Genomic DNA, 68,040 nt, shown 5'->3' on the forward strand with positions numbered 1-68,040 from the left:
TGATCCTCATGAGAGACAGTTTTATCATAATGCTTGATGTTTTTTTGACTGCACTTGAAGAAACTTTCAAGTTCTTCAACTTTCCGTATTGACTGACCTTCAAGTCAAAGTAATGATTGATTGTTGTTTCTTTTTGCTTATTTGAGCTGGTCTTGCCATAATATGGGCTTGGTCTCTTACCAAACAGGGCTATCTTTTGTATATCACCCATACCTTGTCACAACACAACTGATTGGCTCAAATGCAGGAAGGAAAGAAATTCCACAAATGAACTTTTAACAAGGCACACCTGTTAATTGAAATGCATTCCAGGTGACTATCTAATGAAGATGGTTGAGAGAATGCCAAGACTGTGCAAAGCTGTCATCAAGGAAAAGGTTGGCTATTTGAAGAATCTCAAATATAAAATACATTTTGATTTGTCTAACACTTTTTTGGTTACTACATGATATTCCATAGTTTTGATGTCTTCACTATTATACAATGTAGAAAATAGTAAAAATAAAGAAAAACCCTTGAATGAGTATGTGTGTTCAAACTTTTGACTGGTACTGTACAGTATATATATATATATTGAACTTTTAGGAAACGTTCTATGAAAGTAATGAAATACCAAGAAAGTAACGTGTTTTTTTTGTCAAGATCCTTAAATATGCTGAGAATGTTCCAAAGCCAAGCACCTATTCTGCACCCTTCCCAAAACGTTGTGGGGAAGGTTATATGCAAAATAACCACAACCACACTCTCACCAAGCTCTAGGAAACTTATGTTTCTCAGAACATTATGTGCTAGTTGGGATATGCCTGCTTTCTAATAGCACTATTGTTTTCTCGACATGGGTTGCATTTCCAAAAATGACAACTTGACGGTAAACGTATGAAACGGATAGTTTTCAGGAGGTTGTGTATGATAAGTTATGCACAGAGCAATAGAGCAAGGTGATGTTGATTAGGCTAACGATTCCCTAGTGAGGGAACACAATAATGACTTCTGACCTTTATTGCATTAAGAATACAAATCATTATGCCTCAGTCTTGATGTTCAAAGGTGTTCAAAGGTCATAGAAATGGGAAAGGGGGATACCTAGTCAGTTGTACAACTGAATGCCTTCAGCTGAAATGTGTCTTCTGCATTTAACCCAACCCCTCTGAATCAGAGAGGTGGCTCAGTCTTACTCAATATGCGAGGCGATTCAGTGGTCAGCATAATGTACAGCCCCTTCTGATATTGCACACTCTAATAATGCTAATCTCCCTGGCATCTGTTGCATTAGAGATGAACTTAATCAACAGAAGTAGACTACAAGGGTTGCTGTTGCAGGTTATTTCACAGTTAGCTACTGTACATCATAATCAATACAGTACACTCTCAGAAAAAAAGGTGCTATCTAGAACCTAAAAGGGTTCTTTGGCTGTCCCCATAGGCAAACCCTTTGAATAACTATTTTTGGTTCCAGGTAGAACCTTTTGGTTCCAGGTAGAACCCTTTCGGTTTCCATGTAGGACCCTTTCCATAGATGGTTCTATATGGAATCCAAAAGGGTTCTACGTGGAGCAAAAAAGGGTTCTCCTATGTGGACAGCCCGAAGAACCCTTTTCAAACCCTTTTTTCTAAAAGCGCATGCACAACTTGCGTATGAGGCTAATAGTACAAATTCAAATAACAATGTCCAGCTTCCGGGCCCAACCACCTTTCTACATCCTGATTGTGGTGAACAGCCTGTCCTTGGCAGAGAGGAACACCACTGACTGTACCTCCACACCCTGTGTGTTTGGGTTTCCCTGCTTGACGGGGATGTCTTTCTGTCTGCTCTGCTCACGGCCCCGGCCCTCCATCATTTTGGGTTAGTCTGTGTGTGGCATGATGACGCAAAAAGAAGACTTGTGCTCCAAACGGCCAGCTAGCGTTGGGAGACAAGTGTTTCTGAAAGAGTGAGTGTGTTTGTGTGTGCGCGTGTGCGCGTGTTTTCTGAGTGAGTGTCTGTGTGTGGCTGCGAGGGAGTGTGAATGTGGGGCTGCGGGAGTATGTATGTGTGTGTGTGTGCATGTGGGTTTTGACGTAGGCCCCTGTGGTCTGCGGAAATGAGGCTGCAAGGACCATCCAGGAGATGTGCTTATAAATGAAGACCGTAGCAGATAAAAATAGCGAGAGAAAAACAAAGAGAAGGGGCTGTTACATCAATAAGGAACATAAATCCATTTGACATCATCCTCTGCAAATGTATTATTCGTTCCCGGGGGGCCTGCTCTATGTTATTCTATTATGGACTACGTTCTATAGCAGCCTATGAGCACCAAGCAACAGGTACTGTAAACAAAGCACGGAGGTCTCAAAGCATGGAGGTAGTAGTGACACGCCCTCCCATGCCAGCCGCGATCTTCAATAGAAACAGCAGTCATGATGAGCACCCTTGCATGGAGCTATCCTGCAGACCTCACTGAAGAGTGTCTTGGATACCAAACAAGTCTGGCTAGTTATAAATATAGTTCAGAGCTGTACGGTACGGACCTTTTGTAAGACCAGCTCTCTGGAGCAGCTGTGGCCAGAATAATGGTAGCCATCCATCTATATTGGACAGTATCAGAGGTTCAACCGGTGCCCTTGGGGTCACATTCTGTAGATTACGACGCTTCTTTAAGCGTCTGTGATGTCATGGAGTGGGTATTCTGATGAGGTCATTTGGGTCAGACGGAAGTGACCGTGCATATGTTGCATTCTATAGTTGTGATTTATGTGGTGTGTCATACACTAAAATGAATGACAAGACAGAAAGACTCAGTTGTAACAGCCCCCCCCCCCCACCCCACCCCCTATAACCCATGTACAGGTTGCTGTGTGGTTTGATAATAAAGAATAAAATAATTTAACATACCGGTAAGCACTTTTATAATGGAGTTTATAATGGGCTCACAGCCACACAAACGTGAAGCTGGCAGTGCACAGGAAATATAACATGACCCATGACCATCTCTTTCACCTTTCTGCCATATCGCAATACTTCTGAAACCACACACATACAAAGAACCATTTCACAGGAAAGTGGATCTCCTCTGATTTGACCCTGGCAGTGGTCAGCTGGTCAAGTGTGGGAACCAGTAACTGCATTTCTGTCAGGTATTTTCTGACCATGATAATATTATCCTCTCTTTAGAGTTGACTCACGAGCCGTGTGCTGACCCAGATGGGCCTGATAGCTTGGCCCAGTTCAGACTCCCTCTGACCTGGGTGGGAAGGGCCCTAATCAGGCCTAAATCTGCTAACACGTTAATTTCTGCTTGTGTTGGGAAAGCAAAAAAGCCAGCCTGACAATAGGATGAGGTAGGGTGAGGTACATTATCATCTGCCATCTCTGTTCAATCACCTGGGAGATTTAAAGGACCCCGTGCATGGCACATCCAGGAAGATGTCACTGACCACATCGTGAGCATACTGTTCAGCTATCGGATTGCACAATAGATCGTGAGGGAGAATGTACACCATTCTCTTTATAATCTCTCGATGCTTGCGACTATGCACACAAATTTAACAAAACAGACTACTCCCAAAAACATTTTCAAGATATTTAAAGGAAAAATCAATGCACTGTAAAGTCTGTGAAGGACAAAAGTATTTGAGGCCAGAGCCTAGACCAAAACGAGAGAGAGATCTCCGTCTGACAAACTATCAGGTAAAGTGTTTTTTCTTTATTTGTAATCTAACTATTTAGTTATAGAAACGAGATCAATTCAAGATGTAAAATGACTCCCAACTTAGAGCACATCAACTATAGTAATGTAGCTAGCTTGCTCATTTGCGAGATAGTTACAACAATTAGATCTGTTTCTAGCTAGCAGGAGTTGATAGCTTTATCACTAGTTAGCATGTAATTCCGGGACAAGGAGCGTTTTAGCTATCAATTTATTCCATAGAATAATTGAAGACTACAAAAATCTATAGGAGGGCCTCCTGGGTGGCGCAGTGGTCTAAGGCACTGCATCACAGTGCTAGCTGTGCCACCAGAGACTCTGGGTTCGAGCCCAGGCTCTGTTGCAGCCGGCCGCGACCTGGTGGTCCATGGGGCGACGCACAATTGGCCTAGCGTCGTCCGGGTTTGGCCGGTAGGGATATCCTTGTCTCATCGAGCACTAGCAACTCCTGTGGCGGGCCAGGCGCAGTGCACGCTAACCAGGTCACCAGGTGCACAGTGTTTCCTCCGACACATTGGTGCGACTGGCTTCCGGGTTGGATGTGCACTGTGTTAAGAAGTAGTGCGGCTTGGTTGGGTTATGTTTCGGAGGACGCATGGCTTTCGACCTTCGTCTCTCCCGAGCCCGTACGGGAGTTGTAGCGATGAGACAAGATAGTAACTACTCCCCATGAAATTGGGGAGAAAAGGGGGTACAATTTCAACAACAAAAAAACATCTATAGGATAAGTAGTGAAAATCTAATAGGCAGGACCCACATTTTCCCTGCCAATACATGGAACGTAGAGTGAATACGGAGGGTACGGAGTAACAAAAGACGAACGGCAGTGGACTCTAGAGATGGGGAAAGGGCCAATAAAATGGGGGGAAAGTTTGCGGGACTCCACCCGAAGGGGCAGGTTCCGTGTGGATAGCCATATTCTCTGACCAATGTGATAGCGAGGAGCTGGAGTCCGGCGGCAGTCCGCTTGTTGACAATACCTGAAGCTGGTCTTGAAAAGCGCCGCCCCAGGCTCTTCTCCAGGTACGCCGACAGCGTACATCTGGGCCAAGGGTATGTTGACTTCCTGCTCTTGTTCTGGGAAGAGCGGAGGCTGATACTCCATGGTACACTCGAAAGGGGAGCGTCCCGTGGCCGAAAAGGGAAGCGCGTTCCGGGAATACTCCACCCAGACCAGTTGTCGGCTCCAGGTAGTGGGGTTGGTTGAGACGAGGCATCTTAAGGTTATTTCCAGGTCTTGTGTTGCTCGCTCTGACTGGTCGTCGGATTGGGGATGGAATCTGGAGAACAGGCTGGCCGACGACCCAATAAGGGTGCAGAACGCCTTCCAGAACTGAGACGAGAACTGAGGACCCTGGTCGGAGACAATGTCCACTGGGAGTCTTTGGATCCTGAAGACGTGCTGCACCATGAGCTAGGCCATCTCTTTGGTAGAGGGTAGTTTGAGGAGATCAATGAAATGGGCGGCTTTGGAATACCGATCCACTACCGTCAGAATGATGGTGTTGCCATCAGACGGACGGAGCCCAGTGACAAAGTACAGGGAGATATGGGACCAGGGACGATGAGGGACAGGTAGTGGCTGAAGGCCGCGGAGTCTTATTCTGAGCACAAAAGGTGCATGCAGTGACGAAGGCAGAGGCATCAGGAACCATTGTGGGCCACCAGAAACATTGTCGGAGGAAGGTCAGGGTTTGACGGGAACCCAGATGACAGATAAGCCTGGAAGAATGAGCCCATTTCAGGACCTGGGACCGGACTAAATTAAGGACGAACAACCGGTTTGCCGGGCCCCCCCTGGGGCAGGCTGGCAATGTTTTGCCTTGCGAACCAGGGTTTCAATACCCCAGCCCACAGAAGCCGCAAGGCATGAGGTAGGGAGGATGGTCTCGGAGTCAGAGGATGTGGCAGTGGGACTGTACAGGCGAGAGAGGGCGTCATGTTTAACATTCTTGGACCCTGGGTGATAAGAAATGGTGAAGTTGAATCTGATGAATAACAGACCCACCGGGCCTGCCTGGGGTTAAGGAGCTTGGCTGTGCTGAGATATTCCAATTTCTTGTGGTCGGTCCAAACCAAAAACGGATGTTCTGCTCCCTCCAGCCAATGTCTCCACTCCTCCAGTGCCATCTTGACCGCCAGGAGTTCTAGGTTACCCACGTCGTAGTTTCTTTCTGCAGAGTTGCGACAATGGGGCATGAAGACACAGGGATGGAGCTTTTGGTCCTGGGCGGATTGGTGGGACAGGATAGCCCCCACTCCAACGTCAGAAGCATCGACCTCAACCACAAACTGACGGGACAGGTCTGGATGGACGAGGATGGGGGCTGTAGTGAACTGATGCTTCAGGTCCCCAAAGGCTCTGTCAACCACTGGGGACCATGTTCTATGTCCAATGTGATAGCGAGGAGCTGGATTCCGGCGGCAGTCCGCTTGTCGACAATACCTGAAGTTGGTCTTGAAAAGCGCCTTGAATGGTACCTTGGGAGTGCAGAGAGGGGGGCCGCCAGGGTGCTCTAGCCTCGAATGAAACGCCGGTAGAAAACCCCCCCCCCAAAAAACAAAAAATGTTGTAGCTGCACCCTGGACGTAGGTTGGGGCCAATCCACTACTGTTTTCACCTTTTCCAGGTCAATCTGGACATTTCCTTCAATGATGACATATCCCAGAAAGGAGAGGCTAGAATGGTTGGAACTCGCATTTCTCCGCTTGCACAAATAACTGGTTCTCCCGGAGGCGCTGAAGGACTTGTCGAACATGGAGGATGTGCTCTTGGGCAGAACGGTAAAAAAACAGGATGTCGTCAAGGTAGACGAACACAAAACGATTTAACATGTCCCGGAGCACATCGTTTACATCGCTGTCTTCCACATCGCTGTCTTCCAGGGCCTGGAAGACAGCAGGGGCATTGGTGAGTCCAAACGGCATGACCAGGTACTCATAATGTCCACTGCAAGGCTGTCTTCCACTCATCCCCTTTGCGTATCCTTTCAACCATCTAAATATACTTATATTCACTGAACATTTAGTATTTGAAACTCAAACACTTCCCAACAGTTTTTTTCCTATAATCCTGCAGGTTCTTTATCATTCTCCATACCTTATAGTCCAATGACTCTGACATTGTGCATGCCCACCATGGTATTCACCATGGTATTCATTTTTGAGAACTCATCTGGTTTAGAAATCAAACTCTGGTTAACTTATTGCAGATCATATTGTACAACTGTTTTGAGAGACAATTGTATTACACACACACACACACACACACACACACACACACACACACACACACACACACACACACACACACACACACACACACACACACACACACACACACACACACACACACACACACACACACACAACACACACACACACACACACACACACACACACACAAACACACACACACACACACACACACACACACACACACACATACACACACACACACACACACACACACACACACACCTGGTGTGTCAGGTGTGACTGCAAATTGGATTAAATATTGCTCAACTACCTATGAATGCTGAGTGTGTGACCAGTGTGTGACCAGTAGCCTGCTTTAATAACAACAAGGTTGGATCATGCCTCTCTCCAAAGGATGGCATTCCCTATCCTATTCCCTATCTACAGTGCATGCTGTGGATTTCTATGCAAAGCATATGATTGAATGTTTCTTTAAGCCTCCAGCTAGTTACTTGAAATGAGACATATAATCATGCCAAAACATGATTCAAAAATGTAATTCACAGACAGAGAGATAGCTAATGAAACACAAATTGACATTTACAGTAGCTGGCTAGGCTAGTCAAACTGTAACATTGGAGAGCTTACAGTAAATTGTCTAAATGGTCAATGGAGTTCCCTCTTCATATGATAAAGACAATTCGTATTACATGCTGCATATTTCAAGTGCACTCGAAAACAAATGTTTATCTTATCTCAGTCTTTGGGAACTAGCTATACATGTTCTTCTTCATCAGACAGCAGCTCGCGTTTTCACAAGAGGCTGTATTTACATCGTATAGAGAAGCAATTGGCTGCCTTCATCAAGAGGGGTATGTTCGGATTGGTTCCGAGTTTAGAATTTGGTCAAATTTGCCTGAGCAGACAGAGTTGAAATATACATTTTAAAAGAAAATGTACAAGAATTGAAGGTACCAATAATTTTTTTTTGAATCGTCATAAGAATGTTTTACTGTCATATACAAAAGAATCTGCTCCTCCCTCGACGGGGATCGATCAACTTCACCTTCGGCTTCGCCCCACAACCTATATGTCAAGATATCAGCCTGACAAAATATATTCAGCTTCTCTGTGGCTCGCACTGCGACATTTATATCCCCCAAACGTTGAGTAGCAAGATAAATGTCTGTGCTGCTGGTCCAGATACTCTGCTGTTGCCAGTGACCCCAGTCATGAGTGACTCCTGACCCCTATGTGCAAACGGACCCTAGGCTGGAGGATATGTTTTCAGCATGATAAATTACTCCCCTTCGGAAAAAGAAACAGTAGACTGGGGAGAATATGTTTTCCTCTGTAAAAGTGTGAGCTGTTTGTACAGAATGGGATATTTCAACATTGGGTCAGGGGCTGTGTTGCCCGCTGGTGTTTGCCTGGGGTCAACACTGTCTTTTCCTGCCCCCAGCTAGCTGGACATTCCCCACGTTGTTCACAGAATTGACTGCCCTGCCATTGGGCCAGTTTACCTCAGGTCACTCTCAATGGATTGAAAAGAGAAAAACAACCTCTAAAGAGGGCTTTATCCCATATGAAGTTTTTTCTCTTCACACAAATGAGGGTCGAATGCAGCTCATGTGGTGGCCAGAGTCTCACATGTGTTTCAGCGGTGAAGTCCAGTTTAACTTGGGCCTTGTTTATGACTATGACTGGTATTTCAGGTGATACAGAGTATCACAAGCAAAACACAGCCACACGACCGGGGCCCGGGGATAAGATAAAGAGGAAATGTGCAGCCAGCCAGTCTCTAATAGCATCAAAAGCTCACCAAGACATTGCCTCACCACAGAAGAAGACAAGGTTTAAATTCCTCTGGATGCATTATGGTTTATTTGAGCCAAGTATTACTAGACCCCTAGTAATCATCTCGGTGCAGTACTGTAAACAGAGCCGTCTCACAGCGCCCTAGGGACAGCTTGTTTACCTCATCTAATTTCTCAACTTTTCCCTCATCATGAACACAAAGATAATGGCAGTGATGTCATTGTTAGTGTCTATGGAACTGCCTGCTGTGGAGGAGAAAAATACATGGATAATTTACTGGTACAGTATTGCACAAGCCAAACAAATGTGAGGAGGAAGCCTCTTATATAAACTCCTGGGATCTCTTCAATATATTAGCTCTGCTGAAAACTGAAGAAGTTCACCTTGTTTACTTTTGAGTGCATGCATATTCCAGCTCCGATGGGCAGTTAATCATCGGACTAGTCTAGCTGGCTGATAATTTAAGAGTGATGTCATTTGATTTGCGATAGGTTCTGCTCAAGAAACTGGCAATTTGAGAACACTTGATAGGGAGCCAAACCTCTTTCAGAATGACCAAGCGACCGTATGCGCTAGCAGGCATTCAACTGCTTCCCAACAGAGCTGCTGCATTTAAGATGTTTTCCCTGAAATGTATATATGACATTATTGTATATTCTGTACATGCTCAATCGAGCAGAGACACTATTTCACTAATCTTTATGAGAGCACCATAAGTAGCTACCTCATGGTGCTCCTTCATTTGGGGTCACTGTTTGCTAATGGTGCTGCTAATGAGCGTCTACAGAGTATTGGGTTCTGAAAGGGCCTCTATTGCCCAGGCCTGTAAACGTCCTGGTTGGCAGTGAGTGATCCGCATTAAGCCTGTCAGGCGCCGCTAATCATTTTCTCGTGTCCAATATTTACAGGCTAGGCTATGTCTCAAACGGCACACTATTACCTATGTAGTGCACTACTCCCCCCCCCCCCCCCCCCCCCGGGACCCATAGGGCACTATAGGGAATAGGGTGCCATTTGGGACAGAAACACATTGTTCTGGTCCTGCAGTGTTAGATCAGGGAAACAGAGCATTAAAACCCCTAGCGGGGATAAGTCTGAATTACTCTTGTTAAGCCTCTGTAAGTTAACGGGCATCATTGTTACTTTGGGGTAAAGCTGGAACATGCCATGTGTAATTCAGGCAATGTCTATATGATTGAAAGAGGGGCAGATTATGGTGGAACTTTAAGACGATTTAATAGAAATATAAAAAACAAGTCTGAGAAACCGGGCTTATATTCTGTTTTTCATTAGCAAATTAGTTGAATCTTACCTTCTGAACTTAAACCTGCAACCCAACACGCTGATGTGCCAACTCTCCAGTGTGAATTCAGCTACCACTGTATAATTGCATGGCAGGAGCACATCAACTATATAGGGGTACACATAAGCGCCTTACCGAACGTATGTCACACGACTGATGAGAAGTAAAATGTTCACTTACATCTTGAAAATAATCTGTGCTACTTTAAACTCAGTCATGACTTAAAATGTGATATAATTTACTCTCATCCTTGTGCCAGGCAGTTGGAGTAGCAAGTTCATTCGTTCCAATAGCTTCATTTGGAATCTTAAATAAAACCACTTACTGATTTAAAAAAAAAAAAGTATCTCGTTCCTATTTATATCTGATCCCAGTTCAAACAGGTGAACTTGGTGTTTGCTTAAAATGTGCACACGTACAAGGGAGCGTTACATAGTAGCTACACACTGACTATACCAAACATTAAGAACATCTTATAGAGCTGCCTTCAGAACAGACTCAATTCATTCTGGGCATGGACTCTACAAGGTGTCGAAAGCATTCCACAGGGATGCTGACCCATGTTGACTCCAATGCTTCCCACAGTTGTGTCAAGTTGGCTGGATGTCCTTTGGGTGGTGGGCCATTCTTCAAACACACGGGAAACTGTTGAGCGTGAAAACCTCAGCAGCGTTGCGGTTCTTGACACAAACTAGTGTGCCTGGCACCTACTGCCATACCCAGTTTAAAGGGACTTAAATATTTTGTAATACATATAATAATACAATATTTAGCAGATGCTTTTGTCCAAAGCGACTTACAGTCATGTTTGCGTACATTCTACATTTGGGTGGCCCTGGGAAACAAACCCACAACCCTGGCAGTGCAAGCACCATGCTCTACCAACTGAGCCATTCACCCTCTGAATGGCCCTCATGCACAATCCATGTCTCAAGGCTTAAAAACCCTTCTTTAATTAACCGGTCTCCTCCCCTTCATCTACACTAATTGAAGTGGATTTAGCAAGTGGCATCAATAAGGGATCATAGCCTTCACCTGGATTCACCTGGTCAGTCTATGTCATGGAAAGCGCAGGCGTTCCTAATGTTTTGTATGGTCAGTGTATAGTAATGCAAACATACATGCAATTTACACATACAGTATATACCTAAAGTGAACTATATTGAAACATTGTGAGGAAAACAAACGACTTCTGCTTTCTTCAGGGAAAACAGGCCCAAATTCCTGCGAGTTCCACCATACCGCGTGGTTGCCGGGCGGGTCACAAAGAGATCCTGTGTTATGGCAAATGTGGAAAGAAGGTCTAGTATACATTCCAGCCGACAGAAGAAGGCCTCTCTCTTCCCTGGGTCTGGGAGGGTGTTTTCGTAAGCTACTTTAGAATGTTTGTGCAATTGCTTTTGACCACTTGATTAAAAATATATTTTGATGCTGTGGGGCTATGCCGTGTAGAGGGTCAGCTCAAACTGGTTTGAGAAGAGCAACAACCTATTGGGGAATAAACATACCCGTTTTGGGTTACAGTAGTGTCGGAGTCTGAAGTAGCTGACTTTTTTTCTCCCTCCACAGCTAGGTTGTGAAATAACCCAATCCAGTGGGAATCTAACATCGATCACCTCTGCCACAATAGTACTACAGAATATCCCCTCAAACCACACAGGTGGAAAAACTCAGAGGGACAACAACAAAAACACACGGAAGTGGAAACGAGAATGTGCGCATCTCAGTGAGTGTGACGTGGCGAAAGTAACGGTGGCCTGTTGAACAAACAGAGGGCGCACAACCAGGGGGGATGTTTTGTGTGTCTCGTTTTGACGTCTGCAGCCGTGGTGTTTGCAGTCAACTAGGTGCTACAGGATGTGCACTAGATGGGAGAGCCCACTGGAACTCTTTTTACTTCCTCATCCGCCCAGACCAGACATCATCACCTGACCCATGGCCTCTCACTCATCCAACATACCCATACCCTGTCCAACCCCACCCCTGATAGAAATACATAAATCAACTCTCTCCGGAAGTCCTCTTCCACCGTTAGATGATTCTGAGAAAACTAGTAGGCTTGCTTCATGGTGCAGTCAGGAATGGTCTCGAATCTGCTTAATGTACGAGCAATGGACCCACAGTCCTGTGGGTTGCAAGCTTCATAAAGGGGCCCAACGTAATCTTAAATCTTATTGTCACAATAAAATGTTTTATCACTCCTGTATTTCAGGGTCTCTCTCTCTGGTTGCAGTGGAAATGATTTGTGAGACCACCCTTGTGTGGTTGCTCAATAGTGGTTCCTGTACAACCACGGTACAGGGTCAAGGGTTTCAACTACACAACGATCAATGTTTTCCCTTCCTTAGTGTACTGTGTAATTACAAAAGCAAACACAGTCTGTCGTCATGGTAACGGACTCAGGCCATGTAGATAACTCGTAATAGTCTACTTCATTTTCTTTGGCAACGTTACTGGAGAACGTACTGGGGAAGAGTGCTGAACTACAGCCGTCTGTTTATGAGACCTTCGCCTCACCGTGTTTTCACCATCCTGTATACCACTGGCATCCTGTGGCATTTGTGTGGTCTCAGCCACATCATAACCACATCCAACCTTTATAGGAGGAAGTAGGAACACGGGACTCTACTCAAGAGTGCACCTTGTCCGGCAAATATTAATTTCAAATACACATCTAACCCCAACTCAACTAAAGCAGTTCACTTCCAATGTCGCAAATGGAAGGGGGAAAACACAGCTGTCAGCCATGTACATAGCTCTCACAAAGGCTTGTCCTGGGAAGTGGGTAGAGATGAAAGGTCAATGGAAGGGCTGTTGTTGCAGATCGTGACAGGACACAATGTAGGCATGCTGTGCGCCACTGACATTGGCAGATCAAATGTTTCTGATTTTTCACAGACTACAGTGGAATGCGGTCGACCTTGCTGTTCACTTTTGATCATGGTGGACATGGAAAGTGCTCTGGACAGTGAGTGGCTGGCTGCCTGGCTGTTGTTTGTGTCCTGTGATGACAGGAGGCCCAGATAGTACTCACTGAGTACTTAACTCTTGCCTCTCTGCTGTTAACGTGTCTCAAAATACCCCTGGTCCTGTGCAAACATTTGTCTGTGTATTTTAGACAAAAATAAATAAATAAATGCATCCCTGTCACGCATTAGAAGGCAATATGGGGTATGTTGTTTTCTGTCCTAATGCTCTGCAGTGTTTCATTACCGCCAATTGCACCATGATGGCTGTCAGGCCAGGCGTGCTATTGACGTGAAGCAAATATATTAGCCCGAAACCGCACCCGCCAAATGAAATATTCTGTCCAATTTTGAGAGCAGACCAACAACTTCAAAGACTGCCTGGGAGAGTGACTTCAGTTGAAAAACACCAGGGGCATATTTAACTCTTGGCCCACAGCCACAAATTGCTGGAAGTCCTTGCAAAACATCAATATTTACCGGTATACTGAAGCCTTCCTATAAAAGTGGTTTTATGTTAAAACGTGCCAGTTGCACAGAGAGATGGGGAGAGGGATCTCATCTTTATTTATTACGTTTTTTCAAATATGCCTTCTCAGAGCAGCCACCGCAGTGCACACTTTCATAGCAAATACAAAATTCCTTGGTACCATAGATCTAGTACAGAATGAACAACAGACCAGCTCCAAAGTAAAGTTTACATTCCTTCGGGGGTTCGATGAATCTGCTGGAATGTGTTCTTGAGAGGCTCTATTTTCATGGGGCCACGGGTATTACCAGTGGGGGCCACTTTATTGGGCAGAGCAGGAATGTACGATGCCAACACAGTTGTAGCTGCTGGTCTGCAGCTATTTCCTCCCGCCCGCGAAAAGGTAAATAAAGAGATATATTTCCCGTGGGCTTAAGCAAGGCCTAAAAATACTGTCAGCACAACATCAGGACATCTGGCTCATTGGAATATACGACAAATCCCCTGGTTATTACCCTATGCTCATCCATTGAAAGTGAGATATATGATTGAAGTGAATATAACTCAGTTTAGTCATGGAGTATTTTTGTTACTCACGTGTGGTACTCACCCAGAACCCTCTATTTACAAGGGGAGAATCTCAATTGAATCCTCCTTGCGTCCTCTCTTTTGCCTCCTTCTCAAAACCCATTGGAGGAGAAGGTTAGAGGGGCGGGACCACTGGCTTTCTCATCCAATGGGTTTTGTGAAGGAGAAAGGAGAGGACACGAAGGAGTATGCCATTGAGATAATCCCAAGGATACCCTTCTCCAGGCCCTGGGCCGGGATCCTTAGCTCTACCCAGCTAAGAGACTGGTGGTTGGTTAAACCAGATCCCTCTTTCTTCCCATTGGCCAGTTCTTTGTGTGGCTTGTATCTGATCAACTAACCCAACTATAAAACCCTCTGGCTATAGGAAAGTCCATGCCCATTGTGTGTTACTTCTGGTAACATCTCTTGTCTTTGAGTTAAGGGCAGCTGTGTATCAAAAACAGGTTAGCTAAGTTTACTTTATAGAGAAGTGAGTGGAAAAGCTGAGCCTCAGCCTGTGTGCTTGTTTCATGATATACCACCTGCATAAACATACATGTATGGGGATCTCCTTTGGGGAAATCTTGTTAAAATAGTCCTATCAAGTAAAATCTAAATCAACATTTATGATTTTTACACAGCTTTGTAGTCAGAGTTTTATTTGGAGCTTATTTGTTGCAGATGTGGAGTGTGGCTCTGAAAGCTATTAGCTAGTGGCTGAGAGTACGCACTCTTACAGGGCCGGTATCAGCTGATGGTGTCTGATGTTGGAACTTGGAACCAGCCAACTGAAGCCGGTTTGGGTTCTGTTTTTTTTCTCTATAAAATGTAGGTCAATGCGTTCTCAGAACCTCCTATCCAATTTATAAAGCAGGGTGGCATGCTTCCAGTAATGAGGAAACCATGGTTCCCAGACTAGACTCTAGTCTCTGGACAAAAACCATAGCAATGTACAGAGACAACAAAGACCATGGGGCGGAGGAGAGAGAAGTCAAGTTTCAAAGGCCAGGGGAGGAGGACTCAGATCGGATTTTTAGAAACCCCACTTCAAGGGCTTCAATGTTATCTGCAGTATAAATACATCAAACACGGTCTTGGGAGTCTACTTTGGTCAGAAGTGAAATATTATTATGTGCAATTATGACAGTTTTATTTACTGTTCATTTGAATTAGATAAACAACACCAAAAGCCTAATGTGGTATGTGTTGTCAGATGGACATCCAAAAGAAACGATAAATACTCTTTAGCATGGCCTACACTGTGTGCTTTTGATTAAGTCTGTAGTAAATATCTATATCGTGTTGCCATTCTCCTGGCCTCATACTGCATGAGTGAGGAATGAGTTTTATGTCCTTTTCAATTCCCTGCTGCCTCTGCCTCAATCCTGTGCTGAGCAGCATCAAATCAGGACTTTACGTAATAGGCCTCAGAAAGGCATTGACATTAGTTTCCATCCATATCCCCCAGCCAGGAGAAAATGGCACCTTCTGCAGTAGGAGACTTGTGCAGTCTTCTTGTCTTATAAAAGCAGGTCTCTGCCGCTTGAGGGCCAGCGAATGCCGTTCGGCGGGGAGTGCCAGTTGTTGACCGTGAGTCCGCTGCTGTTAAAGGTCCAAGGACAGGAGAAAAGAGGGGGAGAAAGGATAGAGGTAGGATGGGAAAAGGTCCTTCCCCATTGGTTTGGCCAGATGGGTGTGTTTACACACTACCCACAGCAGTCTGTGAGGCCTTGGGAAATGACAGTGGTCTGAGTCTCTCTCACTACCTTCCTCTGGGCTCAATAATCATCTCTCTGTTACAGTAAGAGGAACCAACGGTCTCCCAAACATGAGTGACGACCTCGCAGGTTCAGATGACTCAGCGGAGGGTTCCTGCCCCTCCAGACTGACCACGCATTTGAAACAAACGTTTCCATGCAGCTCCCAGACAGAGGGATTGTGTCTGTCTGTGTCTGAGACCGGGCTGAGACATACTGTACAGGATTGATATGTTATGAGAGATCAGTGTGTTCATATCCAAAGGTTAGTCAGCAAGTCAAACCCAGTGCAGGATAGAGCTCCTAATAAATACATAAAAATTGGCAGGCATCCTGGCCCAAGACCTTGTATTACACCGTCTGACGTAAAGGAGATGTCATACTCTTGATATTGGATTTAAATGATGCATACATTACAAGGCTTACTAGGGAAAGTCAGTGTCTGCAATATCACACTGAGATACTTGTCATAGGGATGTCCTCATGCGCTTACACTATTTCTGTGTTGGTTTGAGAACGAGATGCAGCAATTTGCTAGTGAATACTGACCTCTGCTGGATGCGTTTGGAATTGATATCTTTTTGGAAAATATGGACCAATATGTCGCCACCCAAAAAGGACGAGCCTTGATGTCAAATGAATGAAAATAATCCGCTATGGGTAATTATATCTGTGTATTAATTGGCATAGTGACATTCAGTTTAGTAGTAACAGTAGTAGTTGTAGTAGTAGTAGTAGCAGTGGTAGTAGTAGTAGTAGTCGTAATTGTAGTAGTAGCAACAGAGGAAGTGGCCTAAGGAGTACATTCAATTTGATCCAACAACATCATTGGACGGATTACACCAATTTACTCTGATGCACCACAGCCACATACTTTATTCTAAACATGCCCATCTTTAGAGAGCCTCTTTCATGTCTGATGGCATTTGACAAGGGCACTTACGGCCAGGAAAACCAAATCACTTTGCAAAACTCTTACATGGCTTCTCACTTTGCAACAGGATGCCGCTGAAAAGGCTCCTCATACTGTTGTTTGTTTTAACATTTCTGCAATATTCTCAATTGTGGATGTACCATTGTTAAACATGCCAATGATTGCTTAAACATACAGATTTTGATGAAGATTTTTTATTATACTAATTGGATTTACACAGGGTGAAAATATATCTTTTTTTAAAGGTCACCTCAGTGCATACAGACCAATATGACTATCAGGGAATCCTCAATTAACTTGGATTTCTGGTTTTGGCATAAATAAATAAAATCCCTTTATAAATTTGGGTGGTCTTGGTTTGCCAGTTTTGAGAGCGAGTGGATGGACACTATCTCATACTTTCAGTATTCTATGGTATCACCTCATGCACCACAGAAACAGAGAGGAAAGTCGGCACAGACTCATAGAACAACATAGACAGAAGAACTGTCAGACAGGGAGGTAGCCGAACGGGGGAAAAAGGTCATGTTTTTACCCATGACTCTCTCAAAAAATTCATATCAATCCCACACTGTAATTGGTGGCAAATTCATCCCCATTCGGAAAACCTCCTTTTCATAGCTATCCACGTCTAACTAGAGGCACAAAGAGAAACAAAACAATCTTAGTAAAAGCTTAGTAAAAGATAATGATGGTAATACCTTTTCATAAATGGCCCATGTAATCTAATAATTCACATACCTTCTTCACCGTCCCTATCCCATTGATGTATCTTGCTGTATCCATTAGATGAACAAAATCCATCCACTCATCCATTCAATCAACCATTCATCCAATGTCATCCACATGGTCTGGAAATAACACAGTATTCCATATTCCATGACTCTTCTCTCCAACTACTCCTAACAGAAAAGCAAGAATGAGACCTTCCTTTTTGCCCTGTTTGCGACTGTATGGGACATTGGCACATTGGAGTTACTCAGCCAGAGTAATCGCTGTAAGTCGGACTAGTGGAGCTGGCAGCACTGCGGCCTTAGGGAGAGATGTTCCTAGCGGTACCAGGGTGACCAAGGCTGTAACAGTGGCCTTACAGTACTGAAACTACCCTGAGCCAACTATATGTTTCTATGTAGCCTTGTCAATTATTTGAATCAGGTCTGGAGAAATTCACTGGTACAGTGCCTTGCGAAAGTATTCGGCCCCCTTGAACTTTGCAACCTTTTGCCACATTTCAGGCTTCAAACATAAAGATATAAAACTGTATTTTTTTGTGAAGAATCAACAACAAGTGGGACACAATCATGAAGTGGAACGACATTTATTGGATATTTCAAAATTTTAACAAATCAAAAACTGAAAAATTGGGCGTGCAAAATTATTAAGCCCCCTTAAGTTAATACTTTGTAGCGCCACCTTTTGCTGCGATTACAGCTGTAAGTCGCTTGGGGTATGTCTCTATCAGTTTTGCACATCGAGAGACTGACATTTTTTCCCATTCCTCCTTGCAAAATAGCTTGAGCTCAGTGAAGTTGGATGGAGAGCATTTGTGAACAGCAGTTTTCAGTTCTTTCCACAGATTTTCAATTGGATTCAGGTCTGGACTTTGACTTGGCCATTCTAACACCTGGATATGTTTATTTTTGAACCATTCCATTGTAGATTTTGCTTTATGTTTTGGATCATTGTCTTGTTGGAAGACAAATCTCCGTCCCAGTCTCAGGTCTTTTGCAGACTCCATCAGGTTTTCTTCCAGAATGGTCCTGTATTTGGCTCCATCCATCTTCCCATCAATTTTAACCATCTTCCCTGTCCCTGCTGAAGAAAAGCAGGCCCAAACCATGATGCTGCCACCACCATGTTTGACAGTGGGGATGGTGTGTTCAGCTGTGTTGCTTTTACGCCAAACATAACGTTTTGCATTGTTGCCAAAAAGTTCAATTTTGGTTTCATCTGACCAGAGCACCTTCTTCCACATGTTTGGTGTGTCTCCCAGGTGGCTTGTGGCAAACTTTAAACAACACTTTTTATGGATATCTTTAAGAAATGGCTTTCTTCTTGCCACTCTTCCATAAAGGCCAGATTTGTGCAATATACGACTGTCCTATGGACAGAGTCTCCCACCTCAGCTGTAGATCTCTGCGGTTCATCCAGAGTGATCATGGGCCTCTTGGCTGCATCTCTGATCAGTCTTCTCCTTGTATGAGCTGAAAGTTTAGAGGGACGGCCAGGTCTTGGTAGATTTGCAGTGGTCTGATACTCCTTCCATTTCAATATTATCGCTTGCACAGTGCTCCTTGGGATGTTTAAAGCTTGGGAAATCTTTTTGTATCCAAATCCGGCTTTAAACTTCTTCACAACAGTATCTCGGACCTGCCTGGTGTGTTCCTTGTTCTTCATGATGCTCTCTGCGCTTTTAACGGACCTCTGAGACTATCACAGTGCAGGTGCATTTATACAGAGACTTGATTACACACAGGTGGATTGTATTTATCATCATTAGTCATTTAGGTCAACATTGGATCATTCAGAGATCCTCACTGAACTTCTGGAGAGAGTTTGCTGCACTGAAAGTAAAGGGGCTGAATAATTTTGCACGCCCAATTTTTCAGTTTTTGATTTGTTAAAAAAGTTTGAAATATCCAATAAATGTCGTTCCACTTCATGATTGTGTCCCACTTGTTGTTGATTCTTCACAAAAAAATACAGTTTTATATCTTTATGTTTGAAGCCTGAAATGTGGCAAAAGGTCGCAAAGTTCAAGGGGGCCGAATACTTTCGCAAGGCACTGTATTTGGGACTATATTGCAGGCCTAAATTCTGGGCAATTTATCCATAAATCATAGGCTTTATGAAGAATGTGTCATGGGCAATACTAGCAAAAAGGGTCTTACACTCAACGTAAATAACTACCTACCTAAACTTGACCTTCTTGGCCATAGGTAATACTACTACTTCCAAAATACAACTCTAAAATAAACATTTATTAACTCTTGGACATAAAACATTTTAAAAGTATGTTTTATATATATTTAGACAATAAACCCCCCCAGAAATTCACCATGTCAACATCAGCACATCTGATGGAAGAGTCCTTCTAATACACAGGGAGTAGTGTGAGTCACACAGTTGCATGGCTATAGGCTACAGGCTAAAGGCTTAAACAGGCCTGGACTACGGAGTATGTGAGGCACAATGTAAAGAGGATAACCACTCCGCTGTGTGGCTCTGAGGCAGAACGGCACACCACGGAGGGAGGCTTGACTTCAGACTTCACCTCTGGTGGTGACACTAACGTGCCTTGAATCTGGAGGGGAAAAGAACGAGAGGGAAATGGGAATAACTATGAGATATAGTGAGGAAGATGACTATCCAAAGCACATTCAAGCATATATTATACAGTCAAATTAAACAAACAACTTTCAACAAAATGAATATAAATCAACATCCCGGGAAGAGTGAAAGGGCACAGTTTCAATGGTGGATGACATATATGTATTTCCGTCAGAGACTAATTGATAGCACCAGATTAGCCCCAGCCCCAGCTGCCTGATCCTCAGCGCCAGCTCTGACGGAACACTCACCGACCACTCGTCCTGCCCCCACTTGGAGCAGCGCACGTTCATGGGCAGCTGTAGAACCATCTCGTTGAAGGACTTCCCTCTTTTCTTTGACCACCTGTACTTGTCCATGGCCTCTGTGAAGGACAGGTTGCTATACTTCTTTGGGCTCTTGATCATGAAAGGCCAGGTCCTTTGACAGAAGAGGAATGTAAATTAAGTGACAGTTGGTAGAATGTTTCCCGTACGCCTGCTGATGCGCAATATATCCGTCGCTGCGTATTTGTACATGTACACTATTCAACATTTTGACAACTTATGGTCAGAAGGGAAAAAGGGCAGAGCTGCTAAACCAGATCATTCCCAAAGCATTTCCATGAGGTAGACGTTAGGGGGAAGTGGGACATTTAGTAGTTTCCTGCTAAGGCCTGTTTGTGTTTACCGAAGGTTAGTGTTCGTCTTTACGACAAGGTTGCTTGGAGAGCACATAGCCTTTCTCGGATGGAAGAAAGAGCTGTGTAACCTCCTCTTTTTTTAGAGCAGCCGACCTGATCTATTCGAAACCTCCTCGTTCTTGTGAATGAGAACAGAAGGAGTTGCGTCCCGCTGTAAACGCACTCCAGCAGCTCAACCCATAAAATAGGCTCTCATTTCCAGGCCTCTCATTATTCTCAGGGCCAAGGTCTTACCTTACGCAACCTACTAAACAGGAGCATATGAACAGTAGAGACCATGGACACATTACAGTAGGTAGCATCAGATTAAGGAACACGTTGAACTGTGTTTATTGTACGGACATACAATGAACTGACTTCTATGTGACGTAATCATTATAGGAAGTAAAATGACGTTATATTTTAGGATTTCCTTTCATGCGCTTACAGCAAACAAATTGAAACGTTACGGCAAAATGATTGTTTTCACAGCAACTATTGTGTATCGTTTCACTTCATTTGATGAAAAACATGTTATTTTGCACAAAAATGAATGGAATTCAAGAGCAAAAACATAGTGAGGAAAACAATAAATTATTGCTTTGTATATCTCGCCGTCAAATTCCAGCATGCTAACTAGTAAAACATAACAGAACCTGCTAAAACAGGACAATGAGTATCACTGTTCTCAGCTGCAGATCAGCTCCACATGTTGACCCCACTGGGCTAGTGTGAGTCCATATTCCTCTGTCCTTCCTTCCCTTCTAATGGCCTGCAATCTCCTTGTCCCATAAATATTTTCCAGTCCTTCCCCTATTCTCTCTCTCAGGCCTGAGCAAACATACAGTGGGGCAAAAAAGTATTTAGTCAGCCACCAATTGTGCAAGTTCTCCCACTTAAAAAGATGAGAGAGGCCTGTAATTTTCATCATAGGTACACTTCAACAATGACAGATAAAATGAGAAAAAAAATCCAGAAAATCACATTGTAAAATTTTTTGGGTTGTGTATCGGAGGACGCATGACTTTCAACCTTCGTCTCTCCCGCATATAATATGGGTAATAAAAGTGTTCTGCTCATCAATCTACACACAATACCCCCATAATGAGAAAACAATAACAGATTTTTTGAAATTTTGCAAATGTATTATTATAAAAAATAAAATAAAATATATACATAAGTATTCAGACCCTTTACTCATTACTTTGTTGAAGCACCTTTGGCAGTGATTACAGCCTCGCGTCTTCTTGGGTATGACGCTACAAGCTTGGCACACCTGTATTTGGGGAGTTTTTCCCATTCTTCTCTGCAGATCCTCTCAAGCGCTGTCAGGTTGGATGGGGAGCATCGCTGCACAGCTATTTTCAGGTCTCTCCAAAGATGTTGGATTGGGTTCAAGTTCGGGCTCTGGCTGGGTCACTCAAGCACACTCAGATTCTTGTACCAAAGCCACTCTTGCGTTGTCTTGGCTGTGTGCCTAGGGCCGTTGTCCTTTTGGAAGGTGAACCTTCGCCCCAATCTGAGGTCCGGAGTGCAGAAATGGTTGTCCTTTTTGGAAGATTCTCCCATGTCCACAGAGGAACTCTGGAGCTCTTTCAGAGTGACCATAGGGTTCTTGGTCACCTCCCTGATCAAGGCCAATCCCCCCTGATTGCTCAGTTTGGCCGGGCAGCCAGATCTACAGTAGGAAGAGTCTTGGTGTTTCCAAACTTCTTCCATTTAAGAATGATGGAGGTCACTGGGCTCTTGGGGACCTTCAATGCTGCAGAATTTTTTTGGTACCCTTCCCCAGATCTGTGCCTCAACACAATCCTGTCTCGGAGCTCTACGGACAATTCTTTTGACCGCATGGCTTGGTTTTTGCTCTGACATGCACTGTCAACTGTGGGATATATATATAGACAGGTGTGTGCCTTTCCAAATCCTGCCCAATCAATTGAATTTACCACAGGTGGACTCCAATCAAGTTGTAGATACATCTGGCCTCCCGGGTGGCGCAGTGGTTAAGGGCGCTGTACTGCAGCGCCAGCTGTGCCATCAGAGTCCCTGGGTTCGCGCCCAGGCTCTGTCGTAACCGGCCGCGACCGGGAGGTCCGTGGTGCGACGCACAATTGGCCTAGCGTCGTCCGGGTTAGGGAGGGTATGGTCGGTAGGGATGTCCTTGTCTCATCGCGCACCAGCGACTCCTGTGGCGGGCCGGGCACAGTGCGCGCTAACCAAGGTTGCCAGGTGCACGGTGTAGCCTCTGACACATTGGTGCGGCTGGCATGCGGGAGAGACGAAGATTGCGCGCTGTGTTAAGAAGCAGTGCGGCTGGTTGGGTTGTGTATCGGAGGACGCATGACTTTCAACCTTCGTCTCTCCCGCATGACTTTCAACCTTCATCTCTCATCAAGGATGATCAATGGAAACAGCATGTTTCCAACTGAGCTGTATTTCGAGGTATTTTTATTTTTTAATAAATTTGCAAACATTTCTAAAAATATATTTTCACTTTGCCATTATGGGGTATTTTGTGTTGATTTTAGAATAAGGCTTTAACGTAACAACATTTGGAAAAAATCAAGGGGTCTGAATACTTTCCGAATGCACTGTATGTACTCGCTGTTTAACATGCAGTAACTAATTCGAAACATAACTTCTCCCTGAGAACACATGACATTTGAAAGGTGCTCCAGGAAGAGAAACTCTTCACCTCAAAAGTATCTTCCCCAATTGTTGTTGCAGGTTCCAACTTGAACTGCTGCATTGGTATTGCAGTTACAGTATACAGCTGCATACTTACGTGACAGGGGCCTGGATCTCTTTGACTCCAATGAACTTGAGCTGCCCGGTGATCTCAGGGAGGCTCTCACACCTGGCCAGGTTCACTCTGGGATAGTAGAGCAGGTATGACAGACACATCTCATCCCTGGTGGTCAAACCACCCTGAAGGAACAACCAGAGGAAAATAATCAAGAAATCAAGCCTGGGAGACAATCAGTATGCTCAATATTAAACGCCAATACCACAGCTAAATTAAGGTTACCACTTACCATGTTTTACAACTATCACATTACACATTTATTTCATTCTATTTAGCTCCACAGAAACATTTGTCAACAAATACATCGATATCTGCGTAACAATCATCAACTCTAACAGCCACTAAGAAATCACGAAAATCTGTTTCGGAAACAAATTTGAATGTGAGTGATAGTTTACCCATTTGTGCCACAAATGCTAAAATGTTAGCATTTTGGAAACAGTGCCAGGGAAACTCAACCAAATCATGGATTAGTGTCATACCAGGTGCACAGACTGCTTACAGGGTAAGGAAACCAATGTAACATTTTGTAGCTTGGGTGAATTATCCCTTTAAGGACTACTTCAGGGAGTATGATTTCTGACAAGGAGCAGACACAAAAGCATTGCTTTGTGGCGCCATGCGCTGGACAAAGTTGCAAATGGCAAGCAATGTGTTATTCGGGGGAAGATAATTGGCATGAATTCACAAAACCATAATAATGGATTTAAATTCAGTCTCATGTCGTTCCAGAATAACAATGAGTTATCATGTTTCCTCCTGAACAGTAGAGAGTAACTTCAGAAGAAAACGACCCCTGTTTTACGACTAGTCATCAGAAACGTGTTAGTTTGATGTCTCTGTAAGAAACAGTGCCAGTAGCTGCAAACAGCGATATAACCAAGATTTGTCTGTGGTCCTGGGGCTGTATTTGCAGACAGATTGTTCAGCCAAGAACAGACAGTCTTTAACACATACATCTGAAAGTATCAACCAAGAGGTTCATGCAGGGGAAACACAACTCATTCCTATAACAAAATTCCATTCCATTGCATTCAAGTAGCCTCCACTCTTTTCACTGATATATTATCCTTCTTAATTTTGAGAAATAGGAACGATAGTGGTCTTCAATGTAATTATTCTTCACGATAAGAATGTTTCAAAACAATGTGCTTCGTGTCTGTCTCATGGCGACGCTGAAGTCAAAGGAATAATCCCATAGCTCTATCCTAAAGGGTTCTGTAATAAAATTGGCGTGAACATGATCACTATTGTACCATCCGGCAACCAACCAAATCATCAAATCCTGGAAACACAGACAGATGAGAAACACGAGCTCAAATAGACTCAAATAGGCTCAGCCGGAGGACCAATAGGACACACTGAAAAATGTTGTGATCTCTGTAAACTCAGAAGAACAGATAATTAAAGAAAAAAAAAGTGAGTTTTCATTTATCCATGTGGATTGTGAGTACTACATTCTTACCCAGGTCATGTTTTGTCTGCCTTTCGTGGTGTACTTGCATTCTGTGATCAAATGGTCACCCTGAAAAGAAAACAGATTGAAACCAAGGCTCTTCTCTGGTTGTGAATTTAGAACCCCACATCAAACAGAATGGCGTTGTCATAAAGTACAACATCAATATAACACTAAAGCAACACAAGGTGTGACTCACTGTGGTTTTAGCACGGCTGTACTGCGGTTAAAGGCAACAGCCGTTTGTATGAAATCTTTTTCACATAAGTGAGCAAAACGCCCCAAAATTAACCACTTCTGTCCTGTATCTACAGTATGTCGGTGGATCAAAGTAATGCAATCATCAATCTTTACTGTTCATCAAAGGGTGAGGTAAACCTGCTTAGACCTGCATGGGAAGCTCAAGCAGTAGATTTATATTCTCATGTTTCCTTCACTACTTAACATGTCAGGTTAACAGTATAGCAGTGTACCAACAGGTAACAGCAGCCTCTCTTCCTTCAGCAGCTGGAACTCCTGGAAGTTGAAGTCAAACTCCTCGTCATGTGACAGGGGCTGCAGCTCCTCCTGCTCCCGGAAGTGTCTGGTTCTGATGGCGCGGCCAGCTAGGTGGGCATGCATCAGAACAGCAAACACCCTCACTCCGTTGGGCATCTCCTGGCCTAGGGACTGATGTAGGAGCAAAGAGATTCTCTCATAGATGCAGAAAGTTTTTAGTTTAATTGCACTTTTGGATGATCACTGTTTTGGGAACGTAGCAAGAATAAAACACAGGCTTGTCACTGTAGGTGATATAGCATAACAGTAATTTAACAGTGGATGTTGGACGCCTGTTGTTCCCTAGTGAAATGGGACTTTTGGCATCGCACCAGATTGAAAAACAACGCCAGAGCTGGCTGTCTTACCTCCTGCAGACACTCGCGGGTACAGTGTCCTTCTGAGACGTACTCCTGCATGCCTGGAGGCAGCATGTGGTACAGACTGACCCACACACCTGTCTCTATCACACCTGCATCATACTGGCGCAGCTCCGGGGTGTAGAAGAGACGCAGGCCAGAGCTGTCCACCACTCCTGAGAAGGAAACAGTAACATTACCGTTCACAGGGTAACTGACCGTTGCGCTGTAAAGTGCTGTAGATGTCACTTTGGCGCACACAAATGTGTATGCTGTGAACGGGTGAAAAGGAAGAACACAATGGCCATGGCAAACGAGCCACGTTCGCTGTAACATGACGCGTCTTTGTGGGTGTACTGTACCTTGTTGAAGGGCTGGGTTGTCATAGTGGACCTCCATCAGGACATAGACAGGGTCTATTGCTGTGCCAATGGACAGACCAACGTGGGGCGGATAGGTGAACCCCTGTGAGGGTAGATTGAGAGGCACACTGAACATGTCGATAAGGACGCTTACGCGGCCACTCCGATACACGCACACACATGTAGCTAATGAAATGTATTACGACGCTGAATTGAAAACCACCACGAGTAGAAAACAATTGCCCACCTCACCACCGATGGCCCAGGCAAAGACTATCGTCTCACAGGTGAGAAATGAGTCAGGCATATTTGGATGGTAACATTCATGGCTGGCACCGAGCTCACTCTCATTCAAGTTGCTATCACATTGATACAACAAAATGTGATGAACCAGGTTTTCGTGGCCCCTTTGAATCAAAGGCTCAATCTGTAAACAAAAGAGGGGAAGTTGTACATTTGAATGCATTCTAAACCACAGTTGGCTTCTTTTGAATTGCCTACACTTGCCTTAAAAGACCTCAACTCTATTGCTCTTAACCGTAGGATACAAATGAGATGGGATAAACAGGATTCGGTTGGCCCTGCTCACCATAGGATGGAAGTAGTGAAAAATAATATTTTTTCCTCGATAGGGGCCTCTAGTTTGGCCTGCGATTCTGAGCAAAGCAGCTTGCTGCCTGCTGGGCAAACTGTGACATCATACTGTGAGGCCTCCTTTCAAATCAGCACGACATAAGACCAAAGCTTGGCCTATGACCACCATATAAATATTTAGACATTCTTCCTTTTACTTTTTCTCAATTGTTATTATTTAGGGTGGAAGCAGCTGTCGTAGTCGAAGTTAGAGGTTGAGATTGTGACATGAGAGGGGGGGGGGGGGGGGGAAGTATCCCTTTTGAGACACTTTATAGGCTGCTGTCTCTGAATAGAGGACTTTGTTGAACAGAATACGTCTGTCAAACTAAAATACGCATGTCATGTAGACACAGTTTTCAGGAAGTCTTGAAAGTCAGAGTCAGCTAAACAGGAAGTGAGGTTGCGGTGCCCAGGATAATAGCGGGTGGGGTGAGGTGGTGAAAGGTCAAATAAATCCCCCAGAGGGATGAAACAGGTGGAGCAGAGGGTAGAGAGAGAAACCACGACTGAGAAAATACCATGGGAATGTTTTAAAAAATGTTTTTATGTCAGGATAGGCGTGCACAGGGAAAATGAGACTGGCTCTTTTAAACTTCTGTATAAATGCTTTAAAACGCAAAAAAGAACAACAGTAATTTTTCTTTATGGACCACAGATGAATTGGATGAGACAGTCCTATTCAGATCACGCATAAAAACAGATGTCTTACATACGGCCTCTCGCTCGCTGACTCACACATCATGCACACGCACACGAAAACATCTGGGATGGAAAAATATGTTTAATGACAACAGCCTGACTCCCATTTGGATAACCAAATGATTTCCGTTTCACTCTAATTGTGTGCTAGCAACTCTTTTAGTATCTTACATCATTCCGTTATGCAAAAGATCCCTCTAAAATAAGAGTTCACAACAATATACGGGCTATCTTAAAACAACAGCGCGTGTGTTGTGCATAGTGGAATCAGACACCCCCAGCTGTTAATAAGGCTAGGATTTTCCACATCTTTTTTTTCTCCACTGGAACATATTTTTAGTCTAGAATGGTGCTGGTGTTTCTCAGTCTATGCTCTAATTGTTATCATCCGAGTGGCAGAGTGGAGAACAGACGAGAAGAACCAGCTCCATGGGGCAGTTCAGTAAGCTATGTGCTGGAGGGGAAGTAAGAGAAGAGGGAGCGAGCCATATTTATCTCTTTCTGGCTCTGGTTCACTTAATGACTGAAGACTCTTTGTTTTTGCGTAACCGTGTTTGACTTGACAGAATAGTCCTACAGTAAGTGGTATGACAAATGACAACACGACACAGTACCACTATTCCACATGACATGATATAGCTAAGGCAGTGTAGATAAACATACAAGCAGATTTTGGATTTAGATTTAAGAGCACGTTTGGTATTTATGACAAATCAATACCATACCTTTGATTCTAAATTGTACGTGCTACCTCCTTTAATCAAGTGTGTTTGGAAGGCTTTTGGTTTCATACTTGTTCAATTATGTTTGGGGTATATAATTAAAACAATGGCTCTTCTAATACACAGTAGCAATTTGAAGCTGCAAACAAGCTGCAGGTGTGGTTCGGAAGTGAGAGAGAGCTCAACACAGGGGGGGGGGGACATACTTCAGACGACAGCAATGAAAGAGGGACGCAGGCAGACCAAATAAGAACTCAAATGATCCAGGTGAGATGCCTTTAGAGAAGGGTAAACAAACTGACTGCGCCATGACTGAACTATAGGCTAGTCCTTCCTCAAGAGAAAGCCTGTCGTCGATTTGCTATTGTTTTTCTGCTGTGCTGTTAATATAGCTCAATGATTTCCAAGCGTGTACTTACTCTAATTATGTGATGCTTCTGCTGTACCTCCTGGATCTGAAATATCTGACACCAGTAGGTAGTGTCCTTGTATGGCACTGGCACCTATCTTGAGAGAAACAACAAGACAGCAAGAGTGATGTTTACCCTTAATAAAAATGTGTCCAGATCTCACACAGTGCAAATACGGTCTCAGAGTTGTAAAGGTCTCTCAGAAGTAACAAAAGCCAGAAGTGGTATCAGGTTTGTTTAAGAGACGGGTGGATACTGGGTAGCGTTTGTCTTCTCCAGCTGTCACACTTACGTTTATGTTTTGCAAGTTGAAAAAGTCGGTCCCAGAGGTAATATTAACTTTACTTCCTGGGTCGAGTAGCCGCATACTCTTCCTCCCCCTGTTCACTCCATGGTACATCGGTCCTGACGGTCCCACATCGTCACTGTGGTAGGCCCATATCACCCTCACTGTGCTTTCCTGGGCAGCACATATTACACATCTATTATCTATCAATTCATTTCAATTAAAAAAATTATGTAAGAAGTACTATGACACCGTCGGGCACAAACTGACACTTCAACTAAAACGCCCACCCACCTTACCCCATACACAAGCACACATTTAAACATCCAAACAACCCACACATTTCCCATAAGATAAAACACTTCCACCGCCCACGTACCGTGATGTCCTTGTCATTTGTGTCACAGGTCAGGAGATCCCTGCTGAAAGCCAGGACAGTGTGTGTATTGTTCTCCCTGCCATACTCCAGCCTGTAGTTCTGCTGAACATCTCTATGCACTTTTCTCTTGGCGTCTGCAAAGTAATCCTGCAGAAAGCATGCCGGATAAAACACAACTATTCTTGCTGCAATAATACTGTAATTAACCAAAAATGAAGGAGGGGATAAGAGAGCTCTTCAATGTAATTATAGATACATAGATGTAATTCACTAAACTTGGGGAAAACCAGTGTTCTTATGACACAATTGAAAGAGCACTCTAAACAACAAATGTGCATTACTGTTATATATTATTAATAATGACCTATTACTGTACAATTACTATAGCTAGGATGACGACTGTTACTACAGTTACTATACCTAATTTGTCTTGAGCCCCGTTTATACCTGCCAGTAACATCTTGGCACTAGCGTCTTTTATCCTGATCTTGTCCACATTCTGATTGTCCCCACATTTTTTAGACAGGTGTAGTCGATTAAAAGGCGCATTGTGATCGGATTGTGATCAGATCTTCCTGGCATGCATTAGTCAGGCATTGAACACCTACGGAGGTAGTCAGGCATTGTGTCTGGATATCTTACAAGTGTAGACGGATCTGCACAGTTACAACTCTAAAATCATAGACAGGTGGCACCATTGACTATGTGTCTTAAAATAAATAAATCAATATTATTGTGAAAGAATGGCTTTGTAATAATTAGCATACAGGGAGGAACCAGGAAATCTGGTCACAGTGGGGACACCATGGACAAATCGGAGACACATTGTAATACCATGTGTAGACAGATTTCTGAAAATGTGGGTACAATCAGAATCTGGACAAGATCTCAGGACACAGGACCCATGTTTGCACCAGGTATAAAATGGGGCTGTTGTTGGCAAGTGTCTGGCTGTCACTGCCAAGCCTAGCTTGCAAATACATATGACAATTTTCCACTAAGGCGGGCAAACAACAACAACATTGGCACAAAACTACAGCTACCGTCTCCTTCTGGTAACACAATGAGAGAGGTTATTTTGGATTGTGTGGCATCGTTGCCAGAAATGTAATCGTTGATCCCTGATCCCTGAGGCAGAGCGAGATTCCTGTGAAGTGTAGCAATATCAAGACCCCTTACACTGTTGGAGTTAAGCCATGAGTGGCTGGCTGTGCATCACAACAGTTTACCATACCTAGTTACACCTAACCAATAACAGATGTTGGTTCAATTTGGAGATCCTCAATGACTATGTTCTAGCTATTTTATTCGGGATTTAGATAGGACTATTTCAACACCCACAGTATAACCCAAATAGCCTTGGGAAAAGAGTTAAACATAAATGTAATATAAATCATTATTTTCCTATAGCAGCACAATTGAAGTATGAATGTCGTAAAAAAAATGCAATTGAAAGTAGCCCACCTCGTGATAAAAAGCAAGGCATAGGCCTAGATGCGTCACTTTCATTCTGTAAAACCAAAGGTGCATGCATACCTGTAGATAGGGTCTTCCATCTGTGACTCCACCAATGACAATATCCGACAACGCCATTGCACCGTTGGGAGATAGACCAAATCCTACATATCCTGTCGTTTCCACTTCTATTTCGAAAGTAATTGTTCCCCGGTCAAACCTCCACTTTAGATGGTATTTCCCATGAGGGTCCAAGATGGTTGAATGTCTAAATCCGCTGCCGTGGGAAAAAGATGCGTAAAACCAAAAAGCTGTGAAGAGAACTAAGACACTACGATATTTCGCGGGTAACATTGTGAACGTTGACGTAAAAAAACAAAAACAACTACAAACAAACTAAAATGTCTCATTGAATGTTGTTGTTGAGATAAATGGACGCTTCTGTAGAGGTTTGCCAGTGGTGCGCGGCGACCTAAAGACGCTTAATCTGCGAGGAAGCAGCGCTTCTCTCATTCTCTCACTACAACTGTCGAAATGTGTGCTGGCCCCTCTGATCTTTAGAGACACGTCCCACACGGCTACTTCTGTGGTCAGGCCTTACCTGAGTGGTTCGTTGTACACACAGGTGGCTGCGGCTTTCGGCAGTACAGCATAGGACCGTGATAGAGGCTACACATACTTTTAACGGCCTGTATCGACGGGACAGAACGTGAAGAATGGGTGCGTTTCAAGCACATACCTTCTGAAGTGTACCACAGGGTGCATGGTCAGAATGTATAGTTAGACACTGGATGGATCATCTCTGAACGTGTAAGGGCATAATAGACTATTAGCCTAAATACCAACCTGAGTTAAAAATAAAACTCAAAGCAAAAACACAAGCTAAATTAGAATAGGTCTATAGAGGAAGAAAAACAAGAGTATTACATAAATACGAAATAATACAAGATACAGAAGGCCTGTGTTTCTCATATCTCACCATGTCATATATTTTGTGGTAAAAAGAAGAACAAGTATTATCCTTGTCCCTTAATTTGAACTTCTCCTAAATGTATCAGTGCCATTATGCCCTTACACGTTCACAACTGTAGGCCTGGATGTATGGTGAACTACAGTAGGAAAGTAGCCATCAGTCAACAGGCTGACCGCAGTGAGACAAGCTGAAGCTGCCAAAACTTCCAGGAACTGTCCCTCCTTCAGAAACACACCTACATGCAAGATGAGGAGAGGGAATGAAATCACCCACTGCATAAAATGGAAAATGTGTTGGAATTCCTATATGCAAATAAAACAAATAAGTAGCCAAGTAAAAATTGTTCAACAAGAATAATGCAATTAAGCATATGAGATTGAGTACACAAATCAGGTTTTTATTCTCATTTACAGTGCCTTGCAAAAGTATTTGACCCCCTTGAACTTTGCGACCTTTTGCCACATTTCAGGCTTCAAACATAAAGATATAAAACTGTATTTTTTTGTGAAGAATCAACAACAAGTGGGACACAATCATGAAGTGGAACGACATTTATTGGATATTTCAAACTTTTTTAACAAATCAAAAACTGAAAAATTGGGCGTGCAAAATTATTCAGCCCCCTTAAGTTAATACTTTGTAGCGCCACCTTTTGCTGCGATTACAGCTGTAAGTCGCTTGGGGTATGTCTCTATCAGTTTTGCACATCGAGAGACTGACATTTTTTCCCATTCCTCCTTGCAAAACAGCTCAAGCTCAGTGAGGTTGGATGGAGAGCATTTGTGAACAGCAGTTTTCAGTTCTTTCCACAGATTCTCGATTGGATTCAGGTATGGACTTTGACTTGGCCATTCGAACACCTGGATATGTTTATTTTTGAACCATTCCATTGTAGATTTTGCTTTATGTTTTGGATCATTGTCTTGTTGGAAGACAAATCTCTGTCCCAGTCTCAGGTATTTTCCAGACTACATCAGGTTTTCTTCCAGAATGGTCCTGTATTTGGCTCCATCCATCTTCCCATCAATTTTAGCCATCTTCCCTGTCCCTGCTGAAGAAAAGCAGGCCCAAACCATGATGCTGCCACCACCATGTTTGACAGTGGGGATGGTGTGTTCAGGCTGATGAGCTGTGTTGCTTTTACGCCAAACATAACGTTTTGCATTGTTGCCAAAAAAGTTCAATTTTGGTTTCATCTGACCAGAGCACCTTCTTCCACATGTTTGGTGTGTCTCCCAGGTGGCTTGTGGCAAACTTTAAACAACACTTTTTATGGATATCTTTAAGAAATGGCTTTCTTCTTGCCACTCTTCCATAAAGGCCAGATTTGTGCAATATATGACTGATTGTTGTCCTATGGACAGAGTCTCCCACCTCAGCTGTAGATCTCTGCAGTTCATCCAGAGTGATCATGGGCCTCTTGGCTGCATCTCTGATCAGTCTTCTCCTTGTATGAGATGAAAGTTTAGAGGGACGGCCAGGTCTTGGTAGATTTGCAGTGGTCTGATACTCCTTCCATTTCAATATTATCGCTTGCACAGTGCTCCTTGGGATGTTTAAAGCTTGGGAAATCTTTTTGTATCCAAATCCGGCTTTAAACTTCTTCACAACAGTATCTCGGACCTGCCTGGTGTGTTCCTTGTTCTTCATGATGCTCTCTGCGCTTTTAACGGACCTCTGAGACTATCACAGTGCAGGTGCATTTATACGGAGACTTGATTACACACAGGTGGATTGTATTTATCATCATTAGTCATTTAGGTCAACATTGGATCATTCAGAGATCCTCACTGAACTTCTGGAGAGAGTTCGCTGCACTGAAAGTAAAGGGGCTGAATAATTTTGCACGCCCAATGTTTCAGTTTTTGATTTGTTAAAAAAGTTTGAAATATCCAATAAATGTCGTTCCACTTCATGATTGTGTCCCACTTGTTGATGATTCTTCACAAAAAAATACAGTTTTATATCTTTATGTTTGAAGCCTGAAATGTGGCAAAAGTTCGCAAAGTTCAAGGGGGCCAAATACTTTCGCAAGGCACTGTATATAGCCCATTAATCAGGTTTAATGAGTATATTGTACAGTAAAGCTTCCTCATTCAGAAATAAATATTCAAATATACAACAACCGAACATAACCAAGAATCAAGAAGTCCAAAAACATAATTTCAACTTTTGATTGTTACCATTACCATTAAAAGCATAAGGCAGATAGAACGTTGTGCAGCCTAAAGTGTGACCAAAACACACTGAATTAATATAGTATGCGAAGGTCAGAAGGGGGAAAGGGAAGCCAGGAATTATTTATTTTATTTATTTAACCTTTATTTAGCTAGGCAAGTCAGTTAAGAACAAATTCTTATTTACAATGACTGCCTACCCAAAGGCAAAAGGCCTCCTGTGGGGACGGGGATTAAAAATAAAAATAGATAAAAAATATATAAATATAGGAAAAAACACACATCACGACAACACTACATAAAGAGAGACCCAAGACAACAACATAGAAAGGCAGCAACACATGACAACACAGCATGGTAGCAACATAACATGACAACAACATAGTAGCAACACAACATGGTAGCAGCACAAAACATGGTACAAAACATTGGGCACAGACAACAGCACAAAGGGCACGAAGGTTGAGACAACAATACATCACGCAAAGTAGCCACAACTGTCAGTAAGTGTCCATGATTGAGTCTTTGAATTAAGAGATTTAGATAAAACTGTCCAGTTTGAGTGTTTGTTGCAGATCGTTCCAGTCGCTAGCTGCAGCGAACTGAAAAGACGAGCGACCCAGGGATGTGTGTGCTTTGGGGACCTTTAACAGAATGTGACTGGCAGAACGGGTGTTGTATGGTGAGGATGAGGGCTGCAGTAGATATCTCAGATAGGGGGGAGTGAGGCCTAAGACGGTTTTAGAAATAAGCATCAACCAGTGGGTCTTGTGACGGGTAAACAGAGATGATCAGTTTATAGAGGAGACAGAGTGCAGTGATGTGTCCTATAAGGAGCATTGGTGGCAAATCTGATGCCCGAATGGTAAAGAACATCTAGCCGCTCGAGAGCACCCTTACCTGCTGATCTATAAATAATGTCTCCGTAATCTTGCATGGATAGGATGGTCATCTGAATCAGGGTTAGTTTGGCAGCTGGGGTGAAAGATGAGCGATTACGATAGAGGAAACCAAGTCTAAGATATAACTTTAGCCTGCAGCTTTGATATGTGCTGAGAGAAGAACAGTGTACCGTCTAGCCATACTCCCAAGTACTTGTATGAGGTGACTTCCTCAAGCTCTAAACCCTCAGAGGTAGTAATCACACCTGTGGGGAGAGGGGCATTTCTCTTACCAAACCACATTACTTTTGTTTTGGAGGTGTTCAGAACAAGGTTAAATGTAGAGAAAGCTTCTTGGACACCAAGAAAGCTTTGTTGTAGAGCATTTAATACAAAATCTGGGGAGGGACCATCTGAGTATAAAACTATCATCTGCATATAAATGGATGAGAGAGATTCCTACTGCCTGAGCTATGTTGTTAATGTAAATTGAGACGAGTGTGGGGCCTAGGATTGAGCCTTGGGGTATTCCTTTGGTGACAGGCAGTGGCTGAGACAGCAGATTTTCTGACTTTATACACTGCACTCTTTGAGAGAGGCAGTTAACAAACCAGGCCAAAGATCCCTCAGAGACACCAATACTCCTTAGCCGGCCCACAAGAATGGAATGGTCTACCGTGTCAAAAGCTTTGGCCAAGTCAATAAAAATAGCAGCACAATATTGCTTAGAATCAAGGCCAATGGTGACATCATTGAGGACCTTTAAGATGGCAATGGCACATCCATAACCTGAGCGGAAACCAGATTGCATACCAGAGAGAATACTATAGACATCAAGAAAGCCAGTCAGTTGATTATTGACAAGTTTTTCCAACACTTTCGATAAACAGGGAAAAATAGAAATAGGCCTATAACAGTTAGGATCAGCTTGATCTCCCCCTTTAAATAAAGGACGGACCGTGGCTGCCTTCCAAGCAATGGGAACCTCCCCAGAAAGGCGAGACAGGTTAAAAAGGTCAGTGATAGTCTTAGCAATGATAGGGGCAGCAACCTTAAAGAAGAAAGGGTCTAAACCATCTGACCCAGATGTTTTTTGGGGGTCAAGTTTCAGGAGCTCCTTTAGCACCTAGAACTCAGTGACTACCTGCAGGGAGAAACTTTGTAGGGGTGAAGGGGTAAAAAAAGGGAGAAGCATCGGGGATAGTCACATTAGAAGGGGTGGGAGATGAGGAAATGTTGGAGGGGCAAGGAGACATGGCTGAGTCAAATAGGAATCCTGACTTAATGAAGTGGTGATTAAAGAGCTCAGCCATGTGCTTCTTGTCAGTAACAACCACATCATCAACATTAAGGGACATGGGCAGCTGTGAGAAGGAGGGTTTATTCTCCAGGTCTTTAACCATTTTACAGAACTTCTTGCTGTTAGACCCACAGAGAGAGAACTGCTCCTTAAAGTAATTAACTTTGGCCTTCCGGATAGCCTGAGTGAACTTATTTCTTATTTGCCTGAACGAGAGACAGTCAGCCTGAGTGTGCCGAGCCTTTTGTGCCGAGGTTTTTGCAAAATGCAATTCTTGAGGTGGAGTAACTCTGCAAGATCATGGTCGAACCAGGGGCCAAATCTGTTTTTAATTATAATTTTCTTTATGGAGGCGTGTTTGTTAACAATAACACTGAAAATATCATAAAAGAAGGTCCAAGCTTCTTCGACAGAGGGGATCAAGCTGATTCTATACCATTTTACAGAGGCCAGTTCATGAAGGAAGGCTTGCTCATTAAAGTTTTTTAGCAAGAGTCTATGACAAATCAGGGCAGGTCATTTCACTGAGCAGCCATTACGAACACAGGCTGTAAAACTGTGATCACTAAGGTCATTACAGGTGGTTTAAGCATGTCCCAGTTTAGGTCACCTAGCAAGACAAATTCAGGCTTAGTGTAAGGGGCCAGGAGAGAGCTTAGGGCAGGTATAATCCTTAATTGAAACAATAACAAAGTGGACACCCTGCCTCAGCTTTGGTAAAAAGTTGGGGGCTGGGCCAGGAGAAATGTACCCAGTCTCCAATTAATAGACAGAGGTATGGATGCAAGGACTGACCATTCATGAAATAGTTTTAACCATGTCTACATTTACATTATTTGGGATTTTTTTTAAATAAGCATATATTTTGGGTTCTGATAAAGTATGACTAGGGCTGTTGTGGCGACCGTATTATCGCCACACCGGCAGTCACAAGTCATGAAGGCAGTCAAATTCCACATAACCGTTCGGTTATGGTAATTAGGCTTCTTCCAAGCTCTGATGCTGCTGCTGTTCATTAGTAGCCTACCAAACATGCTAATTGCCTGGTACTCAGCACTCTATTGTCCCTATAATCACTCTGACATCAATGCAAATGTATTCGAAAATCTAATCAAACACTTCTTGAGAGCCCATGAGCTCATGTTGCGCAACATTTCTAAAGGCTATGCAATTGCGGGACAAAACAAGAGCGATGGCTGCAAATAAAGAGCATGCTACTCTTTTCTTCTGAAAGCGACTACATTTTCTTCATACCATGCTCCTTTAGACCAGTCTAAAATAAATCATGGATTCATTGTGAAGGTGTAGGCTATATTACCTGGATTTATTAGACTTTTTAAAATGGCTTGTAGGCTATGTGTGGAAGCCAGGAGATGCTAAAATTGTTTATGTTAATTAATGGTAAATTACCGTGAGACAGACAGCTATTTGCTGGACAATCACCGGCTGACACAATTTCATGACCACCACAGCCCTAGGTATGACAGTTGACCTTAGCTCATTAGGCGTTTCTAAGTTATATTCTTCAAGAACTAATGGGTATGTGTCATCAATTTACAAGTCCAAAAATGGATATAGCAACTACGGATTCTAGCTTTAAGAGTTCATTGCATCTAGTGTTGCACTGCTTTTTATTGAAGAAAATGAAAACAGAAAGAGCTGTATAAAAAAAAAAAAACATTTTTGTGAGGCAGCAAAAAATTGGTCCAAAATCGTGTACAATCCATTCATATTTAATCATACAGTGAGAGTAGTTATTAGATTAAATACAAATTCATAAAGTTAAGAATGAGGCAGCATTCCTTGGAGGAACCTTACAGCAAAAGTGATGCAAGATCGTGTTTAGTATTGCACAATCCTTGACCTCTAGCGCATAGACAAGGCTACGGTCCATTATAATCAGCAGCTCTTAAACAAGCCTATTCCGGGCATATTCTGTGTATTCTTCTTACTATAATATTAATTAAACAATCAACAAAAATATGATTTCAATATCTCAGGATTAAAACAGCAAAAGCCTGGACACAAAAGCATTGGTCCATAGAACAAGAGACTACTATATACACTGAGCATACAGTACCAACCATTAGGAACACCTTCCTAATATCGAGTTGCACCCCCTCCCCCCTATTGCACTCAGAAGAGCCTCAATTCGTTGTGGCATGGACTCTACAAGCTGTCAAAAGCGTTCCACAGGGAAGCTAGCCCATGATGACGTCAATGCTTCCCATAGTTGTGTCAAGTTGGCTGGATGTCCTTTGGGTGGTGGGCCATTCTTCAAACACACGGGAAACTGTTGAGCGTGAAAAACCCAGCAGCGTTGCAGTTCTTGACACAAACCAGTGTGCCTGGCACCTACTACCATAACCCATTCAAAGTAGCGGAGGCTGCTCAGGGGAGGATGGCTCATAATAATGGCTGGGACGGCGTTAATGGAATGGCATCCAACACATGGAGACCATGTGTTTAATGTATTTGATACCATTCCACTAATTCCGCTCCAGCGACTACCACAAGCACGTCCTCCCCAATTAAGGTGGCGCCTGTTGTTTAAAGAGCACCTAAATATTTTGTCTTGCCTATTCACCCTCTGAATGGCACACAATCCATGTCTCAATCGTCTCAAGGTTTAAAAATCCTTCTTTAACCGTTCTCCTTCCCCTTCATCTACACTGATTGAAGTGGATTTAACTGACATCAATAAGGGATCACAGCTTTCACCTGGTGAAACCTGGTTTTTAATGTTTTGTATACTCACTGTATGTGTCTGCAGATAGCATACAGTATGTAGACACCAAAAGGACATACTCTTTATATCATATAGAATTTAAGGAGTTTATACATTATTAATTCATTACTGATGGACTATTTTGACAAATAGAAGCCAACAATGGCACACTGACAAAGTTCCCTTGAAAAGTGATCTATTTAAATTTCAATATAATACACTGAACAAAAATATAAACGCAACATGCAACCATTTTACTGAGTTACAATTCATATAAGGAAATCAGTCATCTGAAATAAATTCATTAGGCCCTAATCTACAGATTTCACATGGCTGGGTAGGAGTGCAGCCATGGGTGGGCATAGACCAACCCACTTGGGAGTCAGGCCCAGCCAACCAAAAATAGTTTTTCCCCACAAAAGGGCTTTATTACAGACATAAATACTCCTCAGTTTCATTACCAGTCCAGGTGGCTGGTCTTAGACAATCCCACAGGTGAAGAAACTGGATGTGGAGGCCCTGGGCTGGTGTGGTTACACGTGGTCTGCGGTTGTGAGGCCGGTTGGATGTACTGCCAAATTCTCTAAAACAATTAAGAGGCAGCTTATGGTAGAGAAATGGACATTACATTTTCTGGTGGACATTCCTGCAGTCAACGTGCCAATTGCGCACTCCCTCAAAACGTGGGACATCTGTGGCATTGTGCCACTGTGTAATGATCACACTGTTTAATCAGCTTCTTGATATGCCACACCTGTCAGGCGATGGATTATCTTGGCAAAGGAGAAATGTTCACTAACAGGGATGTAAACAAATTTGTGCACACAATTTGAGAGAAATAAGCTTTTTGTGCATGTGGAAAAAAATTCAGTGATCTTTTATTTCAGCTCATGGAACATTGGACCAAAACTTTACATTTTGCATTTATATTTTTGTTCAGTATAGTAAAGTGACAGTACAAAACAGCTGTCACGTTTGTCTTCATTTTACAAGCAATGGGCCTTGAAACTCAAACTTAGTCCAAAAGAATCATGAAACTGCCAGGACCAAAGTGTGTGTGAAAAGCATCATCATCCTTTAACTGATGCCCAGATGATTAAACCAACGACAACAGCAAGTACGACCAGAACGACAATGAGAATGCAGATCTTCTTTCTAGATTTGCGCTGAAAGGGTCAGAAGAAACACTTAATATGCAAGTTGATTCGATGCAGTGTTAACAATTTATTTACTAATTTAATTGAATAATGATGTATTTATTTAAGAATAATTTCCATGTTACCTACCTGATAGTCTGCAGCCTGTGCTAACTGCTGGGTGGCATTCTGAACATGAAGGTCGGCAGTTTCGACATGGGCCTCTATACTGTCTAGGGGTATAAGAAAACTCAGTGAAAGGGTCATTCTCTCACAGAAGTTCACAGTTTAGGTTTAATGTTTTGTTAACTTTGCAGAAAAGTTGGATGTTTACTTCAGAACACTGTTACTTTTGACTTGTACACTATGACGATGATTCAACTCTCAGAGGATGTCAGTTTTAACACCTTGAATTGATCCTCTGAGTGTTGTGTGACATATTTCAGTGTGTGTGTGTGGCATAGCTGATTGTCATCCTCTGTTCCCAGAACACTCGTTAGACTCTTCTCCATAAAGGCTCCTAAACATGCAGTATGTTGTCAATGTTTTGAAATTGGAAGTTTCTGATGTATTCAGAAGTCGAGGTGTAAATGATTACATGGATGCTTACCGATCATATCACCCTGCTCATGGACCATCATTCCCAAGTCCTTAAATATTTCATTTATATCTGTAATATCAGACTGAAAAAAAAGTAAAACCATGCATTGAATACACAGACAACATAACAGATGAAATAAACTGGATAGAAATCCAATACGTAAGTGTGATTTGCAGGATAGCATAAGGTGTACTTACTGTATACATTTATTGAAAGGCAACCAATGTCATTTGGAGGAACAATAGACCTCATACAAAATCTTAATTCAACCCTGAATCTTGCACATAATCGAGTTCGATGACCGCTCACATGGTTCGGGTTTATGAGTAACAATATGCGAGTGCTGTCACCTCTAGCTGTCTGATGGAAGTCTCCCTCTCCTGGATGAGCTGCAGGTCTTCCTCAGTGATGGCCACCTCCTGGGACTGAGACTGGACCTGGGCCTGCCCCCCACTGCAAAGTCAGACATGGGAAACACGGTCAACCACCCCAAAGCAAACACTCACCTCCCACTCTGTCAGGCTGGGCCAGAGAGATGGGCCTGAAAAGACTGACATGATAACACTAAAGTAGATTGTTCGATAAACAAGCAGACCACTAGCAGTCAGAGAATAGTAAACTGTGGGATTTGTATGTGAACATTCATTTGATGGTTAAAAGCCCTGTAGGTCTAAGCCCTTACATCACAATATCTACTAAGCTAACATATGGAATTGTTTTAAGATGGTCATAAAAAGTCAAATTTAACCATTTGATTTGGAATTTTAGGACCCCTGTAAGTATATAAAATATATATATATATATATATATATATAAAAAATATTTGATGAAACATTGAATTTGGCCTCAACGCATTGAATAACACATTCAGAAATGGAAAAACAGACAGATAAAAAATAAACCATAAAGGAACAAGGTTTTGAAGTGTCTGTCCTATATCTGAGAGAGATAAGAAAATTTATTTTACCCCCTATTCACTTCTTGCAATTTGTACAGCCACCTTCAGACGACTCCCGTAGACCAGATGAACAGAACCTTTGTGTTCGTGAGAGTCTCCCCTTTCGTTTATTGGTGACATATCAGTTTCTATCTAACGGTTCAGTCTGGATGGTCAGTTGTGTGAGAAGACCTCTTCGAAGTCAGGATGTCCGCGACAGAAAATTCAGACAACTGCCGTAAAACATATAGGATGTCGTAGAGCAAAACAACCAACGCTGCCGTGATCGTGAGAGTCTACCTTTGCGATAGTGGTGACATTGCGGGGCGTTCGAGAGAACTGGAATTCCAGGTTCGATGACCGTTACAAAAGATTATTCCCAGTCAGACCTAGTTTTTCCAGAGTTCCCAGTTGTCTTGAACACACTGAAGTCAGATTTCTGAGTTACCGGTTGTTTTGAAAGCGACATTAGTTTGCAGCTCACATGGTTCGGGTTTTACAGCCAATTTCATGACGATTTTCTTGTACGGATCCTCTCATGTGTAGAAAAAGGCAGCTTTCACAAGCCCCATGTCATGGTATAGGCGCCAACGTTAATGGCAGAAAGAGGGGATTAAGCTGCAGGTTCTACAAGAAATGGTAAGTCTCTAGCATAGCGGAGCTTCAAATCGACTTTAGGGGGTACAGAGGAGAAATTCATAGTAGAACAAAAGGTTGACCCTATATAGTCACAAAACAGGACATTAAAAAATATAGCTAAATCCTAATAGACCAAATAATATTCTCTCCACTGTTGTGGTGTTGAGAAAAGAAGATGTTTACATCCTTCACAACTGTAGGCAACAATAATTGAATCAGGATTACAAACTCTGGGTAAATCCACAAAATAGTGTGTCAACAGCGATTTCCTCCTCTGTAGTCAGGATGCAGTTTTATGTGGGGACAAACATTGGGTTGTATTTAGACAGCTTGCACAGTATGTTTAGTGCAGCATGTCTGTGCACTATTGCACTCAAAAGAACTAGACCACTGAAATGTTGAACTCTGACCTTTCAAAGGGGTTTCCATTTCCTCCAAAGCTGTCGTCAGGAAAACCACCCTGAGGGGGGACAGAACAGTGAGCCTGATGCACTCGCATTTCAGGTGCGATTTGATTTGTTTGTGTAAAGCATTGACTACTAACCGACACTCTGGACTCGGCACGGACTCTGGCAACAAACTCCTTCTCTTTCTGAGCAGCCTGCCTCTGTGCCTTTTGGAAATTGGCCAGTGCATTGGAGAAGTCGTTGATAAGGCGATCTTTCTGGATCTTTCTCTGGCGCTAGAAGAGGTAAACAAATGAGCAAACATCACATACTGTACAGTGTACATGATACTGTGTCATAGCACTCTTCAATTTCAACTGATAGACAACTATTCTTAGGATTTCTGTCTCAGGCCACCACACCCTAGTTTACATAAGATGCTAGTATTTCACTTCTGCTTATTACATTTATATAAATTTTATTAGCAAGAAATACAACTAGAATGCATTTGCAATTAAACCAATAATTTTCTTTCCATTGTCTAAATTTGGGCTCCCGAGTGGCTCAGCGGTCTAAGGCACTGCAACTCAGTGCTAGAGGCACTGAGCTGTGTTTTATGTTTTAATAAGCAGAAGTGAAATACTAACATCTTATGTAAAGTACGGTGTGGTGGCCTGAGACGGAAGTCCTAACAATAGGTTGTCAATCGGTTGAAATTGAAGAGTGCTATGACACAGTATCATGTACACTGTACAGTATGTGATGTTTGCTCTGCATCACAACCGGGAGTCCCATAGGGCGGCGCACAATTGGCCCAGTGTCGTCCGGTTTTGGCCGGTGTAGGCCGTCATTGTAAATAAGAATGTGTTCTTAACTGACTTGCCTAGTTAAATAAAGATTTAATAAAAAAACATCTAAGACCGTATTGAAAAACAGAAATTGTGGATGTTTGTAAGAATTTAATTATTCCTGCCATTGCATGCGTTCCAGCCATTCCTTATGAACTTCACAAGAAGGCACTAATTTCTTTCTTTACCACACACAAGCACACGTTTCTTCAACATTGTGGGATATCTGCTGTCAGGAAAAAATGTCATGCTGTGTGCCTTGGGCCTTCCTTGAACAAGAACCCCCACAACTACAAAAACAGGAAATAAAGGCCCAATGTGCTTAAGAATAGCGCACCAGCTGAATTTATAAATACAAAGGGGCACCTTACAGTTAGTTTCCTGTTATAGTTCATTACACAATATAATGAAAAACTGTTCATTATTTAAATAATTGCATTTTGAGAAGAAATTCTTATCTAATGTATTATCTCCAATGTGTCATATAAGTAAAACTTTAAGTATGCAGGGTAAATTGAATGCACAGGTGGCTAAAATAAAAGATTAAATAACAGCATGTACATTTATTTTATATTGCAGGGTTTACATGCTTGCCTGTAGATGGCGACATGTGCTGTTTAATGACATGCATTCTTAAAAGGTGAACAGAGGACACTATAGCAATTTTTTGTGTTAAGAGACTCACAAGGAAAAGGTAATCCAGGGACCAGCTTGGACAGCACAGGCCCGCCCACCTAACATGTGACCAATGAGCATTGAGGTGCTGTTCACATATTAATGTATGAGTAACATTCGGTCTACTATTGGGCATTACACTACACGTTCCATGCAGTGCACACAATTCCTATACATTTTGTTGCTTGTTGTAAATTAAGTTGAAGCTACCGTACAAAAAAAAAAGTTGATTACCTGTTCAGTTGTGACAGGCAAAGAGCCAAATTCCTTCACACATCGGTCTGTCTCTTTGGCAAGGTGGTTGACATTTTGCTGTTTCTGCTGGCTACATTTGAAAAGTCAAAAGCGTCATTTAGATAACATTCCACAGAAATACACATAGCAGCATGTAATAACTTTAAAAGCTACACACTGCAAGAGCCCTCTTCTGATTAGAACAGAACTCACAGTTGCTGTCTGAGCTCAGTTGTGTCTTGTGGGGTTCCCAACTGATTCACAATTCTCTGAATTTCAGATGCTGGCAGAAACAGGGCACAAATATTGTGACAAAACAATAACAATACGTGTGTTCATTCAATAGGTAAAGTATTCAATTTGAAAGTTAATTCAAAATGAAAAAAATGATGTAAAAGGTATATTAATACTTCTGAGTCAATCCCCAGGCCTCATATGAGAAGTATAGTAGCCTACAGGCCTACTAAATTCAGAGGATATGACAAAACTTGTGTACTTATTTACATGTGTGCACAGCTTGTCCATATGTCTCACTTACTTTGTTGTGTTATCTTCTGGATGTTGGAGATTATCGTCTGAGTAAGCACATTTGGGTCCTGCACTTTTCCGTACTGGTAGGCCATGGTTGACGCATTGGGAGTCTCCCGAAGACCTTGAAATATAAAATGTTACAAGTATTGTTGTAGGTCAGTCACTCACACAGCTTCAGTTCATTCCACCTGCATTATGTACACTCATTCCCCTAGACATACTGTAGCGCGTCACCTAAGTGGTAAAAATCCCATTTGCTTGTATAAAATGGTTTTAAAATGAATAAACCTACATATTGTATTCATGAATATTGAACATACTAATAATAGGCTGTCGGTAAGTAAGTAAGAAATGAATGTACACAGGGTACATTCTGCATGAATCAGCCTTCCACTCAGATTAGATAGGCCTTCAAAGAGGCTAGGCATAGATGTCAGCTCAAAGTCAAATTTTGATTTAGCCTACATTTGGTTGAGTTGTCAACTAACATGAATTCAAAGTGAACGCAACAAAAAAATGTCACCATGTCACTGGATTTAGATTAAAAGTTTGGGTGAAAAGACAAAATGCCCTTATGTTGAGGACTTTTCCAAATTCAATGTTTTCCCCGTTGATTCAACATCACACAGATGTTTGGGTATAAATGATGTGGAAACAATGATTCAACACGTTTTTGCCCAGTGGGAGGCCACCTACAGGACAAGCTAATATGCTGACCACACCGCCTGCATTGCGTTGAAAAATAAATGTACACATACATGTTATTCAATAATTTCATCCAAACTGCTCGCGTCAACGAGCATCTGCATAGCCAGGCGCTAAAATGTAACTTGCTTCTATGTTTAACTCCTGATATGCTGCAAGTCCCGCCTCTCCCATCTCCCCATTGATTTTTTAGGAACATAAAATGAACTGAGGTCCACACTCCCCAGCTAGCACAGTGGATCTGGGCCGATTCCGGCTGAGAGTAGGGGCACTCGGCTGAGAGTCAGACTCGGTCGACATCATGTGGCCCGAGTCTGGGCCACCTTCGGCAGAATTACTTATGGCTAGGATGCGGGGATTGAGCTCGGGCCGATTCCGTTGTGAGTTATCTGGCCCAAATGTATTACTTGGGGCTAAGGCCAATTGAGGCTAATCTCTGGCAGATGATTACACGGCTGCTTTATATAATTAACATTTCATTATTAATTTTTTCATATTTTCTCAATGTTTCTGTGATCAAAAAATACAATTAACATTTAAATGAAATTCTTTAAGAGTCCTGTGTAGTATTTTGATACTTTATGCAAGGCAATTGATAAGCATGATAAACTTTGTGGATGGAGCCTCCCGAGTGGAGCAGCAGTCTACGACACTGCATCGCAGTGCAAACTGCATTGCTACAGATGCTGGTTCGAGACCCGTGCTGGCCGCAACCCGGGAGGCGATGCACAATTGGCCCAGCGTCGTTCGAGTTAAGGGAGGGTTTGGCCGGTCGGAATGTCCTTGTCCTATCGTGCTATAGCGACTCCTGTGGCAGGCCAGGCGCACGCACGCTGACACAGTCACCAGGTGTTTCTTTGACACAAAATGCTTTTTTTTTTGTGGATGGGTATAATTTGTATTTATAAAACGTCAGGCCGCTTCTGGGGGGGATTCTGGTAAGATGCAGGCAAAGTCGGCTGAATTCGGGTAGACGAGTCCGACACCGGGCCGATCAGTTCCGGCACCCCAGAAGAGGGCCGGCCGCTTCTGGGCCGATTACTCATTGCTAGCTGGGTCCAGTCCAGTTCGTGGTGGTAATGCACCTTAAAGTTGGTTGCCAACCGTCATATAAGGTCCACAGAAAAATAAGCGATTACTAGAAACTAACTAGGCTATGCTTTTTATCTGTGGATTAATTGTTGGAGTAGAGAGCACACGATTTTGGGCTGACTCAAAATTCTTCAAAGATCCAGGGGAAAAAAAGGAGCTTGTGCATTTCAGGTAAAATAACAACCCATTGTTTATATCCCAGGACAAATTAGCTAGCAACAGAAAGCTAGCTAGGTAGCTAGCATGTTTCATGTGTTTCGACTGTCTGCAAATGAATATAGTTTGTTTTGATGTCAACCTGCGTGTCTTGATCGCGTCTGGTGTGGATGGACAAAATCAACATGCGTGCGATTGCGCATGCGTGCACGGTCTCGTCGGCATGTAACGCTCTCAACCTGAAGAACGAGGCCTGAAAGATGCGGAAATACAGAAGCCCGAATAACCTGTAATAACCTGTCTCTATTTGCGACTTATGTCATCATATATACATTTCATCAAACGCAATAGACGTGAATTGTAAAGTACCATGTGAATTTATATCAGGAAATACTGCAGTGTAACGTTAAAGATACATTGTTTCTTCAGTTGCACAAATGCTGGCAACTGTTTGTGAAAGCAGACTATAAACAATAGCATTCCTTTAAGGTCGCATGAGTTTTAGCTTAATTGTCGCTTGTCGACATTTCCAAATTATTGCATGCCCAAACATTGTTTTTGTCAAATTTCTGCCAACACTAAATACTTGTTTTCCATGTTTCGTTTACCTTAGTTCTGTCTTGACAGTCTGCCCTGCTTGCACTCTGCTTCCTTATCTGTGTGTCATGCTTTTCAGTCACATGATCTGCTCTGCTTTACAGGGTACCGGCAACGTTTGGGTTCAACGTCAACTATTAAACCAAAGAAGATAAAATGTATCTTTGGATAAAAATAAATAATCTATTACTTTTTTTTTTTTTTACACATTATTCTACGGTACATAAAAATTACAATAAAAGAGTTAAACGATTTATAAGTCAAACACTGTTAGACAGAAAAGGCCAGGCAAATGTTGACAGCAGTAGAATGAATGTGTGCAGAAGAGGTTTCTCAAATGGTTGAACACACTATTCAAAGTAGACAATGTCATTGCTTAGATACAACAAAAAAAAAGAATACCACTGAACCACATACAGTACATTTATTGACATGAATCCAATACAAGCAATTTTCTGGGGAGTAAATTCCCTGTGCCAGCCATCTGCCCCCCCCCCCCCCCCCCCCCCCCCCCCCCCCCCCCCAACTTAAAAAATGGCCATCATGAAACATTGTAAAATTGTTTGCAATAAATTAGGTACATACTGTTCACACATAGTTTTACATAATAGTGATGCAGCTTTACAATGTCCTATCATGTACTAGTAAATATATTTATATAGGATGAATTTTTATAAAATATTTTTCATGTGACAATGAGATGAAGACATTTCTGGAACCAATGATAAAACAGCAGGGGCAAAACTTTCACTGGAGTCATGTCCCTCAATGTGATACAAAAAGTGGCAACGGTGTGCTTTAGGGATCTGCTGTATTTAGGACCATGTGAACACCACAGAGTGGGCTGGAGGCCAAATATAAGATCAGAGCTATTTTGATAGATGTGTGGCAGAAGAGATGGGACTCTGAGCCCAAGGTCCAGCATTTATATGGCCTTCAAAGAAAGGACCAAGATTCAAAGGTCAGATTAGGAAGCAAGAGTTGGTGTTTGCTCGATTTGCTCTTAGGATATTGCACATTGAACTCGTCATTACATCTGGTTGGCGAGCATGTTAATGGTTTGTGTCTGGAGTGTAAGGTCGATGAAACGGTGGAGCATGTGTTGTTATATTGTTGTAAGTATGTTGAAGAGAGGGAACGCTTGAAGTGTAGGGTCATTGAGGTTGGATGAAGTTAGCAGGGCTCTTTTGTATTTTCTCAGAAGTACTGAGTTAGGTAGGAGGATTTAAAAATGTTGTAAACTGTGATTGATTCTGATGTTTGTTCAGTGCAATGTGAGTTTTTATTAGTCAGTATTGCATGTAATGTTATTGATTTGTCTGTTTTCCCCTAGCTAATTCCCTACTTTTCACACTGACACAGTAATAAACAGCTCTGATGTTACAGGCTTGAGTGGGACCAATTTCTTCATACTGCTCCCACCTGCACCTGCAGCTTTTCATACCCAGTGGCAAGGACTGATCCCAAACCCAACTGCAGTCCTGCAATGTTATTTTAGGTGTATGTGACTCTCCTCACTTGCCATCCATTATCACAGCAATTTTGCTCCCTGTAGGCAATATCAAATGTGCAAAAGAAAAGAAAGTTAAATTACCAGAGATTCTCACATGGCCCTTACAGTATATTAGGCTATCTGTATTACTGGGCTATATCAGCCAATATGATAGATGTAGTTAGAAGAGGGCAGAGTTGGAGAGACTTGCACTTTCTCTTGAGCTATTTTTACAGCCTACCTTTTAGAGCTGGGAAGATTTTCAGATGAAGAAATATATCAATATTTATTTATAGGCAATGTAGTAAACTATAGCCTAATCATAGCCCTATTTAGGAAGTACATTTCCTTGGAAAGATAACTGCCCCATGCTTCTCCGCCCATTCATAGGCAATAGCCTACTCTTATTTAATTGAGAGCACACGCGCACCTGATCTTGCAGGTATGGCTATTGAACGGGAAGCAGCAGGAATGATGACAGCGACACTTGCTATGTTTTGCACAGGACTTTAGGATATAGCCTACCTTTTTAGGAGGACGCTTTGCAGGCAGAGACAAATAAATGGGTAATCAATACTTATTGAAAATAAGAAAGCGCAATGCTCGCTCACCATAGCAGCCGAACCTATGTGCACGTTGGGCCTTTTCAATGATGATTACAATCTTTGATTGCACTTCGACTTTTTTGTTTGTTGAGCGCCCTCCACTTCTTTCCATCGTCAATATTTATTTACAGAAAATGTAGGAAACTACAGTCTAATCATATTTGGGCTCCCGAGTGGTGCAGCGGTCTAAGGCACTGCATTTCAGTGCAAGAGGTGTCACTATAGTCCCTAATTCGAATCCAGGCTGTATCACGTCTGGCCGTGATTGGGAGTCCCATAGGGCAGCGCACAATGTAAATAAGAATTCGAATTTGTTCTTAACTGACTTGCCTAGTTAAATAAAGGTAATATATATATATATATATATGATAATTTCATATTTAATTTAACTGCCACGTGGTTCTCCGCCCATGTAGGCAGCCTACTCTATTTCAATGAGACCACACATACTAGGGGCACTTGAACTTTAGTATGTGAACTAAGAGAGGTAGGATACTGAAGTTAAAGCAGCGAATTCCGAGTTTGTGAATAATGCGAAAAATATGTGATTTTAATACAAGAGGTAGGCTAACGCATTTAAAGCAGAAATATGACAGTTTCAAAATAACTTGTGGGACAGCAAAAATATCTTTATCCCAAGGTCATCTGTCTGACTGCCACAGAATGAAAAATGCAGACAGCGCACCAATAATCTCTGTCGGGACCCGCAAATCTTGCAAGCATCGCGGGGGAATGCAGCCCTCTAGTGCACAGTCATCGTACCAGGCAGGATCAGATGGTGACAGGGGTCCCAGCAGAGTCAGACAGCCAGGGAAGACCAGACCACAGAGCTCAGGTGACCAGTACATTAACAACATCAGTGAATGATACAAAGTTCCATCTTAAATTGATGGGTAGACCTACAGTAGCTACAGGACAGCAGCTTAAACTTAAAACTACAGTCTGAGATCTGGGAATAATTATAATTTCAATTATTGAACCGTTGATTCTATTCTCGGATAATACATTGTATAAATGTACACCAAGGTAATTCTTTGTCATGCCTCATTTTAGGAGGATCAGATGGTGACAGGGGTCTCATTAGGGTCAGGCAGCCTGGGAAGGCCAGTCTGTGATTGAGCCGAGAGGAATTTTTGCAGATACAACACTTTCTTCTCTCTGTGCAGAACACACTGGATAAGCCAGATGCTATTTTAAGACAAACCTCAAGTTGATTTCCAAACTGTATCAAGGGTTGATAGAGGCTTTTCCCGACGACACAAAACATGTATGGAAATGTTGATACTGGAGACTGTTATCTGAAGAAACTGTAACCAAGCATTTATAGTGGCCAAGAAATGCATTGCCATTAATTGGAAGGTTGGTTATTATCCCACAATGTCAAGTTATGCATCACTAGATTTGATTTAATACAAGATTAAGTGTATACTGGACAACTTTCCTAATGTCTGGATGCCTTATATGGAAAACAGTACAACTAAAGGAATCTGTATTGAAAACATGCCCAGATACCTACAGTACATTCGGAGAGTATTCAGACCTCTTGACTTTTTCCACATGTTGTGTGGATGTTTTTCGGCGGCAGGGACTGGGAGATTAGTCAGGATCGAGGCAAAGATGAACGGAGCATAGTACAGAGAGCTTATTAACGAAAACCTGCTCCAGAGTGCTCAGGACTTTAGACTGGGGCGACACAGGAGTGGCTTCAGGACAAGTCTCTGAATGCCCTTTAGTGGCCCAGCCAGCCCTGACTTCAACCCAATCTAACCTCTCTGGAGAGACCTGAAAATAGCTGTGCGGCGATGCTCCCGATCCAACCTGACAGAGCTTGAAAGGATCTGCAGAGAAGAATGGGAGAAACTCCCCAAATACAGGTATGCCAAGCTTGTAGTGTCATACCCAAGAAGACCTTTGGCAGCTGTAATCCCTGTCCAAGGTGCTTCAACAAAGTACTGAGTAAAGGGTCTGAATACTTATGGAAATGTGATATTTCAGTTTTGAATTTTGAATAAATTAGCAAAAAGTTGGGGTATTGTGTGTAGATTGATGAGATTTAAAAAAAAATACTTTCCGAAGGCACTAGTAGGCCATAGGAGTTCAATGCAGTATCGGCTCAACTGGCAAAAACCATGAGCAGAGCAATTGGTATAGTAATCTTGGTGGAATAGCAAAGTGTATTGCACAAAGCCTCATATCGTTCTTTGGCTATAAACACCAGGTGAAAAATTGAAACAGACTTGAAGTACCTATCAAAACTAGAATGCAGCAAACGAAAAGCAAGTACCATCAGCCCTCAACAGCTCTTAATGTACTAAAAGTCATCACAGTCTCTCAAAGCAGCAGGTCTGCAAGTGCCAGAGACATTATGAGCATGTTAGTTGGCCTGTGTAGCTGTTTAATGTGAGCAATGGAGATAATAACCACACCATTCCCAAGGATGGTGACAGCATACAAAATAAGCTCCTTCACTGAAGAGTTCACAGGTGCAGAAGGCATTAGATTCTGGGGAACAGAACAGCATTGAATACAATTTTTGATGAGATGAGATATCCATTTCCTAAAGCAAAACAAAAAGGCATTTAAGTTAGAGATGATCACTTGCTACTGAGGTCACAGGTGCAGGTGTGAGAGTGGTGCTGAATCACGCACGATCTTCTTAAAAGAACGATAGTGTTTATAGACTGGGGGGTATTTTGGTCACACCCCCTTACAGGCTGACAACCAGTTATAGGTTACGTGATTGACATCTGTATGGTACATTTGTAAATTAAATTAATTCAATTCAATTAACGCTACGATAGATAGTATGATGATGTCATGAGCATGCCTTTTAAACACTTTTTGAGGCACTTTGCTTTTACCAGTATTTCCAGCGTTGTGCACTAGTGTTAGTGGAGGTAAAAGATTCTAGGAAATGTTCTTTCATTTACAGAAGTCCAATCAATCAATCAATGTTTGGTTGTGCGTGTGTGTTTGGTAGGGGTAGCTGTATCTAGGGGAGGATTTGACATGATAAAATGACTATGAGGTTAAAGTGCAGACTGTCAGCTTTAATTTAAGGCTATTCAATTTGAGAAGTTTAGATGCAGAAATATGATACCCCCAAGACATGCTAACCTCTCACCATAACAATAAGAGGGGTGGTTAGCATTCTTTTGCAGGGGTATGATATTTTAACTTTCTCACTTTGTTATTCACGATTCATTCACCATGCACACTTTATCCGCAATCATGGTAGCATCCATATTAATGTAGAAGAATGGTAATGGTTTTGGCTTGACAGTCGCTGGAACCAGGTTTGAGTCCTGGTCAGGGTTACCCCTGAACTTGCTACAATACACTTCCATGGTTGGGTTCATTGACTCTACCTGCCCCTAATTGACCTTTTTTTGCTACAACTTCCAAGCATTGGGGAGGATCCGCTTGAGCAAAGTGAGATGTGGAATCACTGATCTACAAATAATATTCCCTGCCAAATAATAGGTTTTGTTCAGAGCTTAGGGGATCTCCCATGGAGATAGTTCAATCAAATCAAAATCACATTTATTTATAAAGCCTCAGCTGATATCTCAAAGTGCTGTACAATGCAATGCAGGTGTAGAAGCACGGTGGCTAGGAAAAACTCTGTAGAAAGGCCAGAACCTAGGAAGAAACCTAGAGAGGAAACAGGCTATGAGGGGTGGCCAGTCCTCTTCTGGCTGTGCCGGGTGGAGATTATAACAGAACATGGCCAAGATGTTCAAATGTTCATAGATGACCAGCAGGGTCAAATAATAATAATCACAGTGGATGTCGAGGGTGCAACAGGTCAGCACCTCAGTTAGAGGACATACCATTGTATCTGTCCCATTATGGCATCTGTGAGAGCATGGACATCTCCATTTTTTCTCCATTATGGCATCTCCATTTTGAAGTAGTCCATTTTCTTTTTCTACTCTTCTATGAGTTGGTAAACAAACTGAAAGGGTGCATACTGCCACCTGTAATGTGTTACTTGAACAGGTTTAAAACCATGATTGCTTAAGGCCAGCCTTTCTTAAAGTATGGGTCGTGACCCAAAGTGGGTCGCAATGTGTCAGTGTAAATGTATAATTGTTTCAATAATTACTACAATTGATTTGGCCAAGTGCATCGGCACTCTCTGCTCAGTGCGCTTTCTGCTTAAGCAGTGGTCTCTGCTCAGTTTGGCAGCTGCGCGGGTGTGAGAGGGAGATGTCTGTGTGCTTCGGGGTTTACCGGATCTTTTTTCTGCAGTTTTTTTGAAGATCACGCAGAGACACACACGATGATGCGCTGTCAGCCACTGACTTGTCATTCCCACTCGCCATCACTCACCGCTGTCATTAAATGGACTCATGCTAGCCACAAGTTCTTACTGAGCTCAATTGTCATGAAACGCATATACAGTGATTAGTTCCTCTCTCTTTCATACAAACTTATAACGAGGAGCGCCCACAATGTGTATTGCGTGTGGAAGTGCTTAGTAATGAGTCTCGCATAACGAACAAATTAATAAAACGACACGTCCTGACCAAACATCCACAGCATGATGGTAAACCCAGGAAGTTATTTCAGAACAGTTATTTCTTTTCTCTGTATATATACATATATACACATATACACTGTTGAGTCTTATTGGTAGACTCAACAGCCTTGGTTTCTCAAATGATTGCCTCGCCTGGTTCACCAACTACTTCTCTGATAGAGCTCAGTGTGTCAAATCGGAGGGCCTGTTGTCCGGACCTCTGGCAGTCTCTATGGGGGTGCCACAGGGTTAAATTCTCAAGCCGACTCTCTTCTCTGTATACATCAATAATGTTGCTCTTGCTGCTGGTGATTCTCTAATCCACCTCTACGCAGACGACAGCATTCTGTATACTTCTGGCCCTTCTTTGGACACTGTGTTAACTAACCTCCAGGCGAGCTTCAATGCCATACAACTCTCCTTCCGTGGCCTCCAACTGCTCTTAAAGCAAATAAAACTACATGCATGCTATTCAACCGATCATTGCCCGCACCTGCCCGCCCATCCAGCATCACTACTCTGGACGGCTCTGACTTAGAATATGTGAACTCTCCTTCCAGACTAACATTAAGCATCTCCAATCCAAAATGAAATCTAGAACCGGCTTCCTATTTCTCAACAAAGCCTCCAACACTGATGCAGCCAAACATACCCTCGTAAAACTGACTATCCTACCAATCCTTGACTTCGGCAATGTCATTTACAAAATAGCCTCCAACACTCTACTCAGCAAATTGGATGCAGTTTATCACAGTGCCATCCGTTTTGTCACCAAAGCCCCATATACTACCCACCACTGCAACTTCTATGCTCTCGTTGGCTGGCCCTCGCTACATATTTGTCGCCAAACCCACTGGCTCCAGGTCATCTATATGTCTTTGCTAGGTAAAGCCCCGCATTATCTCAGCTCACTGGTCACCATAGCAGCACCCACCCGTAGCACGTGCTCCAGCAGGTATATTTTCCAGGTCATCCCCAAAGCCAACACCTACTTTGGCCACCGTTCTCTGCTGCCAATGACTGGAACAAATTGCAAAAATCTCTGAAGCTGGAGACTTATATCTCCCTCACTAATTTTAAGCATCAGCTGTCAGAGCAGCTTACCGATCACTGCACATGTACACAGCCCATCTGTAAATAGCCCACCCAACTACCTCATCCCTATATTGTTCTTTATTTTGCTCTTTTGCACCCCAGTATCTCTACTTGCACATCATCATCTGCACATCTATCACTCCAGTGTTAATGCTAAATTGTAATTATTTCGCCACTATGGCCTATTTATTGCCTTACCTCCCTAATCTTACTACGTTTGGACACACTGTACACAGATATTTATATTCTGTTATTGACTGTACATTTGTTTATCCCATGTGTAACTCTGTGTTTTTGTTTTTGCCACACTGCTTTGCTTCTTCTTGGCCAGGTCGCAGTTGTAAATGAGAACTTGTTCTCAATTGGCCGACCTGGTTAAGTAATAAATAAATAAAAAACAGTCCAGAATGCTTCAGGAAACAGTGCATCAACAGTGGAAAAGTAAGTCAGCTAGCAAGGAATTGTTGTCATTTTACAGCAGGTGATGATAAGCAGAAATAAGGGAGTACTAACTAACTCTCATAGTAGTAGATGTGAGTTTCTCTTTCAAACAATCCCCTGGCCTTGTACACAGCTAATAGCTAACATTGGCCGAAGCAAGCTGTACAGATGAAGATGAAAAATGATCAGGCCTAGTTATCACGTTCTGACCTTAGTTCTGTTGTTATGTCCTTGTTTTAGTATGGTCAGGGCGTGAGTTGGGTGGGTGGTCTATGTTCCGTTTTCTATGTTGTGTTTGCGTTTGGCCTGGTATGGTTCTCAATCAGAGGCAGGTGTCGTTAGTTGGCTCTGATTGAGAATCATACTTAGTTAGCCTTTTACCACTTGTGTTTCGTGGGTGTGTATTTTCTGTTCTGTGTTTGTATTTCACCGTTCAGGACTGTTTTCATTTCGTTCTCATGTTTTGTTGTTTTTGTTCGAGTATTCGTTTTCATTAAAAGAGAATATGAATACTTACCACGCTGCACCTCGGTCCTCCTCTCTATCTCCCAACGACGAGCGTTACACTAGTGTACAACTTACTGTAGAAATTATTGTTGAAAACTAGTCTAGGTTGGAATTGTTGCTGTTAAAATACAATAATAATTGTCATTCTTAACTGGAATAAACTGATTGAAGCAAGGTGCTTTTTGAGGCAAACACACTCACACAGTTCTGAGTTGCTCATCTACAACAGGAAGAGGTCTCCTGCCAGAAAGAGAAAGCAGTAGATGTTCTGGTCCAGTCTGGCACCACATACCTTTGCGAGTCAGGGTTCTCAACTCTGACATACTTAAAAAACAAGTACAGAAACAGTTTCAAGGCTGTGCATGACCTCAGTGTTACACTGTCAAAAACAGAGCCCAGAATAGACATGTTGCTGTTAAAATACAATACATATTTTATATTCTGAACTGGAATAAACTGATTGATCACATCACCCAGATATAGACCAGAAAAGGACTGTGCATGTGTTTTCTGGTATATATCTGTGTGATGTGATCAATCAGTTTATTCCAGTTCAGAATAAAAAACATGTGTTACATTTTAACAGCAACAGTTCCATTCTAGACTTTCAACAATCATTTCTACATTAAGATGTACAGTAGGCCTGATCATTTTTCATCTGTACTGTTACTTAGGGTTGCACTATCAAAAAGCCTGTGTGTGTTCTGTTATTCATCTGTGTGATGTGATCAATACGCTTATTCCAGTTCAGAATGACAATTATTTATTGTATTTTTAACAGCAATAGTTCCAGCCTAGACAGATATGTAAGTGTTTTAATGGGGGAAAATAAACATGAATAGATATTTATATGGATATTTAATTTCATTATTATTTGTTTTTGTCTATATTGCATTTGTTTTAGGCATAAGGGCAATGAAATATACCAATATTTATATATAGTTGCATATTTTCCTAAGCTTGGGCCCCAGGAAAACACAGAATTTCTCATTTGGGTCACAGGCTGAAAACGACCTGGATGGAATTGACCCTTCGCTAAGCCCTGCCCCCTTTGGTTACTATTGAAACCTCAGATAACATTTTCCCAGGAAGCTGAATTCCCCCTTCTAACCACTGGTGAAATCCCCTCACAATGATCTCAAACTGTGTTTTTAATGAAAACCTTCTTGGTTTCCACTAATGCAATTCTGCCGTTACAATACCCTATGACATTCCTGCCTACTTCCTGGTGCATGTCCCATACTGTTTGTGATTGTGCGTAAAGCTTATATCAGCTTATAAACTCATGAAAATGGGACTTCATAGGGTATTGCTTCATAGGAATCTGGTACAATTACGTCTGAATTCACTGTCAGCATACAGTCAAAGCTACTAGCCATTTTTGGAGTTGTGCCCTCAAATCGTCAGATGGGAATTGTATTAATAGCAGGGCTGTCCACGACAACTAAAAAATATTAGACAACCAAAAGTCGTCTGTTCTTTCGACCAATCGATTGGTGTATTTTTGATTTTTTATTTGTTGTACTTTGTACCCCCATTTATTCTCCCCAATTGGTAGTTACAGTCTTGTCCCATCTCTGCAACGCCCCAATGGACTCGGGAGAGGCGAATCCCTAGAGTGTCCAAAGCTGTCATCAAGGCAAAAGGTGGCTACTTTGGTTACACTTTTTTGGTTAATACTTGATTCCGTGGGTTATTTCATAGTTTTGCTGTCTTCACTATTATTCTACAATGTAGAAAATAGTAAAAATAAAGAATAACCCTTGCATGTGTGTCCAAACCTTTGACTGATACTGTATGTATATTTATTTGTTACTGCTTGATTGTTTTAATCTCGGTCGACCAACAGCCTAACGACCAAACAATTGACCAGTTGACTAATTGGAGTCAACCCTATGTCACGCCCTGACCTTAGTATTCTTTGTTTTCTTTATTGTTTTGGTTAGGTCAGGGTGTGACATGGGTGATGTATGTGTTTTTGTACTGTCTAGGGGGTTTGTAGGTTCATGGGGGTGTTTACTATCTAGGTGTTTATGTAAGTCTATGGTTGCCTAGATTGGTTCTCAATTAGAGGCAGCTGTTTATCGTTGTCTCTGATTGGGAACCATATTTAGGCGGCCATCTTCTTTGGGTATTTCGTGGGTTATTGTCTATGTCAAGTTGCCTGTGTTTGCACTTTTGTATCATAGCGTCACGGTCGTTTTGCTATTTTGAATAGTTTGTTTCGTGTCTATCTTTATTAAAAGTATAATGTATTCACATTACGCTGCGCCTTGGTCTCCTCCGTACAATGAACGTGACACCCTAATTAATAGCATGGCTAACTTAGATAGCTAACATTTCAAGAAAAAAGTTACATTAAGTGACTAGCTAGCTAACGTTAGCAACATTTGGTGGTCAATAAAAATGAAAGCTAGCTAGCAAATAATGTAACAAAATGACAGTTTAATTTTGGATTTGAGAAATTATCCAACAGGCTCTGCATTTCAGGAATCACAGTAGAAAGTACCCCTGGTGCACCGTTCAATTATTTAGACATTTAAACAATATATTTTTTGAGAGTTTATTAAGAAAATTAAGTTTTTCCCACTGTCCTCGTGATTTAAATGTGAACTTGTACGAGGTGTCAGACTAGACGACTGCTGCAATTGGTTACCCAAAATTCTTGATAGTTGTTAAGCAAAGGAACAATTATGTGATCCTTCCTTAACCCGTAGGAAATCTACTTCAAAATGGTGAAAGTCCTCAATGGCATTGCCCATGCTAAAACAGGCTCTAGGGTCCTCTATCTCTATGTTACCCCCCCCCCCCCCCCACCGAAAACAATCGCAACCAGACTTGATTGATTGATTGGAGACAGCTTGTGTCAGTTAAAGTTATTATTTTTTACCTGCAGCAACACCAATGGATGTTAAAAAGGCCAGGCATTCAGATATAGAATTTCTCTATGCACCCCTAGTTTTTCTCTTTAGTTAGAATCACCCACTTTCTCAACCAATCAAGGCTTAGCTATTCCCGCATCTCACTGGTGCTCACATTTTCCAGTCAGTGAGAGGGGTTGCCTAGTGCAGTGGTTCCCAAACTTTTTATAGTCCCGTACCTCTTCAAACATTCAACCTCCAGCTGCGTACACCAGGGTCTCAAATTATTATTTTTTTTTGCCATCAATGTAAGCCTGCCACACACACACAATATGATACATTTATTAAACATAAGAATGAGTGTGAGATTTTGTCACAACCTGGCTCGTGGGAAGTGACAAAGCTCTTATAGGACCAGGGCACAAATAATAATATAATAATCAATAATGTTGCTCTTTTTTTAGCCATCTTACATATAAAACCTTATTTGTTCATCAGAAATGGTGAATAGGCCTCCCGGGTGGCGCAGTGGTTACTGCAGCGCCAGCTGTGCCATCAGAGTCCCTGGGTTCGCGCCCAGGCTCTGTCGTAACCGGCCGCGACCGGGAGGTCCGTGGGGCGACGCACAATTGGCCTAGCATCGTCCGGGTTAGGGAGGGCTTGGTCGGTAGGGATGTCCTTGTCTCATTGCGCACCAGCGACTCCTGTGGCGGGCCGGGCGCAGTGCGCGCTAACCAAGGTTGCCAGGTGCACATTGGTGTGGCTGGCTTCTGGGTTGGATGTGCGCTGTGTTAAGAAGCAGTGCGGCTGGTTGGGTTGTGTATCGGAGGACGCATGACATTCAACCTTCGTCTCTCCCGAGCCTGTACGGGAGTTGTAGCGACACGAAATTGGGGAGAAAAAGGGGTAAAAATAAAAAAATAAAAAAAATAAATGGTGAATAACTCACCACAGGTTAATGAGAAGGGTGTGCTTGAAAGGATGCACATAACTATGCAATGTTGGGTTGTATTGGAGACAGTCTCAGTCTTAAATCCTTTTCCACACACAGTCTGTGCCTGTATTTAGTTTTCATGCTAGTGAGGGCCGAGAATCCACTCTCACATACAGTTGAAGTTGGAAGTTTACATACACCTTAGCCAAATACATTTAAACTCAGTTTTTCACAATTCCTGACATTTAATCCTAGAAAAAAATCCCTGTTTTAGGTCAGTTAGGATCACCACTTTATTTTAAGAATGTGAAATGTCAGAATAATAGAAGAGATAATGATTTATTTTAGCTTTTATTTATTTCATCACATTCCCAGTGGGTTTACATACACTCAATTAGTATTTGGTAGCATTGCCTTTAAATTGTTTAACTTCCCACAATAAGCTGGGTGAATTTTTGTGTGTGTTTTTTTGTTGTTGAATTTTACCCCATTTTCTCCCCAATTTCATGGTATCCAATTGTTAGTAGTGTCATGACTGTACTAATCAGGTCAGGTTACAGGAGACCACAACCCTACAGATAGCTACATCTATGGGCTTTTATGTTTTGCTGTCGTGCTTAATTTGCGGTAGCCTATATTAGATAATGACACACTCATTTGCGCTTTTTTGGGGCTGGGGCTCATAAAACGTCTTTTAATGTAGGGATCATAAAATTGATTTAATATATGGCTCATCAGGCTCAGGTAGTGTCAGGCTTGGATTTTCATGGCGATCAACGCACTAATCAAATCCATACGTGCTTTAAGTGCTTATGACACTTCTGGTTTGGGTGGGAAATACCTGGTTACCAGGGAGAAAAGTGATTATTCTCAGTATGGAACATTTGTAAATTACAGGGAAAATATTCAAGCCTGATCTGTAGCTTATTCTTTAGATGTTTGGGGCTGCTGGTGAACCATGATGTGCAGGTATAATCAAAGTGAGGGTGTCTATAGCTAGGTCCCCATCCAATTGGTGACAGATTTTCATGCAAATATTCAAAAATCTGAATATACTGTAAACAATGAGCATTTTAGGGTTTCCTTTAGGAAAATTTGATGCCTGACCACATGACCAGGAAGATTTTAATTTACTGGACATTTGATACATTTACCAGACATCCATATGCATTCAGATCAATAAACAAGGGATATTGGCCAAATGAGACACATTTTACATGTCCTTAACAGCATAGAACAAGTTACAAAAACACTATTGTGTTTGGATGTGTAGCATATGCAAAAGTTTATAGCCATTTTTTTGTTTTTTGGGGGGGCTGCTTTCCTAAAACAATTGTTCAGATCGTAATGATGTACCCTGAGAGTCAGGAAGCAAGTTCAGGGAGTGAGTGTTTTAATAAATAAACAGAACATAATACAAAATAAGGAACACGAACAACGCACAGATATAACACAGAAACAATAACGCCTGGGGAAGGAACCAAAGGGAGTGACATATATAGGGAAGGTAATCAGGGAAGTGATGGAGTCCAGGTGAATCTGATGATGTGCAGGTGCGCGTAACGATGGTGACAGGTGTGCGCCATAATGAGCAGGCTGGTGACCTAGAGGCCGGAGAGGGAGCACACATGACAGCTAAAATTGTCCCTTTCCTAAATTAGCCATGGATGGAGATAGGGACTTGGACTTGTAGTTTTACTTAATTCTCCGTACTGGCCAATGTTTATAACAGCGATTCTGAACCAACCATTAATTCATACATTTTGTACCCCTGACCTGGGAGGATGGAAGTTCAATGTATGTAGCTAGATGTAGAATGTTTACTAGCTAAAGTTGCCCATGAATGGAAGTTAGGCTGGCGAGCAAGCATTATAGTCTGTTAGCTTATGATGATTGGAATTAATTGTTTTGGGTATCTTTTAGTTGTCACTGTATTAGACTAAGCAGAGGTAATTGATGTTGAAATGCTCCTGTTTTCTTTGCGACTTGCGGTAACTCTCTGTGGTTATAAATCAATAGTTGTTTAGTTGTCCGAAAATGTCGGAAACATTAACTTGCTTGACCATGCTGTAGGTCATGTAACTCTGTTATTGTACAAGTAACGTTAATATGCTTTGTGGACTTCACTGGACAGAGGTTGCTCTCTGGTTTTGTGATAAAACAAAGGTCTGGTTAATGTGTTCTTACTGACTCTCTTAAGCCTATATCACTGTCACAAATCATAAGAGGTTATTAAAGAAGAGATGGAGAGATGGAGAGGGACAGATACACTTAATTAACATTGCCACATTCAGAAACTACTCTCACCTACAATAACCATATACTTTTCACACGAACCGCTACCCACTTTGAGCAAGAAATCATTCATGTATTTGTGTGAAATGCCTGGGTTTGCCAGGGATCTCTCAGTGAAGAGGGCAGTCTTGAAAAAGGATTGGGCCTTTTTGCTGCACACTTGTAAGGCTCAGATTGTCCAAAATGGTTCCAACAACTCTTCCACTGTAGTCCTTCTTCGTAGTTGTCCGGTATCCGGTGACTTGTGTAATCCTGAACAGAACTATAGAGTTGATTTTCCTTCCATATGCTCTTAACGATGCTTCTTTGAAGACCGGCTAGCCAGCCGTATTGATGGTGCTCCAGTGGGGTGATGAGAGTAGCGTAATACGATGGTTTGAGCAGAGCAACAGGATGGTCCTACTTAAATTCCCTTTCGAAGATACCTTACTTAGGACAGCTAATCAGCCGTACCAGTGATGGTCCGGGAGGTGATTTTTATCGCTTCCACCTCGTGTTGCGATTCAAAGTTCAAACCATTTTAAACGCGTAGCATGCCGCTTCACGCTTTTTCTGGTTCGTTGTCTTTTTTTTCTTAACCCATCATTTATGCCTTTTGCTTGAAAGGGGCGGTTCCGGAAGGCTGGCACGTAAAGGCTGGTAATTACTCACTGTGCAAAGTTATGGAATACAATTATCTCTTATAACTTCTCAAATCGCATCCCTCTCTTAACAAAAACACTTGGATAATTTTCCATATTACATGCACAACCCATAGTATGCGCACTTCATCCATGTAGTGGGTATACTTACAGTATTTCCTTTATAACATTTTTAATGACATCACAAAATGACATTAGTGTTCTATCGATCGCCTCTGACCATTCCCCACGTTCTACAATATAAATATTGTTAAAGCATTCGCTTTTGAACGTGTTAGAGTTTCAGCGGGAAAAGGTCTGTTGAGACCAAGCACATTCCTTTGGTGAATTTCGAGAGCACAGGCCTGGATCTTCTCCCTTGATTTACAACAGGACATGAGTTGTTAATACCTACATGTACTTCTCCCTCAACCAGGACAGAGAAACCAGAGACATGCTCATTTCTCACAAGACAATGAACAAATGTACACAACTGGTTATGAAAATAAACCAAAACTTGTTTCTCACTAGTGTAGCTGGTTGTGAACTCTTCAAACAACGTTTGCACTGCGAGAATGAGAATGGTAAATGACTGTAATTAACACAGAAATGTATGTACCCAAATGAGGGGGATTGGTGGTACATTTACTAGGCCTACTGGTGACATACAGTACCAGTCAAAGGTTTGGACACACCTACTCATTCAAGGGTTTTCTTTATTTTTACTATTTTCTACATTGTAGAATAATAGTGAAAACATCAGCACTATGAAATGACACATATGGAATCATGTAGTAACCAAAAAAGTGTTAAACAAATCAAAATATTTTTGAGATTCTTCAAAGTAGCCTCCTTTTGTCTTGATGACAGCTTTGCACACTCTTGGCATTCTCTCATTTATAAAAAAGAAACATTCAAAGGGCAAAACATCAATTTACTTTAAGGGAAGCCAGCATCTGTACTGTACACTGTGCACCCGCCAACTTTCCTTTCCAATTCGCAAGAGGCTGAAACCAACGATCTGTACAATGGGAGTCATTGTCCCAAATGCGGGATGGCAAGCGACAAGCTTAGGTCTGCATATTATGCTCATAGAAACGCATTGGGCTAATTCTGGACAGTTTTTTTTAGCGAGACCTAGCCCTTTCACTTCCAGTAGAGGTGCTTGGGTAAGGTCACTAAGGAAGCCAAGCCAATCCATTAGTTCATACTCCACGTGGTATACAATAAGGCCGTGACAAAAAAAAGACAACTCTCACACAATGGCAGAATAAATGTGGTGCGCATTTGCGAAAATAACTTAAACGTTAGCTTTCTTACATGGCACATATTGCACTTTTACTTTCTTCTCCAACACTTTGTTTTTGCATTATTTTAAACCAAATTGAACACGTTTCATTATTTATTTGAGGCTAAATTGATTTTATTGATATATTAAGTTAAAATAAGTGTTCATTCATTGTTGTAATTGTCATTATTACAAATACATTTTAAAAAACGGCCGATTAATCGGTATCGGCTTTTTTGGTCCTCCAATAATCGGTATCGATATCCGCGTTGAAAAATCATAATCGGTTGACCTCTAGTCCCGACTCAATTTGTCAGCAAGACTCATCAATTAATGTAGGCCTAATCAATGGCAATTGCAGAACGTCATCCGGCACACTTTTTGGTGTTTTGTAACAGATGTCTATTTCCATTCAAGTGTACATGCATTCCACTGTTTGGATTATTTTTCAGTGGACGAACATGCACAGGGAGCCTACTTTTTGAACTGTTTTTTTGACAATCTGATGACAGCATAATGACTGGTTGTGCTCATGCCACATTAAAAGGTAATTCACCATTGAGTTATGTTTTTATTATTAGGCCCACAAAATATTCGTAATTCGCACTCTGGTTACAAGGCCCTCCCCCACCTTCCCTTTGGCAAATCAGATCACACCTCCATTTTGCCCCTCCCCTGCTTTGGTACCCCTGGTAAGGACTGTTTAACGTTGGTCTGAACAACCGGCATCTATGCTTCAAGACTGTTTTGATGATGCGGACTGGGAATTGTTCCGGGCTGCCTTTGAGAATGGTATTGACGTATACACTGACTCGGTGACTGAGTTCATCAGGATGTGGATAGAGGATGTTGTTCCCACTGTGATGATTAGAAGTTATCCAAACCAAAAAACATGGATAAATGGCAGCATTCGTGCAAAACTGAAAGCGCATACTATCGCATTTAACCACGGCAAGGCAACTGGGTACAGGGGTGAATTCAAACAGACCAGCAATGCCCTCCGTAAGGCAATCAGAAGTAAAACGACAGTACAGGGACAAAGTGGAGTCACAATTAATCTGCCAGGGACTCCAGATAATCAACAATTTATAAAGGGAAAGCCAGCCACATTGCAGACACCGACGCCTCACTCCTGGACAAGGTAAGCACCTTCATTTTCATATCTGAAAATTCTAACCCCAAACGTGAATTTGTTTAAAAAATGTCCTTTTTTAATTGGATATGGCAGTCAATTGCAAAACATTCTAACAGTATTCTCAACTCACCTTCGTATACTTTTAATGTGGGGATATGACAGTAAATTGCAAATGAGTCTGACATAATTTTCTTATCTCATCACCACTAATGAGATGGGTGTGCTTGATGCATGTCGCATCAGAGCTTCTCAAAATCAGGGGGCGTGGTCGACAGTGCACACCTTATCTCTCTCAACCTGAGTGACCTTCGATTTCACTTACCGGCATGTAATCTGAGCCAGGATCACAGTTAAAAAGATTTTGCTGATTCGGTCACTCATTTGTATACATTTTTTTTGTATTTCCCCTGTATGCTTGCGTTAAGTTTCCCAAATATGTCTGTTACATAGGCAAGGAGATACATTTTATTTTCCTTACACAAAGTCAAGTCTGTTTTTAATTTGACATCCATTGCGAATGACAAGAGTTCTTCTCTCAATTCGATTTTTTTCTCCCAAAACTCCACCTGGATAACCCCCAAGCCTTGGTGTGAACCATATCTCCACATAGTTTAACGAACAGGCGTGCGCGATGTAGTTTACAATCGAAGTTACCGGCTGCATATCTCACTGCTCTCAGCTCTTTTGCTCCAGTTGCTCTCGGTGTATCCATTATAGCTCAGTGGGTGTATCATACAATGGCAGAGGGAGACACATTCATAACTAGAGTGCAGAGGCCTGTCCGCAGTCCAGTGATAGATGGAGCCCCATCTGTGCAAAAGCCAGTCATTCAATCCCATGGTATCTGTTTTTCGTCAAAATAGCCACACAGCACACTGAACATCCCCTGTGCTGTTTCATGATCAGGAATCGCGAGACAGAACAATATGTCCTCGTGAATAGCATCCCCCAACATTTGGCGAACAAAAGTCAGTTTCCTCTTGATTGCTACACTACAGTGCATTTGGAAAGTATTCAGACCCCTTGACTTTCTCCACATTTTATGTTACAGCCTTACTCTAAAATGTATGATATTGTTTTTTCCCCTCATCAATCTACACACAATACCCTATAATGACAAAGCAAAAACTTTTTTTTTTACATTTTAGACATAACAAAAAACTGAAAATATTTTTTATAAAGTATTCAGACCCTTCAGTACTTGTTGAAGCACCTTTGGCAGCGATTACAGCCTCGAGGCTTCTTGGGTATGACGGTACAAGCTTGGCACACCTGTTTTTCACATTCTTCTCTGCAGATCCTCTCAAGCTCTGTCAGGTTGTATGGGGAGCGTCCCTGCACAGCTATTTTCACGTCTCCAGAGATGTTAGATCGAGTTCAAGTCAGGGCTTTGGCTGGGCCACTCAAGGACATTCAGAGACTTCTCCCGAAGCCATTCTTGTGTTGTCCTATTGAAGGTGAACCTTCACCCCAGTCTGAGGTCCTGAGCGGTCTGCAGTAGGTTTTCATCAAGGCTCTTTCTGTACTTTGCTCCTTTCATCTTGCCCTCAATCCTGACTAGTCTCCCAGTCCCTGCCGCTGAAAAACATGCCCACAGCATTATGCTGCCTACACCATGCTTCAACGTAGGCAAGGTGCCAGATTTCCTTCAGATGTGACGCTTGGCATTCATGCCAAAGAGTTCAGTCTTGGTTTCATCAGACCATAGAATCTTGTTTCTCATGGTCTGAGAGTCCTTTAGGTGCCTTTTGGCAAACTCCAAGCGGAGGAACTCTGGAGCTCTGTCAGAGTGACCATCGGGTACTTGGTCACCTCCTTGACCAAGGCCCACCTCCCCCGATTGCTCAGTTTGGCCAGGCGGACAGCTCTAGGAAGAGTCTTGGTGGTTCCAAACTTCTTCCATTTAAGAATGAGAGAGGCTGTCACACCCTGACCATAGTTTACTTTGTATGTTTCTATGTTTTGGTTGGTCAGGGTGTGATCTGAGTGGGCATTCTATGTTACATGTCTAGTTTGTCCAGTTCTATGTTCCTGTCTATGTGTTTTCACCAGATAGGGCTGTTTAGGTTTTCGTTACGTTCTTTATTTTGTAGTGTTTGTATTGATTCGTGTTTTGACGTTTGTTTATTAAAACATGGATCACAATCTACACGCTGCATTTTGGTCCGATCCTTGTTCTACCTCTTCATCAGAGGAGGAGATAGAAGAAAACCGTTACAGAATCACCCACCACAAAAGGACCAAGCAGCGTGTCAACAGGCAGGAGCAGCGCGAGGAGATGCGCAATAAGGATTTCTGGACATGGGAGGAAATCCTCGACGGGAGAGGACCCTGGGCTAAACAAGGGGAGTGTAGCCGCCCAAAGGTGCAGCAGGAGAAGAGGCAACAGGAGCAGCCCAAAGAGGAGGTATGGACATGGGAGGACGAATTAGAAGGAAGAGGACCCTGGGCTCAGCCAGGAGAATATCGCCGCCCCAAAGAAGAACTGGAGGCGGCGAAAGCTGAGAGGCGCAGATATGAGGAGGCAGCACGACGTAGCAGATGGAAGCTTGAGAGGCAGCCCCAAAAATTTCTTGGGGGGGGGCTAACAGGGAGTATGGCTACGCCAGGTAGGAGACCTGCGCAAACTCCCTGTGCTTACCGGGGGGCTAGAGAGACCGGGCAGGCACCGTGTTATGCTGTGGTGCGCACGGTGTCTCCAGTGCGGGTGCATAGCCCGGTGCGGTATATTCCAGCTCAGCGTGTCGGCCGGGCTAGATTGAGCATCGAGCCTAATGCCATGAAGCCGGCTCTACGCAGCTGGTCCCCAGTGCGTCTCCTTGGGCCGGTTTACATGGCACCAGCCTT

At 42.5% G+C, this 68,040-nt stretch overlaps 2 protein-coding genes and 1 pseudogene across 3 annotated transcripts; all 3 read right to left on the reverse strand.

The window, feature by feature from the left end:
- Positions 1–18,005: 18,005 nt before the first annotated feature.
- On the reverse strand, positions 18,006–31,507 carry LOC139407768 (DBH-like monooxygenase protein 1 homolog). 2 transcript variants are annotated; one of them, XM_071151628.1, is made up of 13 exons: positions 31,401–31,507; positions 30,881–31,076; positions 29,345–29,491; positions 28,972–29,139; positions 28,689–28,772; positions 26,460–26,639; positions 26,213–26,315; positions 25,860–26,026; positions 25,432–25,623; positions 24,964–25,023; positions 23,478–23,620; positions 20,283–20,451; positions 19,664–20,005 (listed from the first exon to the last, which is right to left on the reverse strand). In XM_071151628.1, the coding sequence occupies exons 2-13, from the start codon at positions 30,935–30,937 to the stop codon at positions 19,850–19,852; spliced, it is 1,626 nt and encodes a 541-aa protein (XP_071007729.1). In that variant the 5' UTR covers positions 30,938–31,076; positions 31,401–31,507; the 3' UTR covers positions 19,664–19,849. The 2 variants fall into 2 exon arrangements, with proteins under 2 accessions (XP_071007728.1, XP_071007729.1); XM_071151627.1 differs by lacking the exon at positions 31,401–31,507 and having other exon boundaries at positions 18,006–20,005; positions 30,881–31,329.
- Positions 31,508–39,714: 8,207 nt separating this feature from the next.
- Positions 39,715–47,507, reverse strand: LOC139407074 (syntaxin-7-like). The gene is made up of 10 exons (XM_071150413.1): positions 47,407–47,507; positions 44,853–44,966; positions 44,528–44,597; positions 44,315–44,405; positions 42,716–42,853; positions 42,582–42,631; positions 40,946–41,048; positions 40,605–40,677; positions 40,145–40,227; positions 39,715–40,024 (listed from the first exon to the last, which is right to left on the reverse strand). Exons 2-10 carry the CDS (start codon positions 44,935–44,937, stop codon positions 39,929–39,931), a joined length of 789 nt encoding a protein of 262 aa, XP_071006514.1. The 5' UTR covers positions 44,938–44,966; positions 47,407–47,507; the 3' UTR covers positions 39,715–39,928.
- A 4,038-nt stretch (positions 47,508–51,545) lies between these two features.
- Positions 51,546–52,046, reverse strand: LOC139408022 (trace amine-associated receptor 13c-like; annotated as a pseudogene).
- Positions 52,047–68,040: the final 15,994 nt, after the last annotated feature.

This window comes from Oncorhynchus clarkii, chromosome 4, assembly GCF_045791955.1.
Source record: "Oncorhynchus clarkii lewisi isolate Uvic-CL-2024 chromosome 4, UVic_Ocla_1.0, whole genome shotgun sequence".
NCBI classification, from domain to species: domain Eukaryota; kingdom Metazoa; phylum Chordata; class Actinopteri; order Salmoniformes; family Salmonidae; genus Oncorhynchus; species Oncorhynchus clarkii.

What these genes read in the sequence shown, in the direction of transcription:
- LOC139407074 (XM_071150413.1), bottom strand. Translation starts at nt 44,937, where the DNA reads ATGGCCTACCAGTACGGAAAAGTGCAGGACCCAAATGTGCTTACTCAG. An exon ending in TGAGCAGGGTGATATGATCG is followed by an intron (nt 40,228 to 40,604) that starts GTAAGCATCCAT and finishes TTATACCCCTAG; the next exon opens with ACAGTATAGAGGCCCATGTC. An exon ending in CACAGGCTGCAGACTATCAG is followed by an intron (nt 40,025 to 40,144) that starts GTAGGTAACATG and finishes TGACCCTTTCAG; the next exon opens with CGCAAATCTAGAAAGAAGAT.
- LOC139407768 (XM_071151627.1), bottom strand. Translation starts at nt 31,153, where the DNA reads ATGTTACCCGCGAAATATCGTAGTGTCTTAGTTCTCTTCACAGCTTTT. An exon ending in ATGGAAGACCCTATCTACAG is followed by an intron (nt 29,492 to 30,880) that starts GTATGCATGCAC and finishes TGCTTTCTGCAG; the next exon opens with GATTACTTTGCAGACGCCAA. An exon ending in AGAAGCATCACATAATTAGA is followed by an intron (nt 26,640 to 28,688) that starts GTAAGTACACGC and finishes TTTTGTTTACAG; the next exon opens with ATTGAGCCTTTGATTCAAAG.